A 72,089-nucleotide genomic window follows, 5' to 3' on the forward strand; every position below is an offset into this window, starting at 1 on the left:
AAGTTTCTTTGACTCTATGCCCAATGGAATTATAAATAAATCCCCTCTTTTATTGCTTGTTCATGGACAATTTTGGAGGTTCTACTTTTATTAATGTAGTTGTTATCCATGAGAATTAGTTAGGTTTTCTTTGGTAGTGTAGTTTATTTTCTATTGAAGTTACCCTATCCAGGTAATTTCTTTTTGGTCTGCCCTGTAGTTGGTCTGCTTCAACTCAAAGATTCTAGTCTCTTGCTTCATTTTTGTAAAATGAGTGTCCCCAACTAGAGCCACTGATATCTCTGAAAATTTATTGCATGAAATTTTTAATTTTCAAGCTCAAAACATTGATTTTCAAGTTTTACTTGTATCCTCTGTGAACGATCCAAGGTCTAGAGATTAGGGTTTATCAAAACTTCTTACTTTTTGTGAAGAAAACCCTAGAAATGATATATTTTGTTGTTACTTTTTTCCACTTAAAGTTGTGGGTACCCTTTCCATGAGCGGGGCCATCTTATTCCCTAAAAAAAGTGATGATCAACAGGTTTGTGAAATAATAATTTCCCGAAGTCATGCGTATAACATTCTTATTACTGGTCTCCTTTTAAAATATTTAAGCCCACGCTTGTATTTTCCTAAGTCCGAAGAACCCTAAGTACTCTGACCATTTGTTAAAAATAGGATGGATCCAATTCCTAGTGCTTTCCTGTGATCAAATATGCAAAGATTTTAATGACCGCGACATCACGAGATTGTGTCGTGTGTTATTGGCGGAAATCAGCAAGCTTAGTAGTGTAACTATTTGAAAAGCATTGTGATACCACTTTGCAGGTGGTAAAGGTCAATCTACTAATAGCCCCTTCAATTTGCACATGCTCAGAATGAATGGAGATGTTTTATCCTGAGGTAAAAAGTAATCGACTTTTAAGTCCTGAAAGACTTAATGAGCAGTATGCAAAGCGATAAAGATTGAACAAATCAGATTCCCCTCATATTTCCACGATGGAAGTTGCAGGGAGATTATAGACTTATGGAGAGGTTGTTGACTTAGTTTGGTCAATGGATGATATGACACTTTTCAGTAAAGATTTTTTGGGTCCACGGATACAGATGGAAAGTCAAAGTGCTAAGTCAACAAGAAATGACCATTCAATTTGCCAAGTTGGATGAGATCTGTGACTGAGTTTCAAATGAGAAGTTTGGAGGGATTTTGGAGGCACCAGTTGTAGCTTGTAGGAAAAGGTTGAATGAATGGGATTTAGACTTGTCAATTCAGGATTGATCAGATAGTCAAAGATGATATCTTGGAGATGTGAAAGGATTTGGATAATCTTCTAGTTCAAGTGTGATGGATCATGAGTTCTTTGATGAATTCAGATATTTGTCTATTGGCAGAGATCCTAAAGTCATCAAGCTTCATTACGTCAACATACTGGTTCATACTTCATCATATTGACATACTATGCTTAAAGCTATCCCAGTTAGGCTTTTCATCAGCCTTCCAATAGAAGGTATTACCACCAATCTTATCCATAGGATATTCAATCATGTTGAAGTCCCCACCAAAGATCCATGGCACATTAGGGAGGGAGGCCAGGAACTGCCAAAATCTGGCCCTCTCCCTATGATCATTGGGGGCATACAGAGAACAAACCCCGAATATGGAGCTATTATGTTTAATGATAACCCAAGCAGCTCTATTGCAAGGGGAGGCACCTTTTAAAGTTATGAAGGGCTCCCAGTTGGGGTGAATGAGGAGAGTTGCTCCTCCTCAACCTTTGGGGTGGTTAGTGTAAATTTTAATCAAGTCCTTCCAAATAAAATCTAAATTGATCTCAAGAGTAATAGAAGTAGCCTTGAGCTCTTGAGGCATGAGGAAATCTATGGAGTTGACAGGGTTGAGAGATCTTCTAATGATGTGCTTTCTGTTTGGTGCTTCCAGACCATGGATATTCCAGGAGACACACTTCATGGTAAATTAGGTGAGTCAGAGTTCTGTGCTCCAGATGAGCCAAGAGTCTGACAGTGAGGGTCATGCTTCCCTAGTTTCTTCTTAGAGGTGGGGGGGTCTTATTTTTAGAGCCAGTAGGTCTACCTTTCAGTTTAGGAGGGGGAAGGGGGATGTCATTTTCATCATCAAAAAGATTCTCCATCAATGAGAAGTTATTGTGGAGATTCATATTATTAGGGATCGATTGCTAGTCAAGCGGGGAGGATGGCACTTGTGAGGAATAGTCTTGATCATTAGGATTCGCAGGGATGACATTAATAACAAACTCGTCACCAATTTCCTTCAACTGTGATTCAATCGTAGGGATGTTCACACCAGTACTGACACCACCATTAGTGGGAGGTTCTGCCAGAACGTCATTAACGACCTCTAGAAGGCCATGCATTAATGTCGGCCTGGCAAGGCCTGAACCAAGGATGGTATCCCTACTGGAGCGAACACCATCCTCGATGGCTTGAACAATACTTTTAACCGTAGAGCTAGAATGGGTCTTTCCAGCAGAGCCTCTGGTCATCATAGTAAGCTCAGGGATATCCTGTTTCTTAGCTGGAGTCTTTGATTTCCCGACGGATGGGCATTTATCAGATATGGGGGTGTTTTTTCTCCGACGTTTTTTTGATTTTCCAGCAACCAACTGAAAGTCATCTCCTAGGGACCTAGTGACAAAATGAAGGGAAGACTAGTCAGCAAAGTGAGCGAGGTTAGGAATATCTGAGACAGGTTCATTAGGAACAAGGGGAGAGACTTCGTTGACGACGGGAGAAGGATTAGGTTTAGGGTGGGGTTTTGATTTGAGAACAATCGGGCAATTTTTATGTAGGTGCCCTTCTCTTTTGCAGAGGAAGCAAGCATTCAATCCACCTAGGATCTCAATAGGGCACGAAAAAATTTCATCCTGTATAACAAAGTTGAGGTTGCTAGGAATATCAATTCTAGGATTCAAGGAAATCAGAACCCTAGCATCCATATTAGCAACCAGTCTGGATGAATTGTCCATTCTAACAATTTTGCCAATCGAATCCACAATTCAAGGGATAAATTTCCACAGAAAAGGAAGAACATTCTTAATCAGAATCCACCTAGGGCTTGAGAAAGCCAAAATTTCTTCTGAGATAGCCTCTGGGGTCAAACCAAGGGCACGAAAGGATGTTTTTCCAACAGCCCAATATTGTTTCTTCAATACTTCACTCTACATTGAGTGGTTATCAAAGAATATAACAAAAAGACCCTTCTGGATCTGATGACAGAAGGAGATATGAAACCCTAATTTAATATTCCAGAAGTTATGAAACCAATCATCCAGAAATTTCTTGGGTGGAACCTTATCTATCTCAATAGCAGCAAAGAAGATAGCACAATCCTTAAGCCTATTCTTTTCAGAAATGATATCATTTAGGAGACATTCATTAGGAGAAAGGAAAGAAGAGTCAGGGTCATCATGAGGGGTCTTACCCAAACCAGATCCTTCACCGTGATCTCCAACTGCCATGAAGACCGCCTGGTTGGGCAATGCTTGAGCAAGATTTGCCATGACATCCTTGTAACTAGTCGACGACCCAGCGGCAGGGAGTTGTCCATGGTTGCAGGCGCTAGGGTTAGGGGAGATAGAGAGGGCATCAGGAGAAAGTGATGATGGTGCAATGAGTGCACCATCCGAGCCGGACTCCATAAGGAGAGTCGATGCAGAGAAGGAGTAAATGCAAACACGGGGGAAATAAACCCTAAAAGAAAAGACAGATAAAGCAGAAAGCACGCGAAAAAAAAGAATGACAGGTGGAGAGTAGAGATAGAGAAATCAAACCGTGTGGAGGAGGGAAACCTCCTCCACAGTCACCAGGTATTTAGCCGGGTTAGTACCACCGTCGCCACTTAAAGGTTTTTCGCACCATCGCCCATTTTTGAATTTTTTCAAAATAATATGTTTTTGTACAATTAAATTTTAATGTTAATAATTTAAAATGTATTATGAAAATAATTTTTAATATTAAAAAAAAGGGAAATGGTTTTGATCACATTAGTAATATTCTTTATATTTGTCAATGTATCAAAATTCGAATACTTTGACAATGAGAAAGACTAGTAATTATACTATAATTTCTTTTATTGATAGTGAAATTTATGTTACTTATTTCAACATGACAAGTTATAATCATTCACTATCTATAATTGATTGACAAGAACTAGTCATTGAATCAAACTTATTACCATTGATAATGAGATCTATGTTATTTATCACAAGCATGACAAGTTCTATCATCTTTCATCTTATATTGAGGACTATTATAACCATCATAATATCTTGTTTTTATTATGAGGTGACAAGTCAAGTTAATTATTCCTTTAGTGAAATCCATTTTTATAAAATTGCATTATTGATTTCTAAATTATTAATTTTTTTAAAAAAGACTAATACTAAATATAATTTTTTTAGCTAGAAGTTAATAAGAAATCTAAATCAAAACATTGATAAGATGTTTTCCATAATATGCTTCATCTTTATTGAAAATGATGAAGAAACAGAGATATTGCTGTATGGGAAAAATTCACTTGATAAACTATTATGTACATCATAGAAGAAATGGTCAATGAAAGCATGAAAATTAAGACATTCTCACTAATGTCTGAAAAATCTTTTGGATAATTCAAAAAAGATATTTTAATAAATAATACATTTGAAAAAAATAGAATGCAAATTGAAAAACAAAATTGTATTGATGAAACATGAATAATACATTATAAACATATTATTGTTATAATACTACATAAATTATAATACTGCATCAATATGACTAATTGAGTGGCTTCTCATATATTCAAACACAACTACAAATAGACTCATATCCTTTTACAACTCTAGAAAGTTGGCCATGGAAAACAGTGTAGAACAAATTCATCATCATATATTATACAAAAATATCATAACAAATGGTCGACAAAAAGACAACATATGTAAAATAGTATTTTCAAGACTTCCCTCAAAAATTATATAGAATTTAGATTGCATATGGTGGACAAAAAGGAAACATAAAATAGTATTTACTAGACTACCTAAAAAGCATGTATAAATTATAGAGGGATTAGTGGCCAAGTTGGAGGAGTAAACGATAATCCATTTAAATCCAAAGAAAATTTCCTTCAATCTTTTTCTTAAATATTGTTGCAGATATGATGTGCATACAAAGGATTTAAGACATGGTAGGTCATATGGTAGGTAGTCGGGATCATCTCTAAAAAGAATTACATAGACAATCAATATAAGCTATCATACCATGCAAATATTAGATGAATGTATGTGACTCTCTAAATGCCTAAGAATAAATTTAAATGCTATCAAGTGATAGAGTCATATGGAACACATAAGCATGAGTGGCTCTTGGGCTACAAAGTTTAAGAAAAGTGAAGCAAATCATTGAATATAGAGGGCTCGCTATGTGAATGCTGCTCCACGCTGGATAGAAAACAACATATTATAATCAAGGTGATGAAAGATATTTTATTATTGCGATCTACCTTTCAATGTCTCAAGAGTGATGTTACAAAGAATCTAACTCTTGATTGAACATTTTCTCCTACTCACAACTTGCATAATCAATTCAACACTATTAATATGCTCTTCCAATTTTTGCACAAAATTTACAATCAATTTGTGTATGTAAAGGTCAAGATCTTGTTGTCAATGGAGACAAACATAAAAATGAATCACTCTAATATAGAATTTTGCGATTTCCTATGTATTAGGGCATATAGGGCTATGAAGCACACTGTTTCCACAAATGAGAAAATAATTGAGTGAGATGTGACCAAAAATAAAACACTGGCAACTATATTTATTGAATTATGTAGTAACACCTTATTGACATTGACTTTGGTTTCTTTCAATATAGAAAAGGCTTTACAAGATGCTAAATAGACCATAATCTACCTAGATATGGTTAAACACTCACAAACATAATTATAATACCCGACTGAAATGTGCTCACAACCAAACACAAAACCTACAAGTAGGTTGAAATGGGACAAATTTTAATACTACATCAATATGACTAATTGAGTGGCTTCTCATATATTCAAACACAACTACAAATAGACTCATATCCTTTTAGAACTCTAGAAAGTTGGCCATGGAAGACAGTGTAGAACAAAGTCATCATCATATATTATACAAAAATATCATAACAAATGGTCGACAAAAAGATAGCATATGTAAAATAGTATTTTCAAGACTTCCCTCAAAAATTATATAGAATTTAGATTGCATATGGTGGAAAAAAAGGAAACATAAAATAGTATTTACTAGACTACCTACAAGGAATGTAGAAATTATAGAGAGATTAGTGGTCAAGTTGGAGGAGTAAACGATAATCCATTTAAATCCAAAGAAAATTTCCTTAGATCTTTTTCTTAAATATTGTTGCAGATATGATGTGCATACAAAGGATTTAAGACATGGTAGGTCATATGGTAGGTAGTCGAGATCATCTCTAAAAAAAATTACATAGACAATCAATATAAGCTATCACACCATGCAAATATTAGATGAATGTATGTGACTCTCTAAATGCCTAAGAATAAATTTAAATGCTATCAAGTGATGGATTCATATGGAACACATAAGCATGAGTGGCTCTTGGGCTACAAAGTTTAAGAAAAGTGAAGCAAATCGTTGAATATAGAGGGCTTGCTATGTGAATGTTGCTCCACACTGGATAGAAAACAACATATTATAATCAAGGTGATGAAAGATATTTTCTTATTGCGTTCTACCTTTCAATGTCTCAAGAGTGATGTTACAAAGAATCTAACTCTTGATTGAACATTTTCTCCTACTCACAACTTGCATAATCAATTCAACACTATTAATATGCTCTTCCAATTTTTGCACAAAATTTACAATCAATTTGTGTATGTAAAGGTCAAGATCTTGTTGTCAATGGAGACCCACATAAACATGAATCAATCTAATATGGAATTTTGTGATTTCCTATGTATGAGGACATATAGGGCTATGAATCACATTGCTTCCACAAATGAGAAAACAATTGAGTGGGATGTGACCAAAATTAAAACACTAGCAACTATATTTATTGAATTATCTAGTAACACCTTATTGACATTGATTAGATGAATGTATGTGACTCTCTAAATGCCTAAGAATAAATTTAAATGCTATCAAGTGATGGAGTCATATGGATCACGTAAGCATGAGTGGCTCTTGGGCTACAAAGTTTAAGAAAAGTGAAGCAAATCGTTGAATATAGAGGGCTTGCTATGTGAATGTTGCTCCACACTGGATAGAAAACAACATATTATAATCAAGGTGATGAAAGATATTTTCTTATTGCGTTCTACCTTTCAATGTCTCAAGAGTGATGTTACCAAGAATCTAACTCTTGATTGAACATTTTCTCCTACTCACAACTTGCATAATCAATTCAACACTATTAATATGCTCTTCCAATTTTTGCACAAAATTTACAATCAATTTGTGTATGTAAAGGTCAAGATCTTGTTGTCAATGCAGACCCACATAAACATGAATCAATCTAATATGGAATTTTGCGATTTCCTATGTATGAGGACATATAGGGCTATGAAGAACACTGCTTCCACAAATGAGAAAACAATTGAGTGGGATGTGACCAAAATTAAAACACTAGCAACTATATTTATTGAATTATGTAGTAACACCTTACTGACATTGACTTTGGTTTCTTTCAATATTGAAAAGGCTTTACAAGATGCCAAATAGACCATAATCTACCTAGATATGTTTAAACACTCACAAACATAATTATAATACCTAACTAAAATGTGCTCACAACCAAACACAAAACCTACAAGTAGGTTAAAATGGGAAAAATTTTCCACCAAATATGGATTTTTAATTCAACTGAAGAAATTGGCAAGGGGAAGATTTGTGCTATATATATTTTTTTATTCTATATCAATTATAATTTTGTAAAAATAAATGTCTCTTGAACATATAATTTTGTATATGGACAAAAAGTGGAATAAAAAAACATACGATTTTTCACCAAACAAAGGATAGTTTTTTTTGTAACCTGTAACTTTCTTGACTCATTCGTGATAACTATTTTACTTTATGACACTCATTTCTAGAGGTTTGTGAAAAATATCCTAGATACAAGAAGAAATATGCAAGCAATTCTCTAATATGAGATTGGGATTTACTAAGAATTAGAATGCACAAAAACTTTATATAACTGAAAGGAAAATAGTAAAAATAGCAATATCTATCATATACAATAAGATTTTTAATAATTTACACAGAGAAACTTGCATATATTAGAAAGGTAGATGAGATAGACAAGATGGATAAAACAATTTACTAATTGTACAAACATTAGACACTTGTGAGGATACTTGGCATATGTCAACAAGTGGCTAATGTACATGAAATAATTGTCTCAATATGTTTTACACATCACACTTGATAAATGAAATAATAATAAATTTCCTAAGTAAAAACTTAATTAATTTTAATTGGACTATATGTAAGTATGCCAATAGCTAACATGTTTCATAAAGTCATTATTTACACAAATCAGGAAAACTTGTAAAATACATCTTCCTTGAAATCCCTAAACAAAAATCACACATTTATTATCATTGTGAACATAATTAATTTATTTAGGCCACCTCTAACCTACCCTCAATATTTTTTCGCTGGTTAAAAATTCAAAACTCAAACTCCTATGCAAAATTTATTCTAAAGTACCCATGGTCGATTCTGCTGGATCTTTCCCCTTGGTCCCTAGGATGGGATCTAATACTCCTTTAGTGGATGTTGTTGTTGTTATTGTCCCTTCTGCTGATGTTTCAAATGGTGTTCCTTCTTCGACTCCTTCAGAGCCATCTGGTGGCCCTGATATATTACTTGTTGGATCTATCCCTACATCTAGGTGTGTTGGGATTCTGGATGGTATGTTTGTTGGAGCTACCCCTATACCTATTTCTTCTTATGATGCATCTTCTAGAGCTATCCCATTGTCTATTTCTTCTTCCAAGGATGTGTCCGGCCCTAGCTCTACTAGTCCTGCTAGATCTTCGATGTTTGATGGCCTCTCCTTGGGCACTAGTTTTCCTACTTTGGATTTGTTGGATTGGTAAGTTAAGGCTGCTAAGGTTGACAAAGGATGGATTCTGGTTAAAATAAAATATTCTAAAAGCTCTTTTCTTTCTTTTGACATGACCCTTAGATCCCAAAAGAGGGAATCCAAAGGGAAACCCTAATGATGGTTGTTTGCTCCAGGTTGGGGGTGCCTATTGTTAAAACCCCTTAGGGCAGTCAAACTTTATTTTGCTGTTTCTTTTTTATTGCTCGATGTATCTCCTTTTGGATCTCATACTGCCTATAGATTTTCCATGCATATGTTTTTATTTGTAAGGAAACTTTTCATTTTGGAGGGGTTAGTCTATTTCAATTCCCTTTCTTGGCTTTGTTCCCACTCATCTTAGATCAACTTCGTTTAGTGGTTATTCTTGAATATCTTTAGCTATGGGGCTGTTTTTTTGTTGTGGTTTGTTTTGGCTTAATGTATTGTCAAGTCCAAATCGATCTCCTTTTGTAAGGGGTTTTGGGTCCCTTCAAAACCTATTTTTCCTTTAATCAAAAACAACTATTCTAAACAATGTAAACCACTATGCTATGTTTTATCTTTGAATTGTCTTTTTTTATTCTTATTTTTATTTTTATTTTTCTAACTATTTGTCACAAAAAGGTCATCAAGACAAGTTTATATCATGTCAATTTCTCATCTTGAAAACATTTAATTTGTTACGGTAAAAAAAATAGAACTTTTACATTTCCCCCATTTGTAAATGACAAGGAAAAGATTTATGGTTTTGATTCTACTATCTTTACACAATAAACTTCTTCAAACACATAAGATCTAATTGTAGGGGTAAAATTGAAGGGTACATTACAAAGAGGTAAAGTCTCTTTTATTACATAATAAAATTTTCAACCTAAATATCATAACATATCTCTCAAATTATCATTTTGAAAACAACCCATGTTATCAATATTAGATGCATTGAAATGGAAAATAACTTACAAATGCTTGCTCTCCGCCCTATGATAATGACATCATGAGTCTTGTGGCCACTACCCATACCCATTAACAAGGAAATTCATGGATTCTTCTCATATACTGAAACATAACAAAAGATAACACAATATCAAAAATTTTACATGACCACTACAAGAATTCATACCATCCTAAATATTCCACTCACTCAACATCCCATATTAAATTTTGTTCCCATCAAGTTAGAGATTAACCATACAAAACTATTTCTATCTCAATTTTGTAAAACTTAAATAGAAAGGGTAAGAGTAGGGAAGACTTATGTCTCCAAGCCTACACATTAGTGGCCTCCATCTCTTATGCCAAGAACCCTCTGAAATCTCTCCCCTGTTCTTAAATTCCTTCAAGAGTTCTCAAAAATGGATAAATGTGTAATAATTCATCCTTTATTTTTGCAACAAGATCTAAAAATATTTAAACCGAATACTTGGATAGGAAAGGTGTCACTTGCCACACTCCCCTCCACTTCTTTGTAAGGGCCTTTTTTCTCAGTTAAGAGGGGACACACACTATGACACCCCATTCCCCAACTCTTCCCTCATAAATGAGGTATGCGGGTGGAATTGGTACCCTCAACTCATCTATCCTCTAAAATCATCGCTTACCTTAATGAGCATTTTTGGAGAGTGAAATCAAATCCTAGGGCCTTTATTGCATGCCCAATGGACCACCACCCCAAGGGTATAGACCCTAGGGGTTTGTTTTTGTAATTGAAAGATATAGATTGACTAAAAAACTCACATAAAGACACACAATGATAAACCTCAAAAACCAATATTTTCAAAATAATTAAATCTTATTTTATTCTAAATAAAAAATTGCTAAACTGAAAACTTAGTCCTGATTGCATTCCAAAACATACTGAACACATTCACAAACATAGTTAAACAATAATAAATCAAACTATTTGCTATCACATTTTAATAATGTTTACTAGGTAATTACAAGCATATTGATATAAAATCATCTCATTTATAATTTCCCAATCTACCTAACCATCTATTGATGAAAAGAATGTAGCAATTTAGGATTATTATAGCTATATGTGAAGTGGGGTGTTAAAATTTCTATCTTCAAAGCAAATTGTAATTTAGAGATGGTAGTAATCTTGTCAATTAAGGAAACTAAGGAAAGGTCCATTGACATTCAAAAATATACTTCTAAATTTTAACTCAAATATTATTCTCATATATATGCACAATGTCCTAAAGAAGTGATATATTTTATTTTTGGGTTTCTTAGAATCTTTGCAAACCACATGATTATACCCTAAGAATCCATGAATAATGAACATAAACTCCAAATATTAATTCTTGGAATAGGTGGTCCATGATTGATAATGAATAATTATCAACTTGTAATTTTATATTCATATTTTTCAAATGCATTCACATCCTCATATCCATATTTATATCCTAGTGGAACAAGAGTAGATACAAAAAATGGAATGCATAATTTAATTATTGATGCCATATTCTCTTCAAATTTTTTGTTTTTCTCTCTATCAAATGGTCTTTCCATAAGCTAGAAAATAGTATGTTGAATGAAGTTTTTCTTATATTCATTTAATTAGACATATGAACATGCAAAGGATTTCTTAGACAACATTAATATTGCAACCATTATTGTTTTCTGTATTGGCTCTAACTTTTTCTCCATGTATAACATTTAAAAGTTGCCTTAATACCTAGATTTAACCTATATAATTTTTTTTTTATAAAATCAGTATTCTTCCTCTTGAAATTGACGAATTTAAAATATCCATTGCATATATATCTATGCTAAATGACGCATAACTTAATATCAGCTTTAAAGCAAGTGCGTAATGCAGAATTCCAAACATATACTTCAATAAAAAACCAAATTAACTACAAATTTTATAAACAAAATCATAAAATTTTATATTTGAAATTCTTCGATAAAAATAAAACTGCAAATTGTATTATCTTCGATAAATAGATGAGATGATATTCCATCTAATAAATCTATTAATAAACCTTCTACTAGCATTAACTAATAAAAATAAAAAGGATTTAAACAGTAGAAGAAGCTAGCCATTATTAGAGGTTCTGGATGTAACGAATTCCTCGTTCTGAGAATCTGGAGTTGCATTTATCGGACGGACTAAGCGAGTTCTACAGGTGGGACAAGTATTACGCCTTTTCAGCCATGGAAGAAGGCAGCGAGCATGGAATATGTGGGATTCATGACAAGGCATCTGTCGAGCATCATCCCCCACTTGAAAAGGCTCGGTGCAAATCGAACACTCGGATTCTGCGTTGACATGATCGGCTGCAATTATTATTTGAGCAAGGATACAGAAGGATAGTATAGTTTGTGCCCTCATAAGATCGTCGCGAGTTTGTGAGCTGTCCGGAACGTTTTCAAGCTCTGTTAGTGCCCTCGATATAAAGTCGATAGAGTCCCTTAGTCGCTGGTTAGCAGTGATACCTACTTGTGTGTTGTTGGTACTCATATTTATTACTAAGAGAATCACTTGCTTGTGACTAAGGCTTCCACTCGACTCAGATGTTACTTAAATGCTGTTATTGTACTTTTGTTTCCAATTTTCTCCTGCATTTATACAGATATATTCCCATCAAAGAAAGCGCTGCCAGCCGACCAAGAAATTAAAACCCTTACATTTTAAGTTATGCTCTCTTTCAATATATATATATTTTTTAAAATTCATTAACCTAATTTGCCAATTTTACTATCTTTTGTTTTGAATTAATTTGTTACCGTTATATATATATGGTTTGTCCTAGATTAGATAATTAGGAGGTTAAAATATATGAATAATGGTGGAAGATCAAAACATATTTTTCTTATTGTATGTGTTAGGAACTGCATATATGACAATAATTACATATTTGAAATTCAATTTACTTGTTGTATATATCAAGAATAACACGCGTAGGCTAAAAATTATAGAAATATTCTTTATGATTAAAAACAGCTATTAAGATTGTTTTCAAGAAGCTCAATCAATAACCATAAGATTACTTGTCTAGTAGCTAAATACATACATATATTATAAGTGTGTGAATATATTAGAATAGATATTTGAAAGAGGCCTATCTTAAAGATGTTAAGAAATATTAATCTTTAACGTAGATGCACATAGAATATCTAATTAGTTGTTATGTATATAAGTCTTTTTTAAATAAAAAGTATAAAAATTACAAATAATACATTTCACCATAAAAAAGAGAAAAGAATATCAACTTTTTTTAATTTTTTTTTAAAGGGCAAAGCGTTAAGACATAAACTATATTACTTAGTAGAAATAAAAAATACTAGCTGAAAATACTACAAAAGAAAGAGCTAGATGAACCACATGAAACTAACTCATAGAGCATTGCTCAATCTGTGGAACTATTAGCAGACCAAGAATGTTCTAATTTAATACCATGTAGAAGCTACATATTCAACAATATATAACTATTCTAAAAACTACATGTAGAGACAGGGCTTATGCCAGGAACTATTTATAGAAAAATCCTTGAGCTAAGCAATAAGCAACAAAAGAAGTAGGTGCATTCGAAGATCTGAAATAAAATAGGACACATTAAGTTTCTAGTAAATTCTCCCCTGTTTCCTCATGCCCTGCATTGTACCTCATGCCCTACACTGTACTCTTGAGGTGCATTATCTCCAAAATTGAAGCCCACAACCCTTTCCATGGCAAGACCCTTCTCAACCTTTTGGTGGTGAGTTTGATGGAGCACCAAATGCTGAATAGAGTAGAATAGATCTAAAACTTGACTTGCATATACAGGAGAAATCAGCTCTTAGAATAGCCCTAGCTCATTCACGAGAATCTTACAATTATTTGACTCAAGCCCTATGCCATAATCTCCTTGTAGATATATCTTCTATTCATTTGCATATAATTTCAATTTGAATTCTATTTTTCCTTTTTCTAAATTAGAAGGTGTCGGAGGGTTCCATGGTACAACAACACATTAATCTAAAGTGAACACATGCAAGCTTGTAATGTAGAAAAATTCTTCTAAATCATCCCTCAATCAATTTAGTAAAATAAATATTTTCTCTAATCTACTCCATAGCATCTATGTATGTACTGAACAAAGGAAGTAGGGCAACAAGTTTGTAAGGAATGGTCAACCTTTCTTTCCTTCTGTTTTATTTGTTTCCTTTTCAAAACAACCAGTAAGAAAAATAATGGTAAATTCATACAATAATTATTCCTACAAAAAGGCCCTATCTCATACACATGAGGCATCCAAATAGACATAGCATTACGCCAGTCCTAGGTAGGTCGAGATCAATTTGCAATCATTTGACTAGGCAAGGAAGTTTTCTTAGAGTCACTTGTACATTGATAGGGATCCCATTGTTTAGCATTTTAAATGAATGGCATGAGAGAGTAGTATTCTTCCCTCAAGAAATTTTCATTTTAACAAATCAAATCATTTATAAATTTCCTACAATTTATTTTACTAAACTTGTCTTATACAAATTCAGAGAGTGATATATAGATGATTGCTTGCTTGCAATTTAGTTTTATGGTAAGAATCTTTTGTCTTTTGCGAACCATAAAAAAAATCATTGCTCCATATGCTCATTTTGAGTCCTTTTAAATTCCTACCACTAACCCAACCCTTGCATGGTTTCATCTTTTGTGAAATAATAGGAATTGTGATATACAACTATTTCTGTGAAGAATTTTATTTTAGAATTTTTTCTCATAAGAAACATGTGCAATATTGTTCTCATTAGCTCTATCATGACACTAGTGTTAACAATGATTGCTATTGTGAGGAAAAATTCTTAGAATGCATCAGCTCTATTCTCGCCCCAACTAGTGATTGTAATTAAACCCTAATTATGTTGCTGACCTTTTTTTTTCTCAATGTTAGATTAACAAAACACATATAGTTTAATATTGTTTAATTAAGGGTCAATTCAACATTCTTTTATAGGATTGAAGCCTTTGTAGATAATAGCATTTGGATTTATCATGAATCCTTTAGGAAAAATTATACCTTTTGAGTTATCTTCTATATTTTTTTTTTTATAATCATTTGGATGGGAGAGAGAATGAATGAATGAATAAAATATAGTGAATATCCTCTAAATTGCATGGGCTAGGGATTTCCCTACTCATTAATTCTCCTCTTTTTTTTTTTTGTTAAGGGGTCTACTTCGGGGGTCTATTCGTGGATCATTACTACAGTAAGGGGGCATTTAATTTAAGGCATTTTTTATGTAGGGTTTTTTGTGCAATCTCTTTTTGGAATCTCATAAGATTATAATTTTTTTGTAGGGTTCATGAATTCATCTTCAACGAGTTTGGTTCTTGTTGGCTCGTTTGTGGGGGTCTTTACTTTGTTGTGTGATATTTTGCTAATTTGTGTTTCTGATTATAATGGAGGGGAAATGAGCTTCTTCAAGTTTGGTGGTTTTAGGTTCTTTGGGGTAGGGAGTTTCCTCTCGTGGTATGTATGCAAGAACAACACAGTCTTTATAAGTAGGTGGTACACCACAAGTCAATATAATTAATAGATGTTCGGAGAGGGGCCTCAATCATGAAGTTTTTTGTATCCAACAATTCGTGGAAATGTAGGATGTTTCTTACCTAAGAAACCATGCTCTAATTTATAAATTCAAATGTATCCAATTTTCTATGATAATATTGGAATCTTGGATTCCTCATACTTGGCATAATAAATGTGATATTGAGATAATATTAGTTATAAATAATAGCATCCTACAAAAAAAATCCAAAACAAATATTAAAAAAATCATTATGAAGAAATCACTTAAAAAATCAAATACAAAAGAAACCCCTAAACATTTCAAAATAATCAAAACTCTAAAATATAATCATTTTCATTTCACCAATGAACTTATCCTTTGCTATAGGTAGACATTTGAGTAGACATGGATATAAAACCTGTAAACCACTATGCTTATCAAATCACACAGCAACAGACAACCTATCAATCCAATCAACAATTAATCAATCAACATTTTAGTCCTTTATCAACTATCATGTGTCTTATATAGGGTGTGGTATATACTCGAAAGAACACAATGTTTGTCTTAAACGGGGTACTTCATTCCTAAAACTAGACATGATGACCATCCTATTAGACAAACTATTAAATTTGACAACAAGATAAGAATGGTTGTTGACTCACTTGGTCTAGTGAGTCTTTATTTTTTTCATTTATCTATCTTTGATCATGTTCTTATGCTACTCAAGGATGTCCTCATTATGTTCGAAAATATAGCGAACACATTCATAAGAATATTTTTTAATTAAGGAAAAAATAGGTTTTTTGAAGACCCAAAACCCCTAACAAAAAGTTTTGAAGGGACTCAAAGCTCTCAAATTTTACCAAGATTTGGAACCCACAATATCACGTTGCCAAGAAGAATAATCATAAAACAACTAGAAGCCCAACCTTAGCTATACAGAGAAAGACAATGCCTATCACATGCACAAGGGTTTTAATAAGGCTCTCTTAACCTTCAACATATACGGTGGGTGATTCTAAGTACCCATAACCTTTGAAACACCAAATTATTACAGATAATCATGCATTCACAATCTGGACGCATAGGGTTTTGAAAGGCTCCCCTAACCTTCAACCTGAGTTTCAAAATGGCACCCAAAACCAATAAAGAAGGGCTTTCCTAGGCTCCCTTAACTTCTAACATAGATCTCAGGCTACCAAAAGAAAAACCCATCCTTAACCAGAAACAACAACTGGCAAGACTAGGCCCTTCAAAAGTGTTAGCATCGATCCCGCCTGTGGGTTTTAAAGTCTCCCACAACTTGAAACAGACACCAAAAGGATAAGCATATAGAAAAAGCCTAAAAAAGGGGGATTTTGAAAGGCATCCCTAACCTTTGAGATCGATTTTATAATGGCTCCCATAACCACTCCACCTCTATAGGACAGGAAACCACCTCAATAGGAGCTAAGGAGATGAAGACCATCAGCAGAAAGAGCCAAGATTCAAACCACAAAATAAGATCTAGCAACAAAATAGGATTTTAATAAGGCTCCCAGAAACTTAAGCAGAAAAAGAGGCTTAAACCAAACAGACACCGTGCAGATGAGTTCCACTAGTATCTCCACCTCTATAGGAGAAAAGGAGAAGAAACCTAGTAGCAAGGAGAGAGAAAGAAAAACACACCCAACCTCGAACAACAGGGCATCCAAAACCCCCAGTGGCAGCCATACCACAAAGCTCATCCCATAACTCTTCCCTTCTATGGAAGAATGGTCCACCTAAATAGGACAAACTGAGAGAAATAGTAAGATGGCAGCCTGAAAGTCACAAGAAAACCTCTTGAAAAGAATAGGCAAAGAAAATCACACACTGTCATCGAGAAGAGATCCAACAAGGCTACATCAGAAAGGCAAGAGGACATCCCTCATAAAGGCTCCCTACAGTAGTAGAACCCTCCCAAAGGCAAAAAGATGAACCAAGGGGAGAGGAGAAACTAGAAACCGAAAGAAGATCCGGACACCAGAAGCTCCACCTGGGTCCCAAACAACTTTTCCACAACCAGCAAAGCAACAAGAAACCAGGCCAAGAGGGAGGACACACCGGGAAGGACTTGCCACCACTAGGCATAAAGAATGAACTCTTGGCCTCATGAGAGGCAGGGGCGAGCAGACCTCGCCGAGCACAACAAACATCATTCCATCTTCATCATCTTCTACCATCTTCTACCTCATACTCCTCCTCACGTGCAGAAACCCAAACGCATCCATGAAAGACTCTCCCACCATGGCCACACCAAAGAATAAGAAAAGAAGTCTTCAAAATAAACTCCAAATAGTAATTCTTGGAATAGATTGTCCCGAATTGGTAATGAATAATTATGAACATGTAATTTTATATTTATATTTTTCAAATGCATGGACATCTTCATATCCATATTTATATTCATGTGGAACAAGAATAGATTTTTAAAAAATACATAATTTAATTACTGGTACCATATTTTCTTATCTTCAAAATGTATTTTTTTTTCTCTATCTAATGGTCTCTCCATTAAGATAGAAGAAAATGGTATGTTTAATGAATTTTTTCCTATATTCCCTTAAATTTAACATATGACCATGCAAAGCGTTTCTTAGGCAGCATTAATATTGCAGCCATTATTGTTATTTGTGTTGGCTCTAACTTTTTATCCATATATAACATTTACAAATTGTCTTAATACCTAGATTTAACTTATATAATTTTTTTTATAAAACTAATATTATTCCTTTTGAAATTGACAAATTTGAAATATCCATCCCATATATATATATATATGCTAAATGAGGCATAACTTAATATCAGCTTTAAACCTAAGTGTCTAGTGCCCAGTTTCAAACATATCCTTCAATAAAAAATAAAAAATTAACTATAAATTTATTAACAAAATCTAACTATTCCTCAAAATAGAAACATGGACCGCTCTCCCTAGAAATATACAACCAATTCAATAGACTACTGGAGCAAAGGAGCAACACCAACTCTCAATCCAGATAAAAGCATAAGGCTCTAAAATCCACCGGATCGATGCAACTCAATGCATCTAATTCTCATTAGGAGGGGTGGATACCCCTAACTTGTCTCTCAAGTAGACAAATGTATCTACAGGCAAAGGCTCAGTGAAAATATCAACAATTTGTTCCTTTGTAGATACATATTCTAGCTTTACCTTCCCTTCACTAACTTTCTCTATCAAGTAATTATATTTAATTGATATAGGTTTAGTTTTTGAATGTTGCACCAAATTCTTTGACTTTTTTATAACAGTTGAATTATCATAGTATATAAAAGCAGGCTCATTATGAATAAATGTGATATCTTTCAATATTTTATTCACCCAAATTATCTGAGCGCAATTACTAGCAGCAATCATGTACTCACCTTTAGTAGTAGATAGAGATACTGAATCATATTTCTTACTTTCCCAAGACACCAACTTCTTACTAAAGAAGAATGCTCCATCGATAGTACTCTTCTCATAATCTACATCACCAACCCAATCTGCATCAGTGTAAGCACATAATATGAAATCATCATTCTTTGGACACCATAAACCATAATCCATAGTTCCCTTTAGATATCTGAATATGCTCTTAACAACAGTGCCATGACTCTCCTTCAGATCAGCTTGATATCTAGGAGCCATAGACACAACTTCCATAATGTCAAGCCTAGTTTGCATAAGATATAGTAGTCCACCAACCATAGACATGTATTAGCTCTAATTATCTTTCAAGGATTCATCATTTTTAGATAGTTTACAACTAGTCACCATAGGAGTTCCAACCAGTTTGGAATCATCTAGTCCAAACTTCTTTAACAAGATACCTTTTTTGGTCTATGCAATCTACAAACCTAAGAAAAATTTCATCTCACCAATCACAAGAATCTCAAATTGTTTCTACATATCGCCAAAAAACTTCATACTCATATTATCATCAGCACCAAAGATAATGTCATCAACAAAGACCTCAACAATCAGAATAATATCATTTTTAATTTTAAAGTACAGATTAGTGTCAACAACACCTTTAGTAAATCCCAAATTCAAAATAATATTTGTCTAATCTAGCATACCAAGCTCTAGGAGCTTGTTTCAATCCATAAAGTGTTTTCTTCAAGTTGCATACCATGTCTCCATCATTCGATAGTGAACATGCATCAGGTTGCTCAATGCAAACTTCTTCCTCTAGATCACCATTCAAAAATGTAAATTTGACATCCATCTGATATAAATTGAAATCTTTATAAATAGCATAAGCAAGTAGCAGTCTAACAGCTTCAGTTTTGGCAACTAGAGCAAAAGTTTCTTCATAATCAATCCATTCTTGTTGTGATAACTATTTTCTTTAGTCCTTTTTCTATACCTTCATCATTTTTTCTTATTGTCATAGAAGGATTGATATATGTTTGTCATTCCTCATGTTTCTTCAAAATAGTTATATCTTCTAGTCCACCACCTTCAAACATAAGAAGATCCCATGTTTGCATTTGTTGAAGTAGAATCCTCCTCACCAACCAAAATATCCCTAGTTTTCTTGATAATTCTCTTTATTTCCTCTTTGTCTTTTCTCGACAGATAACATAGTAGTGCTCTAAAAAATGGAGAAATGGGTAACAAGCTATCCTTCATTTTTGCAACAAGGTATAAGAAGTTTCAACTTGAATCCTTCAATGGAAAAGGTGTCACTTGTCTTATTCCCCTCAATTCCTTCATCAGTGTCTTTTATTCAATTAAGATGAGACATACACAAGGACAACCCATTCCCTAACTCTTCCACCATAAATGAGGTATAGTTGTCGACTCGGTACCCTCAACTCATCTATCCTCTAAATGCTTCAATCGTCTTCCAGAGGATTTTTGGAGATTGAAATCAAGGTAGGGTGTTTATGGCATGTCCAATAGGAACCCACATCAAGGGTATAGACCTTAGAGGTCTACTTTTGTAATTTAAACATGGAAATTGACACAAAAAAACACATTACAAATCTACAATGATAAACCTAATAAGCACACGTATATCAAATTATAAAACCTTAATTGAGCCAAAGATTAGTCCCTAATATGTGGTTATGATATTTGTGGCCACTGAGTGGGTTCCTATGATTACAGATTGTCTAGACTTATTTCTCAAACATACTTTACTAATAGGACCCATAATGATATATTATTTGCTATCAATTTTTCATCAAGTTTACTAGGTAATACCAAGCATATTTTCATAAAATTAAGTAATTTCCAATCTCCCAATATATGTAACCGTCTACTTAAAAAATGTATGTAACAATGTAGTGTTGAATTAGCTATACGTGAGGTAGGGTGTTACAATTTCTATCCTTGGAGTATGTTGAATTTAAGATAAGATGGTAATCTGAGTTGTCCAACAAACTAAGAAAATGTCCATTAACATTTAAAAATATGCATCTAAAATTTTAAGCTCAAATATTATTCTCCTATATATATACAAGCTCTCAAAGAAGTCATATATTTTATTTTTGTGTTTCTTATAATTCTTGCCACCACAATATTACACCCTAAGAACCCATTAGTCATGAACATAAACTCAAATGTAGTAACTCTTGGAGTAGATGGTTAATTATCCATTATAAATTTAAGATTCATTTTTTTTTCAAATGCATTCACATCTTCGTAATTTTAAAATACCCATTACTAAATCTCCTACTAGCATCAACTAATAAAAATTAAAAAGATTTAAACCGCAGAAGAAGCTAGCCATTAATAGAGGTTGTGGATGTGATAAATTCCTCGTTCTCAGAATCTGGACTTCCATTTATCGGACGGAGCAAGCGAGTTCTACAGATGGGACAAGTATTACGCCTTTCCAGCCATTGAACAAGGCAGCGAGCATGGAATATGTGGGATTCATGACAAGGCATCTGTCGAGCATCATCCCCGACTTGGAAAGGCTCGGTGCAAATCGAACACTCTGATTCTGCGTTAACATGACGAGCTGCAATTATTATTTGAGTTAGCTTCTCCACATCCTCTCTATCAGATGGCAACTCAACTTGCGATAACTCAACATCCTCTGTATCAGATTGGATAAGGAGGGATAATGAAGTTTGTGCCCTAAAAATAGTGTCGCGAAATAGTGAGTTGTCTGCAATGTTCTCAAGGTCTGTTTGTGGCCTCAATATAAGGTCTATAGCCTCCATTACTTGCTGGCGAAGAGCCGCGTTATCTACTTGTGTGTTGTTGGTACTCATATTTAATTACTAAGAAAATGACTTGCTTGTGACTAAGGATTCTACTCGAGTCAGATGTGACTGAAAAGCTGTTATTGCACTTATGTTTTCAATTTTGTCCTGCATTTATACAAATATATTGCCATCAAAGAAATAGCTGCCAGCCGACCAAGAAATTAAAACGCTTACATTTGTGAGAGAATGGATGTCGACGTTACACAAAAGAAACTTTATTTAAGTTATGCTATGTTATATATATATATTTATATATATTGTAGATTGGGCAACTGAAATGTTAAAATATGTAAACAATGGTAAAAGATCAAAACTTATATACCAAGAAAAATAAGTATATCCTAGAGATTTTAAACATGTTTTTTAAGATTGTTGTCGAAGGGTCCAATCAATAACTAAAAGTATTAGTTGTACATAAAATATCTAGTTAGTTCAATAGTATGTAACTCTTCTCCAAATAAAAGCTTTAGAAATAAAAAAGTATAAAACTTACAAATAGTTCATTTAAGGAAAAAATAAAAAATAGAAAGGATATTAGCAAATAGTTGCTTATGAGATATTTTTATACAAGTGAAAATTATTTGGATAATTTAAGTTATCATTGTATATATAGTGTAGTGAAAACAAATAATTCCTTTTAGCTTATTTAGTAAATAAAAAAAACATAAAATTGTTAGAATCACTTTAAGAATTTTGTTATTTTAAAGTAAAATAATATTTTCAATTAAGAGTTATTTTATTTGATTCTTAAACAAATAACATTTTAGTTTTATTTAAGAAAAAATCTCCCGGGTAAATACTGCTATAGAAGACAACTCTCTTGTACTAGTTTGAAAATATAGACAAGAGAGATCGGCTTATGGATATCTCATCTACATCCAATATATTTTCCTTCAACCAACTTGGTTGGATTTGCCCGATTTCAATAGGAGAATAAGCCCCCATATTGACTACTATATCTTATTAAAGTACTATTCTATCAGATGACTACTTAGGAGTTGAGTGAGTTGAGATTGGAGTTGTAGGATTTGTTGGCTAAGGCATTCATTCACCCCAGTGTCTATAAGCAAGGTGTGCCTATGTTGTTGTGAAGAAGAAAGGTGGACCTCTTAGGTTGTGTATTGACTATAGATAGCTTAATAAGGTGACAGTGAAGAACTGATATCCTTTGCCATGGATTTATGATTTGTTTTGTAATGCCTACCAAAATACCCTAGAGAAATAATCTAAAATCTACTAACAAATGGAATTAATTTTTTTTTTAAAACATCCATTACTTCTATGTTACCACTAACATGTATTAATGCAACATTAACTATTTTACAAGATCATATTAAACCGACATGAACATAACCATAGATCCATTTTATGCAAGTGGAATAAATCATATAATTGTTGTTATATCACTAACCAATATTATGCAATATATCCATTCCCTAATGTATCTCAACGTCACTCCTTGACATAATTCTATCATTCAACTGATAATTTACTTTCCATGCATTTAGGACAAATATTAACACTATGCATAACACTTTCATATTATATCAACTTAGGTTCATTTTGATACACTAATCAAATGTTCCTATTTTTCATATTTTCATTTATTATAATGCATCATAGATTTATCAAACCATTTCATCTAGATAACTCCTATTTACTCAAATAAGATCTTTAACCATAGTTAGTATCCTTTCCATCATTCATTCCATAAGATTGCACATCACAATTCCATTTCATGAATTCAAATGCAACACAAATACATTTATGCTAGCTCTTTTCTTTTCACATAGAACTCATAAACTTGTATTAAATAAGGATTATCTGATACATCAAATAGTGTTCATCGAATACTTCTCCTAACCACTATATCCTATCCTATTACAATATCATCTACAAATACATGAAGATACATATAACAAAGATACATAATCTCCTTTACATATACAAATCATCACGATACAATATTTCCTTATTCCAAGTACATCGAAATCGAGTCCAAGAGAATATCCACATAATGAAGAATCCAAGAATCCATATCCACACACTCACGAATCACATGAAAAGTGTCCCAATGGAAGAAGGCACTCAACCACCCAACCATGTGGAACCAATACGAACCACCCCCCATGCTAGGAGATGACATGGGGTACTAACTCACTCTCTGGACCTAGGTTGACACCTAACAACCAATGGACTCATCATGACAATGAAAATAATGAATCACATCACAACACAAAGCTAAAATAAATCCAATCATAAACATAAGATCTCTAGAGGGTTCACAACAAATCAACGCTTAAGAAGTTAGGACTTACATGTAGGGAAGATTGTCATCACATGTTATCAGATGATATCCTAGAAATCAGTTTCGGCATCCATGATGCACATGCACAACCATCTCAACCTTTGAGGAAATCAAGGGAGTTCAGTCTATCTGGTTACCAGATCTACCACCTCACTCTGGCTACACTATAAATCGAGCCATGAGATGGAGAAACACATACATAATTCTTATCTTATTAAGATGGGGTACTACTACCCAACCCACCTATGATTAATTTATTATATTATCACTTGATCATTACAAATAACCTCCAATGATATATCTAGACGGTCTAGACCGTAACTCCACAACACAAGGAATCCTAGCAATCCATTCCTCATGTCCTCGACAAACTCATGGAAGCTCAATCTCCCTAACCATGCTCCTAGGCCTTAGGGTGAAACGTACATCCAAAGAACATAATAAAATATCATAACAAACTAAGTACAATCCAACCATAATAGAGAACATTTGGCCATTCACATGGACGAGAGCCTTCATGAAATCAACACACAAGGAGAAAACAATCATGAATGCAATCCAAAAGTGAAACCAAATCCATATCAAATACTCTACATTGAGGCATAACACATTCCAATGGAGTCATACAATCAATCTCTCAACAGAGAAGAATTCTCACTCTCGCCAGAGCAACACATCACATATGAAACACTTCAATTGTAAGGAATGGATCCTCTTATCGGAGGACAAGGAAAATCATGAATGATCTAAATGCATCAAAGACAACTCTAAAAATTGTCATCACAATTTGCACATGCCTCTGGAGAAATCACAAACCCAAAAACATATCAAATAGTGCTCAAAAGCATCTTTTTAGGACCTCCAGAGTAGGTCAACACTCTTGGTTTGTAGGTTAGTGCCCGTGGTATGTAGGGTAGCATTTCTGGTATGTACCATAGTATTAATAGACCATTCCATAAAAATTTGGGACCATATGGTTGTGTTTTGGGTGCATTTGGTAGAGATTTGGGTGTTTTACTCAATTTCTCACTTTCAGGACTTCAGCTCTCTTGGAAAATTCCCCAGTACCCTTGGTATGGTGGTGCTCCTTGTAGTTCCTATAACATTCAAGGGAAGAATGCAAGAAAACAAAAAAAACTGACTTACGAATTAAGGGTACTTCCTTAGATCAGCAAAGCGGTCAAAAATAACACCAACACTCAACTCAAAGGGACTGATAGGTCCAAAAATTAAAGTGTGTAGTCTCATACACAAGTACTTGACTCACTGAGAGAAAACTACTTAGGCAACCCTTCTGCCACAATACTTAGATTGAGACTAAGAAGACATAGAATCAAGGGGAGATAAAATACTCCGACAACACTCTCAAGAGATAATTCATAGAATCCATAGGGCTTAATGCAACCTCTACATTCTTCCAAAAGGGGTTTAAAATCCAAAGGCACAATCTTAAATAGTTGTAGAGAGCTCCCATCAACCATAGGGAGATATAGGTCTCCAAATCTGACTCTAAACAAGGAAGATACAAAGAATACAACACAAGGAGATGAATAACTCCTAAAGACAAAACAATAACCTCACAAAACATTGGGAATTGAAATTATAAACATTCGTAGAGAATACAAAGAAAAAATTTCTAGTAAACATTTCAAAACTTGAAATTAATAATCTGTAAATTCCACTTTCCCAAATTCCTTTTCAAATCAATCAATTCCTCAACTCCCAAAACCAATTTTCCCAAAAAAACATTTAAGTAAAATCCAACAAGCAATTGCATAGTGATGGAGATTACACTACATTTCTAGAAATCAAAATTCAAAGGTAGGATAAACCAACCTGTAACTGCAATCCAATTAAGGCTGAAAAACTGAAGAAGAGCAATCCACAACAAATCCAAACCTTCAATCCAATCCTCAATCCAAATCGAAATCAAAACCAATTTCTAGAAATCAGTTAGTTGATTAACCTGACAACATTTGAAGAATGCAATTTAAATAAGAATTAAACTCAAAGTATAGTGCAAAACCAACCAATCAGAAAATTCCAAAGAAAAATATATTTTACCTATATGGTATAGTTTTGAGAAATACATATTTTCCAAATTTTTTACCTACCAATTTAAAATCAACCAATCACATGCATAGGTAGGTAAACTATATAATATATTTGATTACCAATAAATAATAATCCATTATCCAATAAAAAACAAATAAATGAATTAAATGAATAAAGCCATATAAATAGGATTCCACAATAAAACATAAAATCAAATCATTAATAACCAATAAATAAATTAATAAAATCAATAAATCAAAACTTGATTAAAAAATTATCAATTAAATAAAATAAAGAAACAATAAATAACTAAATTAATGATTCAACAATAAATCAATATAAATTTATAATAAATGAAATAACAAATAAATTGTTAAAGAAATTCTAAATAAACCATTAAAAATATATCAAAATAAATGAATAATAAATTAATTAAATTAATCTCAATTGATTAAATATAATTCTCATTATAAATAATCATCCATTAATAAAATAATCAAATACATATTCAATAATCATATTATAGGATAAATTAATCCAAACCTTAAATAATAACATTATTCTATAATTTAAATTAAATAGAAAACATACATTCGCATACTCAAGCAATTCAATGAAAGGAAAAGATTGACACAAGACTCTACCACTAACTTGCCTTGTAGCACAAACTAAAAAAGTGAACAACTAAGCCTAGAGTGAGTGAAATAAACCCATGCCATCTCCAATAACTTGCCATTGGGATAGGAAACGCTCAGATCTATGAAGCTAGGTGGAGTCTCTGTCTAGTACCTGCAATCTTGCAATCACAATATGATACATATACAACATATATCCATCATAATAAACAGGCAAGTGAAAATTGAATTGCAACACCTTATAATGTTCGTAATGAGTGCTAAGGTATCACCCCTTTCATGAAGATGAACACACATCAATCACATCAATACATCGAATGAAACCATAATTACCAAATAGGGGTTAGAACCGTCATAACATCATAACTCATGTAATCCACATAGAAAACTCAAATGCATATAATCCATCAAATAATCTAGAATGTATCGCCCATCAAATGAATCATCAAATAGCATATGTCCATATAAACCATCTAATAATATTAGTATCATAGAAATAGCATCATAACTATTCATCAAGACATCCACCATAAGCATCAAAAACATAAATAGAATCATAAGTATCGATCACAATACCACCAAGAAGTCTAACTAGGTCTATTAGGACACCAAAAGAAGAGATGAATCTAGGAGGGGTACTACATGTTTGATTAGATTAAGGATGCAAAGATCTTCTATAAGGTAGATCTTAAGTCCAGGCATCACCAGCTAAGGAATCATGAAGTAGATATTCATCATACAACATTTTGCACTAGATATGGACACTATGAATTCATAGTGGTACCTTTTGGTCTCATTAATGCTCCATCACTTTTTATGAGCTTGATGAATGGAGTTTTTAGGATGTATCTAGATAGGTTTGTTCTTGTATTCTTGGATGATATATTGTTTTTTCCCGAGATCAATAAAGGAGAATGAGGAGCACATGAGGCAGATTTTGTAGTACCTATGGGATAATTAGTTGTACGCCAATATGGTGAAATGAAAGTTCTTCTAGATAGAGGTTAGATATCTAGGTCATGTCATACCAGGAGAGGGTATTGTAGTAGATCGCTCTAAGATTGAGGCTATAGTGGATTAGCCAACATCCACTAATGTGGATGAGGTTCATAGCTTCATGGGACTTGCAAGTTATTATCGTAGTTTTGTTAAAGATTTCTCAAGGATTCCTCATCCTATCAGTTCTCTTTAGAGGAAAGGAAATAAGTTTGTTTGGTCAAATTAGTGTGAGATGGATTTTCAGATCCTCAAGGAGCATCTAACAAGTGCACCTATTCTAGCAGTGTCAAATCCTTTGTTTAATTTTGTGGTGTGCACATATGCATCCTTGGAGAGTCTTGGAAAAGTTCTTATGTAGGATGGAAAAGTGATAGCATACAAGTCGCGTAAGCTCAAATATCATGAGTTAAATTACCCTACTCATGATTTAGAGATAGCATTTGTGGTTCATACTTTGGTTCATTGGAGGAGTTTCCTTTGGGCATCGGTCTGAGGTACACATTGATCACCGTAGTTTGCAATACATTTTCACACAACCAAACTTGAAATCTAGGCAGCAGTGTTGGATGGAGTTCTTGTGTGAGGACAATGTGTAGTGTGCCTCCTAGTTTCATCTTTTTATTTATGTAGTAGTAGACATGCTTAGACTCTATGATGATATTTTTATCGATGTTTATGATTCCGTTTATATTTTAGACACTCATTGATGATGCTAGAATTGTTACATGGACATATGATATATGATGACTTATATGGATGATGATATCTATTCTTGATTATTATGATGATGAATTCATATTTGGTGATCTTTATATGAACTTGTTATGTAGATGGATTAAATTATTCATGGGTATTTGGTGATATTGTGGTAATGCTAACCCTATTTTATTATCATTATGGCATGATCTTTGTGACTCTCTTCGTGATAGAGATGATGTCATAAAACTCATTACGAGTATTATATGATGTTGTGACTCTCTATCACTTGCTTGTTTATTTATTATATATTATTGGGTATGTCATATTATGGTTATCAGTGGTTGCATGTACCAGACATCGACTCCACTTGGTTTCAAAGGTTTGAACATGTCTTAATCGCAATGGCAAGTTGTTAGAGATGGCATGAGTTCCCTCTATACACTCTAAGGTTAAGTTGTCATCTTTGTCAGCCAATTATCTTGGCACGAGTTGTCATGCTAGCATGTTGAGTTGTGGTCATTTTGTGGTATTGTGAGTATTTGATTATTTATTTAATTAATGTTTGATTAATATAGTTTATTAAAGGTTAATTTAATTTATCATATAGTTTGTTTAATTAAATATTATTAGGTGATTTATTATTATTATTTGATTAATGTCTTGAGGATTTAATAGTTTATATTTATTTATTTATTTTCTATTTGGTTTAATTGATTTATTATTTAATTAATTAATTGTTATTTATTTATTATTTAATATCTATGGCTTTCTTCAAAATATTGCGGCTTCGACCTATTACCTACGAAAAAAATAAAAAAATATCTATGACTTTAATTTAATCATGTTTTAATATTTATTTTAAGACTTTATATTTTATTGGAGGCTTTTATTGATTTAATTGCCCTTAGTTATTTTATTGGGCACATATATTATTTATGCATTTGATTTTAATATTATTAATGTAATTATAACTCTTGTGTCATGGGAAAATAAATATATAATATTTCTTACCTACCTTTCGCAGTTATTGGCATAAAAACCTTGGGTAAATAAAATATAATATTAATACAGATTAGCTAGATTATATAGTATTTTGGATTAGTTCTATTGGCTGGATTTTGGCTATGGTTTAGAATGAATTTTATTTAATCGATCACATGTGCATTTTGTCGAGTTGGCAATTCTTGAGTTTCTTTTGCAAAATTTTCATTCTTGGCTAGAGATTTGCATTTGTTTTTTCTTAGGCTTGGTTGGATTTGCGGATCACACTTAATCAGATTCATTTGTCATTCTTCATTTTTTTGGGTTGGAGAGTTTCTTCTCCCTATACTTCATTTCCCATAAAGATTGTTTGCATAGTGTATTTATGAAAAGATTGCTTACGGAAATTTAGGGGAAACTATAGAAAATAGAAAAATTATTGTTTATAATATGTTAATATCATATGGTTTGGGGAAAAATATTCATTCATATTTCTATTTGGTTTCTTATTTTGTTGTGTGCAACATTATGCCTTCTTTGTGAATGTTGTAAGGAATGGTTTGGCTACAACTTCATGTGAATGCATGTTGGCCTGGATTGCTTGTTGGAGTTGTATGTTGTCTATACGTTTGATTATTTGAGGTCTTCATAAGTGTTATTTCAAGATTTTTTAATGTGCATTTTCCAAGAGTCCTTTCTTGGAAGTAATGATTTATTTCATTATAGACCTTATTTAATTTGATTGATTGACACTTGTATTTCTATTGTTCTAAGAGATTCTAATTATTGCATTTTTGGTCTTATCTAAAGTCCCAGTAAAATATTTTACCTTAATGAATTTTCTAGTCTCCACCTTGAGAAAATGCGCTAAAAGTAATATGCGTTAATCTAAATTTCATATGTACTATACAATTTATAGTATGTGCTAAATTGTTATTTATATGTGTCTTTTCATCTGCCATATGCATTATTTCATTGAGTATATGCACTATACTAGGATGTATATGTACTAATTTGTTTATCATATGTGCTTTTATGTCTTTCAAATGCGCTATTCTAGTTATTAGATGCGCGATTCTATTTAGTTCCAATGTTTTTTGATGAATTTATTTATCTGGGTTGATTTTCCCAGTTCTGTAATTTGTACGAAAGGCTTATTTTGATGTTTCTAATATTCGTAGCATGGTATATGTTTAGATTTGATTATTTTTATGTATTTATACTCTGGGCCTTGTCATAGAGGTTGTTTGTGCTACTCCAGCAAGTTGGCATGCCTTGTTGTTGAGGTTATGTTCACGCTTTGCTCCAGTAACTTGATGAGCCTCACTATCGTGGAATTTATTGTTATATATGGTTGACCCTGACGGTTTTATGCTCTATACTGGTTACTTGGAATTTGGTTGAACTTGAGGCTTTTGGTTTTACATGGCATTGTTGGAACTTTGGTAATTGCATGGCATTGCTTACTGATATGCTAAGTGGATTCTTATTTGGTATTGTATTTTAACCTCCTTGTGATTTATTGTTTTCCCTTAAGGCCTTCAAACATGATTAGGGGAGTGGGATTTCATGTGATGATCGGGGTCATGAGAGATATGCTACTAGGACGTTCCTAGTAAGGATGCTTAGAATCTAGACCACGAGGGCACATTGAAAGTTTCCTTTGTTTTAAATAACTGATAATATCAATAATTAATTATATGGGTTGGGTAATTAGGATTCACCTAATCAAGATAATAATGGTTGTGAGCCCCAAGACTTAGTCCTATGGAGGATGTTTTAGGATAAGCTTGGAAATGCCATTGTGATGGCAAGTCAATCTCCCTTGTTCTCTCATAGGTTGATATTGTTCCACATGCCTATCAGGATGATAGGCCCTTCTTTGTGAGGATAGCATGCAGAGACATGTCTATCAAGGTGAGGTTTTCCCTTCTATATGAAGATAGCATGTGATGACACTCCACTCCTACGTGTGTCCTTGGTCCTTGATCTGTATGCCATGATTGTTGGTATGCATCTGGGAGTTTCTATATTTATGATTACTCATCTTTTGTGTTGGCTTATGCTTTTGAGTTGCTTCTTGCAGTGGTGTTGGAATTGTCGAGTCTCTTTGGTGGTTAGGTGCTAGCCTAGGTTTAGAGTGTGTGTGGGACATTGTGTCATCTCCTAGCATGGGGATGATTGCTTTGGTTCCACATGGTTAGGTGGTTTGATGCCTTCTATCATTAAGATTTTCTCTCTTGGATGCTTCATGCGTGGAGATGGATTGTTGTTTATTTAGCTTATGGATGGATGTATTGGATCAATTGACATATATATTTATGGCATCATGAGATTACTATATTTGTATTTTGTACTTGAGTGTTATTCTTATGATGTAATTGGATAATGTATATATAATGATTGATTAAGTTGTAGAACATGGTTTATGACTCTTGTAAGAGAACATATGATGTATCATGTTGTATATTGAGATTGATTCATTTATGGAAAAGATAACAATGGATTCATTATTGTGCATTAGCTTGATGTCTATGTTGTAATATTAATTAGAATGGGATATTCATGTGAATAGGTCATATAGGAATGGATTAATGTTCTTGAATTATTAGTGTAAAAATATGATTAGGAACATTGGATTTGGTGTTCTTAAAATTAACTTAATGGGATAGATTAGAAATGATATTGCATATGTTGTATGGAAAGAATGAATGATAGCAGAATTAGTATGCATTAGATTAGTAGTGATCGTGATGTTATTGCTTATGTTGGTAGTGTACGTAATGATGTTGAGATACCCTAGGGAAGATAGTTAGAAATATTACATCATGTGTATTTTCACTTGTGTTATTAGTTCATATGATTATTTTTTATGTTTTAAATGTGCATATGGATAATGTGTATATCATGTATATGAATATTTAATGCACAAGAGTAAAATATTGTATGTGTTGAATTGGATGATGTATTAAAAAAAAATTATCTGTATTTGTTGCTAGTTAGCTTTATTTCCCTAGGGTATTTTGGTGGGCATTACACAAGGACTAGGTTGGAGGAGTAAATGAAAATTTGTATAATTCAAAGAAATCCCACTTATTAAGACTTGGCTGCTCTGCTTCCGATAGTAGTGGAAGCGGACTTACTAGCTACCCTGACCGTGATGGGGTGGGCAGCCCGACCCTTGGCAATTCTAAGTCAATACCTATTGTAAATATTGTTGTAGATATGATATGCATATGAAGGATTTAACACATGATAGGTTAGCGTGTTGGTAGTTGCAATTATTTCAAAAACCTTCCCATTGAACTTAACTACCAATTCCAATTTTCTTCATGACTTTTTTAACTAATGCTTTGCGATCTAAAATATTATAGATCTTGATATCTAGCCTAGGAAATCCCATGATGTTATTGGGATGCTCTAACCATGAGATATAATACCAAATGAGGGATTGAAGGTTGATGAGGAAATATAGAAAACAAACATAAGATTTATAAACATCTAATTATAATATTATACCAATATGACTAATTGAGTTACTTCTCATATATTCAAACTCTGCTAATCCAGACTAATATACTTTTACAACTCTACAAAGTAAGACTTCCAAGACAATATAAAACAAAAACATCAACAAACATTATATAAAAAAATCATAACAAATGGTGGACAACAAGATAACATAAAATGGTATTTTCAACACGGGCGACAAAAGTTATAGAGAGAACAATTACCAAGTTAGAGGAGTGAATGGTAATCCATTCAAATCAATCTTTTATTGTTTAAAAGTTGATTCTAGCCCTCAAGTTGATAAAATTTAATATTTTTTCTATTCAAATAGATAATAATATTGTCTAAGTTATTAATTTATCAAATCATTAACAACACTATTATTAATGAAACCTAATTTTGTAATTCACCGTATTATACTGGTCTCAAAATTAAATATTGTATGCTTAGACAAGAATAAGATTTCTTCCACATGAATAAGAAGATAACAAATAAAAACAAATATTGATGACTAATAAAAACAACAAAATATACAACTATTGCAACAACAAAAACTTATCTCAACTGCAACAAGACCAATCATTCTTTTTTAAAATAATATTGAGGATATTGAACAAGACCTAAAGTTGCAAATAATAAAAGTAACACACAACTCCAAAACAAAGTACAGATAATTTATTAAATTTAAGATTGGAAAAATTACTTGAATGTTTGTACTACTTTAGCTACTAGAATATTTAAATATCATGATATTAAGAATAACGGGATTTAAGATATTGTGAAAATTAAATCTATTTTATTTTATTTCTACCAAGCCTCTTTGTGTCATGCATGTGGTATGACTAGAATTACTTATTTTTTGCTACTTGATGGATGGTGATCCTACACATACATGGTGATATAATTCTACCAAAAACAAGTCTATATGTTATTTAATGAAATAATATCTTATTTAATCTTTATTTTTATTTTTATTTATTATTCTTAGCCACCAGTCACTGCCACTGGCATTTCCTTCAAACCTTTACCTTTGTTAGTTCACTTATAAAATTTAACTATTACCTTTATTTAATTACTCTCTAGCTATAATAAATAAAATTTGTTGAGGTTGTGAATGTGGTGAAGGATAAGGTGAAATGAACCTACATATGACTCTGGACAGTTCATATATATAAATATCTATACATTATTTTGTATGTATTTGTGTATGCATACATATAACTAAAATCAGATAATGGATTAATGCATAGCTGGTGATTGTAGAGAATAGAATTAAGGATGATAAATTTTTTATTTATACGAACATGATTATAATATAATAATTATATAGTCATGTGTAAAATAAAATATTGATAAATTTATTCAAGAATATATTTAGATCCCATAGATAGATTACAACATACAGGTAGCCAAAGGAGATCTAGTATACTAATATAAAACTAATGCTATAAATTCATAGTGTGGGTTAGGTTAAAGGGCTAATGAATTATACTTTACAGTTTGAATTTATCTTGTCTCATTAATTCTATTTGACTATTGGTAGATACAAAGTTTATTACAACAATATTGTGATACTGTGATATTGGGAACTTCTCGACAGGAAATTGTCAAAAAACATTCTGAGAGGGCAACTAGAATTCTATTAGGAAGCCAATGTTTCGAGCTCATGGTAAACCTCACACTAGACATGGGCCAATGAAGGATTCTTTGAACAAATCTCCTGCAGTTTTTTCAGAGAGTATGAGTGGAATCCTCTTAGGAAGTTAGGGTTTCAATCTCATGGGAAACCTCAACTTTCTCATGAGCAATTGCAAGATTTTCTGAACAAATCCCCTATAAATTTTCCACATGATATTCCTTGTTTCATTCTTTCCATCATTTCAAGACCTAATAATATTCCTATCTAGAGGTTCCTTTAATCTAAATTTGGCCCATTATGGTTTTTGTTAGGATTGTCTCTCACCTTTTTCGTAAAAGGTCCACTTGTCAAAGAAAAGGAGATATAAGGGTCGTAAGAGGAATCACAAAATTATAGCAGGGAAGACAAAGTTAATGAAAAGAGATCCTCAAAGTCCTATTGATGTTGAGTTCCCTTCACCTTATTCAAATATGGATAAAAAGGATACCAAGGAAGTCATTCAAATCTCTTTTCCAGATGCTATGTTGGAATCTCAAGTTGTCGAACTACAAGGATGGGTACTGATTGGTAAGTTCTGGAATTCCTCTCTGGATATTGGTAAATTGTCTGACTAGCAATTGATGTGTGGAAGGGAGTTTTACCAATCTTTTTCATTGATGGGGTTGATGGATTCTTTATTGTAATTTTTAATTCTAAGATTAATAGAGATGTAGTGCATAAATCTAAAGCATGTTTTTTTAGGGTTATGGGCTATATACACTCCATTGGTTCCCTAATTTTGATCCTCATGCCACTTCAATTAAGTTGGCCCCATTTTGTATCTATCTTCCATCCCCACCTCTTTATATTAGGCATCTTGGGATTGTGAAAAATTCGGTAAACCAAATCGGTATTTTTTTGAAACATGATCTAAAACCTATGAATTTTCAAAGTTAACTATTCAAGTTTGTATTCTTCTACATTTGTTGGTTGCCTTCCCTAATGTTGTGCATATTCAATTTAAATTTGTGCAATGAATTTAGACTATTCTTGTTGACAAGCCTTAGAGGGTCAATGAAAAACTAACAAATTGGGCCATTTCACTTTGGATTATCTTTCTCAAGGTTCTAATGATATTAGGGTTTGTGAAGATCTGGGGTCTTATCCCCTTCAATGTGCAACAGTCAATAGGATGAATCATCTCCAATATCAGCAAAACCATAGGATTTTCTCAGATAAGCATCCTCTATGATTTATTTTGTTGGAGTCTATGGATGGATCTCTTTTAGAACAATTTCGGGTTAATATTTTGTCTTCTTCTAATAAGGTGGTTGATATTAATATTCTTTCTTATGAGACTAGTGCCATATGGATCCAAGAGAGAAGAAAAATTAGATTGTGTCCCCTATTTCTCTCAATCCTTAATCCCTCAAAATAAGCTTTTCCTTATTATATGTCTAGCCTTTCTTGTATTATGGCTAGTTTCTCCAAGGGTCTTGTTCACCCTTCCAAATATCATAGTCCTTTAATCAAGCATAATGACTCGTCCAATCAGCTCTCTTTCAAGTTGGCCTCATCTTCTCTAATTCCTTTAGTTTCCATCAACTCAAAGGATTTCGTGAAAGATTTTTTACAAGAGTGTAAGGATTGTTTTCTTTCTAGTGAACATGATATGTTGATTGAGGAGTTATTCATGAAAGTCTACAATTGGGAGTTTGATGTGATTGCACAACAAGTTGGTGAGGAAGATGAAGTTGTTGAGGCAAAATAGGACAAAGAGTGTCCTCTTTATTTATATTCTTGGTTCCATGATAACATTAAACATGATAGTCAACAAAGCCCTATTTCTTAGCCTACTCTCCCAATTGAGGGGGAAGTTCTATTAGAAGCTTTACTTGGAGAAATACAAGAAACTAAATATGTTCAAACTTATATATTTCAAACTCCTAGTGTGATTAAAATCAAAACCCCTATTAAGAAAAGATTTGTCTGGAAAGGGAATTGCCTGAGAAATAAGAAGACAAGGGAAGAAATTAAGGCGGTAATAAAAAAAACTCTTGATGATAAGTATAGACCATGGAGAACATGTTGTTCTCTATTGTAGGTATGAATATTGTCACTTGGAACATTAGGGGACTTAATTCCCCTAACAAGAGATGCCTCATTAAATCCCATTTTGATGGGTGTGGGGTGGATTTAATTTTGTTGTAGGAGTCTAAATTTTTAGAGCCAGAGGATGCTCCACTTTTTGTCAAATGATAAAGTTAGAAGGTTGTTGCCTCTCCTTCGATTGGGGCTTCCATAAGTTTTAAACTAAGGCAATTTTATTCAAGTAGTTAATCTGCCCAATCTAAAGTTTCATTTGATTAATGTGTATGGGTCAAACTCCATTGTGGCAAAAAAGCCCTTTGGAACTCCCTGTTTGTAGTCCTCACTTTATATCCTACTTAGCCTTATATTTTAGGTACATATTTTAATGTTGTACTATCCCCTTAAGATATGGTTAGGGGAATCATTCGTTCCCTTTATGCTATACTGGATGTTAGAGACTTTATGGTTATTAATGGGCTCAAGGATTGGGTTCCATTGAGTGGTCAGGTGGCATGGACTAATAGGAGGAAACATTTTATGCATATTGCAATGAGATTGGATAGGTTTTTTACATAAATCCTAATGGAGTCATTGAGTTTAGTTCTAGATCTACTCATATTTTGTCTCTTTTGAGTTCAGATCACTTTCCTCTATAGCTAAACATTTCCTTTGTTGCCTCTATTCATTGGTTGAAGTCTTCATTTAATTTTGAAACCATATGGTTTAGAGATCCAAAGTTTCTTCCATTACTCAAGATGTGGTGGTAGTCCTCTCCTCATGTTAAGGGCTCAAGGATGTTTCATCTTTCTAGAAAGCTTCAATTTGTTAAGGGTGTCATTAAAGAGTGGAATAATATGGTATTCAAGAATATTTCTTCTTCAAAGGTAGAACTTGAAGTTTCTCTTAAAAGAATTAATGAGGAGATAATTTAGAATGGTATTTCTCTTGACACTTATTCTCAATAAATGGTTTTGTAAGATCAATTTGAAGAGGTTCTTTTGAGGGAGGATATTTATTGGAGGTAAAAGTGTTGAGAGATTTGGCTTAAAGAGGTTGACTGGAACACAAAATATTTTCATGCTTCAGCCAAGGTTAGATCAGCTTCAAAAGCTATTTATCAAATTAAATCCTCATCAAGTCAATTGTTATGTAATCTTAAAAAAGTGCAGTATGAGGTTGTACTTTTTTTAACCAATATTTCTTAAGGATCCTCATATTCTATTCCTCCTAATCTTATTCCATTGTTGAATCATATTCCAAGGATTGTTTCATTACAATAAAATGTAGATTTTCTTTCTCCTTTTTTTCAAGTGGAAATTAGGTTGGTTGTTTTTTCTATGCCTCTAGATAAGGCCATTTAGAATAAACGAATGTACCCTCAAACAATTCAATACAACCTTTATTTCTCTTATTCCTAGGTCTACAAGCCCTTCCACTTTCAGAGTTTTTAGACCTATTTCAATATGTAATGTGGTTTGTCATTTCTTTGAGACTTTCCAAGATTAATCCTATGATTATTTCCTTGGAGATAGGGGGCTTTGTTCCTGGTAAGGAGAATATGGATGGTGCACTAGTTTCTTATGAGGTGTTACATTTGATTAATAAACTTTCTCAACATGCTATGCTCATTAAGTTGGATATGGTGAAGACATATGATAGGGTTTCTTGGGTATTTCTAGATTAGGTACTTCTAAAGCTTGGCTTTTTTAGAAAATGGTGCAAGTGGATTATCTATTCTCTTTTAGGGTCTAAGTATTTTGTTCTTGTTAATGGTAGTCCTTGTGGTTTTTTCTCTACCACACAAGGTGTTAGACAAGGTGATCCCTTGTCCCCTTATTTATTTATTATTGTGGCAGAGGCTCTTAGTAGATCCATTTTAGCAAGTCATTCTTTGCAACTATGGAAAGGGGTTATGTTGCCCTCAACTTTGATATGTGTGAATCATACTATATTTGTTGATGTAATTGTTTTATTTGGTGAGGCCTCCATGATGGAAGTGAGAATTATCAAGGATGTCATTGACCAATATTGTGCAGTTTCTGGTCAAAAGGTGAATGCATTTAAATCAAAGGTTTTTTCCATTAATTGCTCAACGTCCCTTCCACTTAGATTATCTAATATTTTGGGTTACAAGTTGGCTTCCATCCCATGTAAGTACCTTGGAATTCCTCTGTTATATGGTATAAATAAAAATATTTTGTAATAAGGAATCTCTTTCTCTATTGAGAATAGTATTATGGCTTGGAATAATTCTTAGCTTTCATTAGTAGGTAGAATTTTGCTGATAAAGTGAATGTTGTTTTCAACTCCAACCTACATTATATTGGTGCTCGCCTTTTGCAAGACACTTTTATCAAATAGGGAGTCTAAACTCAAAATGCTTTATTTGGAATGGTAATAAGGATACCAAAGAAAAGATTCATTTTTTGACCTGGGATAATGTCTGTAGTGAGAAGTCTTCAAGGGGTGCAGGTATCCAAAAAATTCATATTCATAATTTGGCTTTGGGGGCCAAACTTGTTTATAAAGTCTATTCTAATCCAAACTCAAAATGGGAAAATATTGTAAGAAGTAAATATCTAGATTCAGATAAACCTAAAAGGATCTTCACTACTTTGGATCTACCATATGGATCACAAATGGGGAATTTCATGGTTAAATGCTGGAAAGTAGCACTTGCTCAACTAACATGGGTCATCCATAATGGTAATAAGGCTTACTTTTGGGAAGAACGTTGGAATGAATTTCCTCTTTTGGAGAGAATGCAAGGCTTGCATGATCTAAAAGTTTCTTTACAATCTCAGTGGCAGGTTAGGGTTTCTGATTATTTCAATGTCTCCAACAATAACGGGGTTTGTTAAGTCTCCTCGAAGAATTTCTCAAATATAGATGCTCCTTCAGATAAAAAGGACTGTCTTCAATATAAACTAAACAAAAGAATGGTTCATTTTTATCTAAGTTCAGATAGATTTATTTTGAGTCCATCTCCAACAAATGAGTTTTTAATTAAAATGGGAAATAAAATATTGAATGCTTAGGATAAGTATTAGAGGAAGAGAGCCTTTCAATTTTGTTGGTCCGATGTTGTTTTACCAAAGGCGAGCACTTTTCTCTAGTTATCCTTCACCAGTAAAATCCTCACTAGTGATCATTTAAATCGATTGGAGATTTGCCCATATTTTAATTGTGTGATATGTGGGAAGCTACCTAAAACTAAGGACCATCTTTTAATTAATTATGATTTTGCCTCACCGTTTTGGCCTTGGCTATGTAATAAATTGGATTGGAGTGCTCCTCTTCCTTTTTCTCTTCACTATCTATTTGAATCCTAGCCACTATTATTTAAGGATTCCCTTTTTGCTTTATTATGGGAAATAGCTTCTGTTATTCTAGTATGGAACATCTGGTGGATGAGAAACAGGGTGATTTTGAGAAATAAAAAACTGGATGATTTCTTTACATCTTGGGATGATAATATTCTCAAGAAATGGCTAGGAATATCTCTCCTATTCAAAGGAAGTCTCCTTCATAATAAACTTTCAAAAATTAGTAAAAAATATGTTAAATTGAAACTTCTAAATATTGGCCTTGTTAAATTTATCTTTGACAAGGTAGCTAAGGGTAATCCTAAAGTGTTAGGGATTGGCTAGATATTGAGAGATTCTAATGGTGATCCTTTATGGGCTTGTGCAAATCAAATTCTTGATGGTAGCAATAATCTAGTCGAAGCTTCAACATCAGTGATTGGATTAAGAAATGTGGTCTCTTTTGGTTTCAAAAATCTGATCACGGAAGGGGATTCCCTTTATATTATATCAGTTCTTAACAAGGGTGTGGGTATCAACTGGAAGACCATTATGTTCATCAGGAAGAAAAAATTGCTTCTTCAGTCATTGGATAATTTTAACATACAACACTATTTCAAAGATGCCAACATGTTGGCTAGCACATTGTCAAACAGAGGTTGCTTATTGCATGGAGGGGGCGTTGTGATTAATAAGTCTAATTTTATGGTAGACAATGAGCTAGTGAATATGATGGTATGACAAAATAATAAGTATCCAGTCAACTACTGATAGGCGGGTGGGGTGAATCAGTTGATAGAAAAACTGATATAAACTTTACCAATCTCAAAAATCTATCTCTCAAAGTAAACTTAGAACTAACAATATAATACCTTTGTCAAGATAAAAACTCATGGGATAAATTGGTTGACTGTTACAACAAATTAATAGTAAACAACTTTGTCATTTCTCAATTCTTCTAGTTATCATGACTTATTGAAAAAGTTAAGTACTTAAGTAAATCAACCTTGAAAACATAACCACAAAAACATTCATCACTTGACACAAATATTTTTGATGTGGAAACCAAAATAGGTAAAAACTGTGGTGAGATGAGACACAAGATAACTATCTAAACTCTTTTGAAGTTTTCCCTGTTAGGAGCCTAGCTTGTTAAAGATTTACAAAAAGTCCTATTAAGAACTGATCCTGTTAGGAATCACCCGGTTAAGGGATTGACTAAAAATGCCTTGTTAGAAGCAATTCCCTATAAGGAGTAACAATAGGAGTTTATTGATCTGCTTGAATGGCACTACACTAGCTTGATCAGATCCATTTCATCCTCCTATCTGCCTTTACTCAAACTATAGATACATCATCCAGTTCGGCAACCACACACTAGACTAATCTGTGCCCACTCTTTGCAAAATCATTAAACTAAACAACTTCATCGACCTTATAAACAAATCAATCAGGGTGATAACACAACAAAATCCTAATTCGCATAGAGATTATAAACCAATCGGTTCAAGTATGACCATTGGATTACATAGCAATCTCTATACATCAATGAAGAAAACCTTGATTGCTCCTTGATCACCACTTCATCGAACAAAGTAACTCATCACGCGCTTTGCATTAGATGAAATACATTTGCTCATTCCCTAGAAAAAATCCATTACAACAAAACACCAAAATCTCTTGGAATTATCTTCAAACAATAATCATACGTGTTATAATAATTACCTCTCATCATCAGATCATAAACCAATATAACCAATTCATTAGACTTAATCGGTTATGGTTTATCAAAAACAACAGGTAGGGTTTATCGGTTACATCAATAGATAAGGTTTACACCAGTTATTGGTTCACTCAACAAATTATTCCTACTGGTTATAGTAACAATATTACAATAATATAAATAATATCATTACCAGTTAATCGACATCAATGACAACATAACATATCATTAGTGCAATCTTCATGCAAATGCCAATAGAATATCCTCTGAAATGATTTCTAATTCTCTTTGCAAGTGTCCTTGGCTTTGCTAGCTATGCTATCATCTTTTGAAACTCATGCCATATCTCTTTCTTATATTTCAAATATTACTTTTCATGTTGTTTCGTAAGGTTCGTCCGACATTTTGAGGTTTATTATCTCTCAAAATATATACCATATCTCTTGCTGGTTGCCAAGTGTGTTGCTTGTGTTCTTGATTGCCAACTCCCATGTTCTTTGATTGTATGACTTCATTATTGGGTGTCATGGATGTGAGTTCGTGGCTCCTTTGGATTTTTGGCAATAATTCAAATAAATTCATATTTATTGAGGCTTGTGTGATGGGGTCTTTATTTGCATGCAATTTCTTTCATTTTTCCTACACCAGTTTTTTTTGGCTTTGTGTGCAAGCTTCATGAAATTTCTAGATTGTATGAAATACAATATTTTTCCTAATGAAATAGGTGTTATAATCCTAAAAATTGACCTTCTTCCCCTAGTATTATTTATTAATGAAACTGATATCAAATGTATTATCTTTCCCATTTAATTATTCTACAAGAGTGTTAGACTATCAATAATTTTTTAACAATTATAGATATGAGAAATGCCACCTCTTATTGTTGCCATAGTATATTTTAGAGATTAGAAATTTTGCCCGATGTTGGAGAATTTGAAATGCAGGTCCAATGGCTCTTCTGCCCGAGTGGAAAAGATCACCCTATTGCCCCTCCTTTGAACCGTGATGGGTATGCTTTTGCTCCCACTATTATGGATGGATTTGTCATGGGGGGTGCAGGGAAGGATTGTCTAGATTGCTCAACATTTGGGGTCTCTACGGTATCTTGTATAGGTATGGGACCTTCTCATGCTGAGACTAAGCATTTTCCTATTTGTAAGTCTATTGCTATTAATCTGGAAGAAGAGACGGTTAAAGAGATTGATCAGGTTGCCTATGATCTTTCTTCTACTATGGTTATATGTCGGTTTAGGGGTTTTTGGCCTAGTCTCTCAAGACTCCATGAATTGATCTCGAAGAATGGGAACCCATTATGTCAAATTTGGTTCAGATTTTCCCTTTGGCCAAAGGTTTTTTATTGCCAAGTTTGATAAAGTGCTAAATAGAAAGATAATTTTTTGTGACCATTTTTTTACTTAGGAGAATAATTTCCCTTTGATGATTAAACCCTAGCATGAGGATTTTAATCCCTTATATGAATCCTTCTATAAAATGTTGATTTGGCTTAGACTCTTGAACCTCCCACTTTATCTTTGGGTGGACCAGCTCCTTGAGGAAGTGGGTGAGGCATTGGGAGATTTTCTTATGGTGGGTGTGGAGTCCTCTGATATCCTCCATTCCACCTATGCTTGTATTTTGGTAGATATTGATTCTTCTAAGGGGTTTCCAGCAAAGATCAAATTCTTGACCCCCAAGGATTTCTGGATTCAACCTTTGGAATATGAAGGGATTCCCTTCAGATGTAGAAGATGCTTCAAGACTAGGCATGTCGCGGCTAAATGTAATTTAGAGAAAGTTAAAGTGAAGAATCTTTCTTCATGGTGCAAAGGTTCCTCTTCTCAACATTATATGGTTTCCAAGAGCTCTTCTCAGACGGTTGGGTAGGATCTTCTCATCAATGGCTCTAAAGTACCCATGGTTGATTCTGCTGGGTCTTTCCCCTTGGTCCCTAAGATGGGATCTGATACTCCTTCAGTGGATGTTGTTGTTGTTGTTGTCCCTTTTGCTGATGTTTCAAATGGTGTTCCTTCTTTGACTCCTTAAGAGCCATCTGGTGGCTCTGATATATTACTTGTTGGATCTATCCTTGCATCTGGGTGTGTTGGGATTTTGGATGGTAGGTTTGTTGGAGCTACCCCTATACCTATTTCTTCTTATGATGCATCTGCTAGAGCTATCCCATTTTCTATTTCTTCTTCTAGGGATGTGCCTGGCCTTGGCTCTACTAGTCCTACTGGCTCTTTGATGTTTGTTGGCCTCTCCTCGGGCACTAGTTTTCATGCTTTGGATTCGCTGGATTAGCAAGCTAAGGCTGCTAAGGTTGACGAAGGATGGATTTTGGTTAAAAGAAAACATTCTAAAAGGTCTTTTCTTTCTTTTAACATGACCCTTAGATCCCAAGAGAAGGGATCCAAAGGGAAATACTAATGATGGTTGTTCTCTCTAGGTTGGGGGTGCCTATTGTTAAAACCCCTTAGGGAAGTTGGAACTTTATTTTGCCGTTTCTTTGTTACTGCATGATGTATCTCCTTTTGCATCTCATACTACCTACAAATTTTCTATGCATAGGTTTTTATTTGTAAGGCAACTTTTCATTATGGAGGGGTCAGTCTATTTTGATTCCCTTTCTTGGCTTTGTTCCCTCTCATCTTAGTTGAGCTTCGTTTAGTGGTTATTTATGAATATCTTTAGCTATAGGGTTATTTTGTTGTTGTTTTCTATTTTGGCTTAATGTCTTGTTGAGTCCAAACTAATCTCCTTTTGTAAGGGGTCTTGGGTCCCTTTAAAACCTATTTTTGCTTTAATAAAAAATAACTATTCTAAACAATGTAAACCACTATGCTATGTTTTATCTTTGAATTGTCTTTTTTTATTCTTATTTTTATTTTTGTTTTTCTAACTATTTATCACATAGAGGTCACCATGACAAGTTTATATCATGTCAATTTCTCACCTTGAAAACATTTAATTTGTTATGGTAAGAAAAATAGAACTTTTACATTTCCCCATTTGTAAATGACAAGGCAAAGATTTCTAGTGTTTATTCTACTATCTTTACACAAGAAACTTCTTCAAACACATAAAATCTAATTGTAGGGGGGAAATTGAAGGGTACATTCCAAAGAGGTAAACTCTCTTTTATTACATAATAAAATTTTCAATTTAAACATCATAACATATCTCTAAAATAATCATTTTGAAAACAACCCATGTTATCAATATTAGATGTATTGCAATGGAAAATATCTTACAAATACTTGTTCTCTGCCCTATGATAATGACATCCTAAGTCTTGTGGCGTCTAGCCATACCCATCAACAAGAAAAGTATTAAATGGACCCATGTCAAATTCAAGGATTCTTCTCATATACTGAAACATAACCAAAGATAACACAATATCCAAAATTTTAGATGACCACTACAAGAATTCATACCATCCTAAATATTCCACTCACTCAACATCCCATATTAGATTTTGTCCCCATCAAATTAGAGATTAACCATACAAAACTATTTCTATCTCAATTTTGTAAAACTTAAATAGAAAGGGTAAGAGTAGGGAAGACTAATGTCTCCAAGCCACGCATTAGTGGCCTCCATCTCTTATACCACGAACCCTCTGCAATCTCTCCCCCATTCTTAAATTCCTACAAGAGTTCTCCAAAATGGATAAATGTGTAACAAATCATCCTTTTTTTTTGCAACAAGATCTCAAAAGATTTAAATTGAATACTTGGATAGGAAAGGTGTCACTTGCCACACTCCCCTCCACTCCTTTGTAAGGGGATTTTTTCTCAATTAAGAAGGGACACACACTATGACACCCCATTCCCCAAGTCTTCCCTCATAAATTAGGTATGGGGGTGGAATTGGTACCCTCAACTCATCTATGCTCTAAATTCATCACTTATCTTAATGAGCATTTTTGGAGAGTGAAATCAAATCCTAGGGCCTTTATTGCATGCCCAATGGACCACCACCTCAAGGGTATAGACCCTAGGGGTTTGTTTCTGTAATTGAAGGATAAAGATTGACTAAAAAACTTACATAAAGAGACACAAAGATAAACCTCAAAAACCAATATTTAAAAAATAATTAAACCTTATTTTATTCTAAATAAAAAATTGCTAAACTGAAAACTTATCATAAAGGAAATGGGTTAGGAATAGTTGTTTAATCCTTCTCCCATAGTCCTGATTCCATTCCAAAACATAGTGAACACATTCACAAGCATAGTTAAACAATAATAAATCAAACTATTTGCTATCACATTTTAATTATGTTTACTAGGTAATTCCAAGCATATTGCCTTAAAATCATCTCATTTATAATTTCCCAATCTATCTAACCATCTATTGATGAAAAGAATGTAGCAATTTAGGATTATATTAGGAATATGTGAAGCGGGGTGTTACAATTTCTATCTTCAAAGCAAATTGTAATTTAGAGATGATAGTAATCTTGTCAATTAAGAAAACTAAGGAAAGGTCCATTGACCTTAAAAAATATACTTCTAAATTTTAACTCAAATATTATTATTATATATATGGACAACCTCCTAAAGAAGTAATATATTTTATTTTTGGGTTTCTTAGAATCTTTGCCAACCACATGATTATACCATAAGAATCCATGAATAATGAACATAAACTCCAAATAGTAATTCTTGGAATAGGTGGTCCATAACTGATAATGTAATGATCAACTTGTAATTTTATATTCATATTTTTCAAATGCATTCACATCCTCATATCCATATTTATATCCTAGTGGAACAAGAGTAGATAAAAATAGGAATGCATAATTTAATTATTGATGCCATATTCTCTTCAAATTATTATTTTTTTCTCTTTATCAAATGGTCTTTCCATCAGCTAGAAAATAGTATGTTGAATGAAGTTTTCCCTATATTCCTTTAATTCGACATATGAACATAAAAAGGATTTCTTAGACAACATTAATATTGCAACCATTATTGTTTTCTGTATTGGCTCTAACTTTTTCTCGATGTATAACATTTAAAAGTTACCTTATTACTTAGATTTAACCTACATAACTTTTTTTATAAAATCAGTATTCTTCATCTTGAAATTGATGAATTTAAAATATCCATTGCATATATATCTATGCTAAATGATGCATAACTTAATATCAGCTTTAAACCAAGTGCGTGCGTAATGTAGAAGTCCAAACATATACTTCAATAAAAAATCAAATTAACTACAAATTTTATAAAGAAAATCATAAAATTTTATATTTGAAAATCTTCGATACAAATAAAACTACACATTGTATTATCTTGGATAAATAGATGAGATGATATTCCATCTAACAAATCCATTAATAAACCTCCTACTAGCATTAACTAATAAAAATAAAAAGGATTTAAACAGTAGAAGAAGCTAGCCATTATTCCTCGCTCTGGGAATCTGGAGTTGCATTTATCGGATGGACTAAGCGAGTTCTACAGATGGGACAAGTATTACGCCTTTCCAGCCATGGAAGAAGGCAGCGAGCATGACAAGGCATCTGTCGAGCATCATCCCCCACTTGAAAAGGCTGGGTGCAAATCGAACACTCGGATTCTGCGTTAACATTGCGTATATGAGAATAATTACATATTTGAAGTTAGATTTACTTCTTGTATATATCAAGAATAACATGTATAGCCTAAAAATTATAGAAATATTCTTTACGATTAAAAACATTTCTTAAGATTGTTTTCAAGAAGCTCAATCAATAAACAAAAAATTACTTGTCTAGTAGTTAAATACATATATAATAAGTGTGTGAATATATTAGAATAGATATTTGAAATAGGCCTATCTTAAAGATGTTAAGAAATATTAATCTTTAACGTAGTTGCACATAGAATATCTAGTTAGTTGTTATGCATATAAATCCTTTTTATAAAAAGTATAAAAATTACAAATAATACATTTCACCAAATACTTATCTTAATGAGGACTTTTGGAGAGTGAAATCAAATACTAAAGCCTTTATTGCATGCCCAATGGGCCCCCACCTCAAGGGTATGCACCCTAGTAGTCTATTTTTGTAATTTAAAGATAAAATTGACTCAAAAAATCACATTAAAGATTCATAATGACAAACCTCATAAAAAAAGTATATGAAATAATAAAACCTTATTTTCTTCTAAGTAAAAATATAGTTAAATTAAAAACTTTTCAAAAAGGAAATGGATTAGGACTAATTGTTTATCCTTTCTCGCATAGTCCTCATTATGTTCGAACACATAGCGAACACATTCACAAGAATATTTTTTTAATTAAGGAAAAAATAGGTTTTTCAGAGAACCGAAATCCCTAACAACAAGTTTTGAAGGGACTCGAACCTCTAAGATTTTACCAGGATTCAGAACCCACAATATCACGTTGCCAAGAAGAATAATCATAAAAAGGACAGAAGCCCAATCTCAGCTATACAGAGCAAGACAATGCCTATCAAATGCGGAAGGGTTTTAATAAGGCTCTCTTAACCTTCAACATATACCATGGGTGATTTTAATCACCCATAACCTTCGAAACACTAGATTGTTACAGATAATCATGCATTCACAATCTAGATGCATATGTTTTTGAAAGGCTCCCCTAACCTTCAACCTGGGTTTCAAAACAACACCCAAAACCAACAAAGAAGGGATTTCCTAGGCTCCCTTAACTTCTAACATAGATCTCAGGCTACCAAAAGAAAAATCTAACATTAACCAAAAATAAGAACTGGCCAGATTAGGCCCTTGAAAACTGTTAGCATCTAGCCTCTCTGTGCGTTTTGCAAGGCTCCCACAACCTGAAACAGGCACCAAAAGGATAAGAATAGAGAAAAAGCCAGAAAAGGGGTATTTTGAAGGACATCCCTAACCTTCAAGATCAATTTTATAATGACTCGCATAACCAACAAAAAGTAGCTCGCTACCAAGCAACATCTGATCAAAATCCATCTTTCAGCACAACACCTCTCTAGCTCTATAGGACAAGGAACCACCTCAATAGGAGTTAAGAAGACAGAGACCATCAACGAAAAGAGCCAAGCTTCAAACCAAAAAATAGGGTCTAGCAACCAAAAAATTGACTCTAAATGCTTTGCTGGATAGATGGGTTTTAATAAGGCTCCTAGAACCTTAAGTAGAGAAAGAGGCTTAAACCAAACAGACTCCATGCAGATGAGTTCCATTAGTATCTCCACCTTTATAGGAGAAAAGGAGAAGAAACCTAGTAGCAAGGAGAAAGAAACAAAAGTACACCCAACCTCGAACAACAAGGCATCCAAAACCCCCAGCAGGAGCCATCCCACAAAGCTCATCCCATAACTCTTCCCTTCTATGGAAAAATGGTCCACCTCAATAGGACAAACTGGGAGTAATAGTAAGATGGCAGCCTTAAAGTCACTAGAAAACCTCTTGAAAATAATAGGCAAAGAAACTCACACATTGTCATCAAGAGGAGATCCAACAAGGCTACATCAGAAAGGCAAGAAAATCTCCCACATAAAGGCCCCCTATAGTAGAAGAACCCTCCCAAGGGAAAAAGATGACCCAAGGGGAGAGGAGAAACTAGAAACTGAAAGAAGATCCACACACTAGAAGCTCCACTCGGGTCCCAAACAACTTTTACACAACCAGTGAAGCAACAAGCAACCAGGCCAAGACGAAGAACACACCAGGAAGGAGTTGCCACCACTAGGCATAAAGAATGAACCCTCAACCTCACGAGAGGTAGGGGCAACTAGACCTCGCCTAGCACAACAAACATCATTCCATCTTTATCATCTTCATCATCTTCTACCTCATACTCCTCCTCACCTGCAGAAACTCAAATGCCTCCACGAAAGCCTCTCCTGCCATGGCTAGGGCAAAGAATAAGAAAAGAGGAGAAAACAGGCACAGAAAAAGCTCTAAAGAGTAAAGCCTCCAACAAAGGAAGAGAGGAGAACTCCAACCCTCGAGTAGGATAAAACCTCAACACATTATAAGAGGACACCAGAAATGCAACCAGAGCATACCCAAGAAGCTTCAGATCCTCACACCAGCTGATTTTGCAATATAAGGCCCAAAGAGGATCCTACCACACAACCAAATCCCTCTCAATTAGTGGAGGACAAAACCCAAGAATAGAGGCAAAGGGTGTTGAAGCCACCCCCACTAACAACTCCCATTGCAAGAAATTTTTTTTCATTGTGCGAGACATAGGAGCCAAGTCCAACACAACCTCCATTGTAATCTCTCCATCTCCATTGTCTAGGTCATCCATTTCTTCTGATCCCTTCTCCTTACCTGAAACCCTCCCTACACATCGCTTCCCAGTCCCTGCGCTTCGCTTCCCGCTCACCATCATTTCAAACTTACCTATTCACAAGCATAGTTAGACAACAATAATAAATCAAATTATTTGCTATCATTTTTTCATCAGGTTTACTAGGGAATTCCAAGCATATTATCATAAAATCATCTCATTTATAATTTCTCAATCTATCTAACCATCTATGGATGAAAAGAATGTAGCAGTTTAGGATTGTATTAGCTATGTGTGAAGTGGGGTGTTAAAAGTTCTATCCTTGAAGCAAATTGTAATTAAGAGATCACAGTAATCTCGTCAATTAAACTAATTAAGGAGATGTCCATTAACATTCAAAAATATACCTCTCAATTTAAACTCAAATATTATTTTCATATATATGCACAAGCTCCTGAACAACTAATATATTTTGTTTTTTGTTTTTTTTTAGAATCTTTGCCAACAACATTATTATACCCTAAAAATCCACTAGTCTTCAAAATAAACTCCAAACAGCAATTCTTGGAATAGGTTGTCCCAAATTGGTAATGAATAATTATGAACATGTAATTTTATATTTATATTTTTCAAATGCATGGACATCTTCATATCCGTATTTATATCCACCTGGAACAAGAATAGATTTTAAAAAAATACATAATTTAATTACTGGTACCATATTTTCTTATCTTTAAATTGTATTTTTTTTCTCTCTATCTAATGGTCTTTCCATTAAGATAGAAGAAAATGGTATGTTTAATGAAGTTTTTCCTATATTCCCTTAATTCAACATATGACCAGGCAAAGCGTTTCTTAGGCAGCATTAATATTGCAACCATAATTGTTTTCTGTGTTGGCTTTGACTTTTTATCCATGTATAACATTTACAAATTGTCTTAATACCTAGATTTAACTTATATAATTTTCTTTTATAAAACCAATATTATTCCTTTTGAAATTGACAAATTTGAAATTTCCATCCCATATATATATATATACTAAATGAAGCATAACTCAATATCAACTTTATATATATATGCTAAATGAAGCATAACCTAATATCAGCGTTAAACCTAAGTGTCTAGTGCAGAGTTTCAAACATATCCTTCAATAAAAAATAAAAAATTAACTATAAATTTATTAACAAAATCTAACTATTCCTCTACAACCAGATGTGCCAAATAATAGATGTGCCAAATAATAGATGAGATGATATTCCAACTTAAAAATCCATTAGTAGACCTCTTACTGGCATTAACTAATAATTTAAATAAAAAGATTTAAACAGTAGAAGAAGCTAGCCATTATTAGAGGTTGTGGATGTAACGTCCTCGCTCTGAGAATCTTGAGTTCCATTTATCGGATTGACTAAGCGAGTTCTACAGAGGGGACAAGTATTACGCCTTTCCAGCCATTGAAAAATGCAGCGAGTATGGAATATGTAGGATTCATGACAAGGCATCTGTCTAGCGTCTTCATCCAGTTGAAAAGGTTCGGTGCAAATCGAACACTCAGATTCAGATTCTGCGTTAACATGATCGGTTGCAATTATTATTTGAGTTAGCCTCTCCTCATCCTCTCTATCAGCTGCCAACTCAAAATCCTCTCTATCAGATTGGATACTCAAGGATAATAAATTGTGTGCCCTCAGAATACTGTCGCAAACTAGTGAGCTGCCTGGAATGTTTTCAATGTATGGAATGTTTTCAATCTCTGTTAGTGCCCTCGATAAAAGGTCTATAGCTTCCCTTAGTAGCCGGCGACGAGTCGTATCATCTACTTGTGTGTTGTTGGTACTCATATTTTATTACTGAGAGAAAGACTTTCTTGTGACTAAGGCTTCCAGTCGACTCAGATGTTACTTAAATTCTGTTATTGTACTTATGTTTCCAATTTTCCTCTGGATTTATACAAATTTTCCATTAAAGAAAGCGCTGTCAGCCGACCAAGAAATTAAGATGCTTACATTTGTGAGAATGGATGATGACTTTTCAGAAACCAGACTTTATTAGTTCCTGCCAAGGAACTATTGCGGAGGGGCAGTGTTTAATTTGTGATAAAAACATTTTCTCTTTACCAATCAGAAACTAGCTTTTGCCCTTTAAAATTATGAACTCTAGAGGTGCTCAGAAGTTAACTATGCATAAATTTGTTGGCTTATTATTGGCCTTGCAGGGGGCAGTAGAAACTTGTAGTCTCCCTATGCGAGAGAACGCGTGAATTTCAATGTCTGGGATTAATGCCGTCTGCAACATTGCAGAGCTTGGTATTCGTAAATTAATTTATAATGTTCTTAAATTTACTCAGCGGCATCGTCTGGGTCATTGAGTACAGTAGAAGAAGCGGGGAAAATGTCTGGCCGAGGGCATCGCAGGCCTCCTTCTACATTCATCATGCCCAGGTATAGCTTTTTAACTAGAACCAAAATCCAATATACCTATTAGTTTTTAATGTTTTCACTCAAGTAAACCCTAGCGGTCTTACCCGACCTCTAAGCGGCCATCCAATAGATCGAGGCATTTGATTTCTATTTTCTTAATTAAGGGCGATCTAAGCTGTGAAAGTCACCTGGTTTTCTCTTTCTTTTCCTAAATATAAGCCATCAAATTTCTGGTATTGCTTCTTGTTTTTTTCCAAGTAAAAGCAATCTAAGCCTTCAAAGTCACCCCGGTGTTCTAATTTACATTCAATTTGACGTAGCGTGGGTCCCCTATATTCAGATGCGAATGAATCCATGAGCTCGGATCTTAGTCTCAATTTTTCCATGAACTCAGGGCAAATCCAAGTCCAGGTCCAGTAGGATCAATAGAGCAAGAACACTGCTACCAGTAAAGTGAGAACATCAGTGACTGGAAAGACAAAGATCCTTTATGCTGATTTCTCTTTCTACACCATCAAAACCACCTGGTGTTTGCATATTTTAGTTGAATTCAATTAATTATGTCGTTCCATATCTGCCGAGGCCTGTTGAACAATTGGTTCTCTTGATTTTTTGTGGAATGCAGATTTATTTACTCGTCATTTTATCAACTGCTCTGTCGTTTAAAAATTAAAAAAATACTCGCCTGACTCAGGAATACTAGCAAGTCAAATAGGTTTGGCACGAACTTGTGGGTCAAACTTGCCACTGAGTATTTTAAAGAGTACTAGCCTGAAATGCAAGTCCAAATGCAAAACATGGTCAACAACAATATATTACAGTCCACCCCAAAAAAAAAATCAAAAACTTATCAGTCGTAGTTGACAGGTATTTAACATTTTTCCAGTTTTTTTAAGCATTCAATCTAAATTTCTAGTACTCATCTTATTTCTGATTTTGAGTTAGTTTGTAGCAGCTGCTAGGATTTTTTTCTGATTTTTTATGTTTTGCCAGGGTTTCATTCCATTTTTTAAAAATTGAAAATGGCATGCACAGGTAGGAGAGGTTGTAGCAATCCTATAGACCCTACTTGGGAAAATATCAGAGTAGTTAACAAGCCAATAATGGTAATTTGTAACTATTGTGAGTTGCATGTGAGAGGAGGCATATAAAATTTCAAATATCACCTTGCACAGAGCAGTTTCTGAGATGTTGTGGTATGTAATGTAGAGTCTCCAGAGCTTGCGTAAGAGGTTAAAGATCTCCTTGAATTTATACCAATAAGAATTAGAGGGTAATTTTCCTTCTATAGGGAAATAACATAGCTTTTGCACCATCTAAGTGTATAGCTAGTTATTTTGAGTTCTAAAATATATATCTCTTGCTAAACAAAGAATCCATACTTACCAAAAAAAGCCTCCAGTGGTCCAAGTCAGAGGTTGAATGCTCTTTAATCAAAATGAGCATTGTAAGACTGCACATCAAATGTTGCTTTAACATTAAAAATGGAGAAAGTCTATACTTTTGATGGATTATTTGAAAACATTTAGGAAAACTTTTACAACCTTTTATAAAGAACCTTTGAAAGCATGGCTACAATTGGTACTATATTTATCTGTATATATGAAGTAAAAACTACAAACAGAAGTGAACCATTTTAGAGTTAGGTATTTGTCCCATTTTCTTATCATTTACTACAAGGATAACTCAGTCATAATACGCAGCACAAATGTATACCATGTGCTTGTCATCATATGCTCATTTCAAATGTTGAACGTTCAATTCCCTTAATGTATCCAAGAAATGTTGTTTTAAGTATGTGGACAGTGAATAAAGTATAGTATTGATTCTCGCTGCAATTTCTACTTTGAGCTAAATGAAAATCTACCCTTAGCCACAAAACTTTTATAATTGGCATGCTTTCTCTTATGATTTGTTTTTTCTTGTAAACCAGGTGAAACTGATTTTGTTGGCCATTGGAACTCAACTCAATAAAGTAACCTTTTATAGATTCAGTATTTTCTTACCAACCTCGTGAAACTGACTGCTCTTTAACATTGGGACTTCATAAGTTGTTATTTTACAGAATCTTACATCCTATTGTAAATTCAATTCTGGGGTGAAAGCCAACGCACTATTACTGAACTTGAAAAATTTCAATAGAAATGAAGAATGTTAGCAAGGTGGACCTAAGATTTAATCTAGTTGCCAAGCTACTTTGTTTTGTTAAATGTTTGAATTTTGCCAAGACTTTTAATTCCCTTCAATTCGTTTATTCCCTAGCTTTTTATAATGTCTAAAGACAGTATAATTCTAATGTTGCGAACTTCTTTTTTTCTATTTTCATAGTTTTATTTAGGCTTCTATTTCCAAAATATACGTCCTTAATTTTCATATTTATTATTTGAATATATTCAACTATTAGCACTGATGCACTTGCTGCAAGTTGCTACCCCGGTTTAATACATATATATAGAAGAATGAATGCAAGATGCTTTCTTAGTTTCCTTCTTTGTTAGCTGATGTTGAGCTGATTGATGATCAGGAGGACCAATGTGTTAGATGATTAATTTTTCAAAGTGCCCACGAAAGATGAGCTTGGTGTATAACCAATTTGTATACTGCAACTGTACATCTGTTTGGAAATGAGCTGCTCTTATGCTTGTTGCAGTGTTCCTCAGTGTTGGCCTTGGCGTGGATACTGACGTTATATGTGAAAATGCTCATCTTGTAAGCAAAACCTCCATAGACCATGCTGCTACATATAAACATTATGGATTATATGGCATGCATTTAGATAACTATCAAGTCTTTTCTATAATGTTTATTACATGATTAAAAGCTATACCTATTTAAGGAAATTTATACATCCCTAGTAATCATTTCTGTACCATATATTAAGCTTCTAAGATTTTTGACAATTTTGAGAGATGGCCTCTGCTGTCTGGTGATGATGCAGAAGCATACTTAATGGATTTTATGTTAGTTGAAGACTAAATTATATTCGTGCTTATTTTCTAATATTATTTTGTTTGAGTTATAATTGCGTAGCTGTTTACTTTTATCTATACTCGACCAGGACCATATTCGATTTTTTCAGCAATTCTTGATCACCAGGGTGTATTAATTCACCAAGGAAATTGCCTGATGCTTATATGAACTTGTTTTGATATAATGGCTTCATTTAAGTTTCCTCACTTGCAGAGCCCATTAATTAATACTTTCTAGTTAATATATCAGAACAATCAGATTAGCCTGACTTGCATGAAGCTTTTATTTGGGAACGTATCTGGAGCAATGGCTATCTCCTCCCTTTGAGAATTTGAGAAACCACCTTATCAAGTTCTTAACCAAGGACATGCATCAGGAGTTGGAATTGATTGTGATTTTTCAAGAAACTCTTCAAGTAAAGTCAACTTGAAAGGCCACACAAGTTATTTCTTAAAACTAGTCATGCTCTTTATGGCTCTGCAAAACGGGTTTAGCATATAAATGTTTTAGTATAGTTTCTGCCCACTTTGTCTTTTTTTCTAAAGGATTTGGTTACAAAATTTGGTTGCCATATAATACAGGAGTCTGTAATTCCATTGTAAGTGTAATTCTCTTTGCCTGAGAATTGTATGCATATATGTCAATAAATTGTAATCGAACTGTGTTGTCCTTCGGAAATGGATAAGCATACATGTCAATAAATTGTAAGAAAGCTGCTTTGTTTTAGGAGTTATTAATTGTTGGGATGATATCTTTAGAGGACTAACAAGTTGGAATGCGATCATCGACGGGTTGAACAACGGGATTGACCCAACCTAACCATTCCTAGTGCAACTCTCCTTTCTTTCCTTTGCATTTAAGGGATCACATTTCCCTGTAACAAAGAAATAAATCATGTTAGAGAAATCTGATTTTTCTGAATGCACTTGTGAAACTAAAACCTAAATTTCCACCGCGTTTTATAGGATTAATTTTTCTGTCAAAAAAGTGCTCAAGTAGTTGATTGAAAACTTCTATGATAAATCAACATCATGTGTATGATAACATCATGTGTATGATAATTTCTTGAAAAACCCAAATATTAAACTTAAATTAATGTTTCGAGGGATAATTCATATTTGGATCAATCATCTAATTTATTTAGGTCTAGAATTTTGATTTTTTAATAATCTATCATTAAGAGATTTCATATTTGGATGAATCATCTAGTTTAATGGGTTTTTAATAATCTATTAAGATAAAATAAATTCCTTATTTGGATCAATCATCTCACTAGATAGGCATTTAGGTCAGGTGTTTGCAGGAGCATTATTATTGCAGGCGAATGGCTAGGCCCATTTGCAGGCAGCATTAGCCTTGGTTGTGAGAAGACTACAAGGTGCAAGCATAGTTCTTAAGCACTTTCAAGTAGTTGGTTCTTTATCTTGGCTTGACCTTTGAACAGAGGCTACAACATGCCTCTAAAGCCATATAAATCTGTTTGAAACCACATTTTTGAAATATTTCCAAGAAAAATTATTTAACCTTTTTTAACCTTTTACAAACTGCTCCCTCAATTAGTGTTTGGTCACATGTTGGATGAGCTAGCCCTTAAGTGCTATATTTTTTTAGCCTTTACTTGGATAGAATTTGTTGCTTTTCTCTTTTTTTTTTTCAATTCCTAGCTTTTGCCAAGTTTTTCCTAAGTTGAATATTTTTAATTTGTTGAGTCCAAGTCAAGTCCAACTTGTGAACTATTGTTTAGCATATGGAATATTCATCTTAGCTTACAGATCAACTTATAACATAGGAGGAATGCAAATAAGATCAGATGTGGGGAGAGCTAATTTATTCAAATGTAATAAAGTGATAGTCAATTTACCTTCTGAGTTATAGATAGTGATATATGCATAAACTAATCTAAAATTCCATGCTTTTGTTTAAGCTAAAACATTTCAGCACTGAATGGTAATAAAAGCTTTCGTCCTTAACTTTTGTATATCTCTTCGTTTAGAGGCTCTTTTGTGCATACTCAGCATGAGACTATTGAGGAATGCAATTAAGATCATATGTGGGGAGAGCTAATTTATTCAAATGTAATAAAGTGATAGTCAATTTACCTTCTGAGTTATAGATACTGATATATGCATGAAGTAATCTAAAATTCCATGCTTTTGTTTAAGCTAAAAAATTTCAGCACTGAATGGTAATAAAAGATTTCATCCTTAACTTTTGTATATCTCTTCTTTTAGAGGTTCTTTTGTGCATACTCAGCATGAGACTAATTATGAGGTCAGTTTTTAGATTTTGGTGTTGGCAGGCTGTGTTCATGAAGTGTAGGTGACAACAACTGGAATCATAATCATGTTGTATCTTGCACAATAGTATGTATTAGAAAATTAATTTATCATATTTTAGATGAACATGATTTAAATTAAAAATCTCATTTTTTCTGATCTATATTTTTCTTGGATTTTAGGCTCTTATCATATCAGATCATTTTGTTTTTAATTTGTCATGAATTCAGGGCACTTGGCTATTTCTAGGTGTATGAGACTAATTTGAATCCTTGTGAAAAGGTTTTTGCTACATCATATACTTCATATTGCAACTTCAATGGAGTTCACTTTCTCCATCTGTTTTTGCTTGTAGATATCCACATTTTGCATTGGATGGTTTCTTAAAAAAGAAATAACTAAATGCAGAAACATAATGAAGATTTAGGAATGGTTATATTCCTCTGTTATTTTTACAATTTAGGCTTGAGGTAGCCAACCAATTGAGAAAACGAATAAGAAGCACCTACTATCAACATCTTCAGTCAATTCACATTAGCAGAGATGTATAAAGTGTATTCAATCTATTTTTGCCATGATACAATGCATTACTACAATGTTACAAGTCTGTCATCAATAAAACAAAACAAACACAAAAAGTTCTTGCACTTTTGGTAGGAACTTCACTGCTCTCCAACAACACTTGTTTAAGTTATGTTCTCTTTCAGTATATATATTTGTTAAAAGCTCATTAACCTGATTTGGAAAGTTTATCTTTTTCATTTTGAATTAATTTGTTAATGTTTTATTAAGCAAAAATGTTTTAAATGGTAAGAGATGTTTATTGTAGAATAGACAATTAAGATGTTAGAATATATAAATAATGGTCAAAGATAAAAACACATTTTTAGTTCTTGTCAGAATAGAATATATATTTTTTTTCAATAAAAGTGGATTATTCCACTAAATGTTTTTATTAATATTTTTTATTTTTTACACAGGATTCAAAGAGCATACCAGAGGAAAGAACCCTAGGAAGAAAACCTCTGGTCACAGGTCATAAAATAAACCTATAGTATCTGACAGATTAGTTTATGCACCCCGCCCAAAACCACATACAAAATGTGGTCACAACACATATAATATCAGTTTTGCATAGAGCCCATATGACAATTTACCAAAAAAACCCATCGGATAATTTTCAAATGTAGACTCCACAGCTGCTACCAATGGAAGAAGACAAAATTTTCCAAAGCCCTGTGCCAAATCCCATGAGCCAAAAACCTTCCTGCCAAAACAGAAAGTATCAAAAAACCTTTGGAAAAACACTATTGTATCAAATAACATGAGCTTGAGCTCTCCTTTAGACAACGAACATGAATACTTGAAATGAAAGGGGAAAGTGGGAATAATTATCATCATAAAATTTTACATCAATAGTACTCAAGAAAATCATATAACTATTGCTGCAAACCTTCCCATACCCTAGAAGGAATTTCCTCAAAACCCACCTCTCGCTGATTAGCATTGCTATCAATGGCTAAATTTGCTAAATAATCCACAATCTTATTAACTTCTCTGTAACAATGGGATACTAAGAAAGATTCAAACAATTCTAATTTTTGTAAAATGGGATCAAGTATATACTGTAAATTCCAACAATTCAATTTCTTTTTCATAACACATTGAATAATCACCATAGAATCTCCTTCAATTATTAAGTCCTTAATTCCTAAAGAGATTGCCATATCCAATCCAAAAGACAAAGCATGAAATTTTGCATAATTGTTAGTTTTAAAACCAATAGCATGACACTTAACTTGAATAAAATTTGCATTGTGATCATAAATTACCATGCCTACCCCAACCGGCCTAGGGTTACCATGAGAGGCCCCATCAAAATTCAGTTTAAAGTGCTCCTGTAGAGGAGGTTTACATCTAGAAAAGCATCTCTTACCTATTGCATCATTCTTTTTTAAAATTGAGCCATGAGAGGGTAAAACTGACAGCAACTTCCAAACTCTAGTAACTCTACTATCCCAATGCGTAAAAGAAGTATGATTTTCCAAATTCTTATAAATAAATGACAAAGCAACCTCAGAGATTGAAGACTCAATTTTTAATAGAACCTCAGACACAGGAGACCTTGTTTTTTTAAATATCATGTTGTTTCTCTCTAGCTAAACATTCCAAATCATAATAGATGGAGATATGATCCAAAGGCATGGATAAAAAGATGAGGCAAACATAAAGGGCCAAGATCTGAAATGGGAAATGTGATCCTTACCAATAACAAAGGATATATTTAACTTCTCAAACAACCACTGCCAACATTCATAAGCATAATCACAATGTAGGAACATGTGTGAAGAAGATTCTAAATTTTTGTTACAAAGGACACAAGGGAAAACAATAGTAATACCAAGCCTGTCTAGTCTCATACCTGTAAGGACTCTGTCCTTAACTACCAACCAAGAAAAGGCTCTAGCTTTAGGAAGACAAGCCAAATGCCGAAACAACTTATAAGACCAAGATGATAAATCTTTAGTAACCATAAGAGAGTTGTAACCATCTTTAACAGTGTACTTACCAAAAATATTCTTTGTCCAAATAAGTTCATCCTCAGAATCAGAAAGAAATACAATTCTATCCCCCAAAATCTTCTCAAAATCTAATTTCATGCTTTGATCAACATCTAAGAAATCAATTGACTTCCATCTAGCTAGCTTAAGGGGTCCACTAGTCACAATTTCAAAATAATCTACTACAAAAACACCCCAAAGGGAGGAAAGAACAGTGATCAGAGGAGACCAATTCCTAATATTCACCAAAGGTGTGTGTCCATTCCATACTTCATCCCAAAATTTGACCTTTCTACCATTATGAACAATCCATGAGAGATGAGGCAAAATAACTGATCTACATTTACAAAGGAAATTTCAAATAGCAGAACCCGAAGGCAAATTTGAGACTTTAAAAATGTACTCTCTTATTCCATTATTTAAATATTTGGCAAACATAATTTGTGCCCATAAGGAGCTAGGCTTGTCAAATAATTTCCAAACCAACTTACCACCTAAGGCTAAATTTTGATTTTCTAGACTCCAAATTCTTGTCCCCCCAAGTTCCTTAGGCAAACATACCTTATCCCATGCAACTAAAGGGAGTTTCTTCTTGCCACCTTTATTATTGTTCCAAAGAAAATCTCTAACAGTATCCTGTAAACTAACAATATCTGCTTTTGGAGACTTCAAAACAGACATGAGATATATGAGAACAACATTCAAAACACACTTGATGAGAACAATTTTACCCGCCAAAGTTAACCATCTATGATTCCATGAGAGAATTCTTTTAGAAATGACTGAAATAATCTTATCCCAAAAACCAATCTTATCCTGTTTAACAAAGAAAGGAATCCCAAGGTAAGTACATGGAATATTTCTAGTCTCAAATCCCCAAAAGGATTTCCAGTATCAAAACAATGCATAATTTTGTATTATTCCTTTAATCACTTTTGCCTCTACTAATGAAGCATGTCCAAATAACAGAGTATCATCTGCAAAGAGATGATGAGAAATACTTTGGGGAATATTTTGAATCCTTATACCTTTCCAAAGCCCGCCCACTTTAGCAACCCTAATAGCCCAACTAAAGGTTTCAGCTAGGAGAATAAACAAAAAAGGAGAAAGGGGATGTCCCTGTCTCAAACCCCTAGAGGAAGTGAAAAAACCACAAGGACAACCATTAATTAAAAATGAGAATCTTGCAGAAGAAATACATGCATGAATCCATTTGACCCAGGCCTTGGAAAAACTTAACTTCGCAAGAACAACACATAAAGCCCCCCACTCTACTCTATCATAAGCCTTCATCATGTCTAGTTTAAGTATCATGGTCAGGGTTCTTTGGGTGGAAATAGAATGCAACACCTTAGGTGCTACAATTACACCCTTTGTCATCTCCCTTCTAGGAACAAAACCACCTTGCTCCAATGAAATGATCCTAGGTATAATTTTTGCCAACCTAAAGGAAATTGCCTTCGTAAATATCTTATACAAAGTGTTACATAAAGCAATGGGGCGGAAGTCAGCAAAAGTCTTAGTATCCTCCTTTTTAAGAATAATTGCAATCATTGTAGTATTAAGTTCTTTTAAAATAGACCTATTTCTCCTAGCTTCCTCGAGAGCCAATAAAACATCATTTCCCACAAAATCCCAACATTTTTGAAAAAATAAAGGAGTAAAACCATCTGGTCCCGGAGCTTTATCTAGATTCATGGAAAAGACAACACTCTTAGCTTCTTCTAAGGAAAAGGGAGACATCAACATCTTATTGTCTTCCAAAGATACTAAAGGAGGAATATTAGATATAATATCATTGCTGAAATTTCCATTTTTTGAAGATAATAATGACTTAAAAAACCTAACTACCTCTGAAGCATTGTCCTCTGGCTCTGTCAATGAATTCCCATTCTGACACTGAATACAAGATATTCTATTCTTACATCTTGTAATCTTAGTTGAAGAATGAAAAAATTTTGTGTTCCTATCACCATCCGAAAGCCATAACTCTCTAGATTTTTGTATCCAATAGATTTCCTCTCTAGCTAACACCTCCTCAAGCTGTAATTTTAGTGACTTCAATTCATCAAAAACTTGTGGCACCATACCATGTTGAAGCACATGAGTATTAAGACACTCAATCATATCTTGAATCCTTTGTTTCTCCTGAAAAATATTCTTAAAATGCGAGATATTCCATTCCCTAATATTGAATTTCAAATAACTTAACTTCTTAGCAATCTAAAACATATGGGACCCAGAACAAAAAGGAGCAGAAATCCACCATTTCATAAGTAGAGGCAAAAAGGAAGAATCCCTAAACCACATGGGCTCAAATTTAAATGGAGACTTAAAAGAAGTCTTATCCTCAATAACTGAAAGGAAAATTGGAAAATGATCAGAACCCGAGACCAGTAGAATAGAGGAAAAGAATTAAAAATCTAAATCAATCCAATTCTCAGATAACAAAAACCGATCTAATCTCTCAACAATCTAAGAAAAATCCCTTCTCATGTTTGTCCATTTGAAAAATCCATTATGAGACTTACAATCAAAAAGGCTCATATCAGAAATGAAATCCCCAAAGTCATCCATAATCCTTTTATTAGGGAAAACACCTCCTCTTTTCTCATCTAAATCAATGATAGCATTAAAATCACCCCCGAAGATAATAAAGGAACCATATTTTAAGGGAGAAGAAATCCTCTTTAATTGACCCTGTAAATTACTCATCCCTTGAATACTTGACGGAGCATAAATGTTAAAAAGCCAGAATTTAACCTTCGAAATCTTGCTTATAACTAAAGCCAACATCCAATTTGTAGCAGATGCCACTAACTGTACCTTAGTATTATAATTATTCCAAAGCAGTGCCAAACCTCCTAAAGCACCACAAGCTAGAGAAGAAAGAAAATTCCACCTTCTCCAAGATGAAAAAACCAAATTAGTAGACTCCTTCGACAACTTTGTTTCTTGCAACATAAAAATATCACACTTAATTAAGTCCATCTGGGACTTAATAAAGCGTCTCTTGTTAGGGGCATTTAAGGCCCTAACATTCCAAGAAATAATTCTCATTGTCCTCGAGGGGAGGCCAAAGCTCCCCTCTTCCCATTAATTGGAGAATTTTTTTCTTTCCCCAAAGCAACCTTGCAAATTATGTATCACAGCCCCTGATCTTGTCACAAGAGGACTAGTCATAAATCTTTTACTCCTCTTTCGTTTTACACTTATTGGAGTTAGGGATGTTTTCTTAGGCCTACCAAGAGAGACCGAGTGCCTCCCTTGCCCACCAACAGGAGAAAGGGACAAAGTCTTTTGAATTCCAGCATCAATTTCCATTTGAGTCTTAAGATTATTCGGAGGCCTACCTCTCCTAGGAGAAACCACCGATGGTGAAAAAACCAGAGTTGTTTGGATAATTGGTAAAGTCTTCCATGACTTTGGAGAAGCCAGGATAAATGGATAGAATATTATTGCATCCATTTATTTTTATTTTCTAATTAGTTTAACCAATCATAACAAAGAATTAAATTTTTTGGATAAAAATCTTATAGTTTATTTTTAATTTTTATTTAAAATGATCTAAAAATATCATTTTCCTTTTTTCCTATTGACTATGATAAATAAAAAAAATCAATCTTTTAAAAAAAGTTATAAATTTTTACATTAACATCATTACTAACATTACTTACTGGTAAAAGCATTTATGTCACTTGATATTATATTCATTAATACTCGGTTGTTGTACAAATTCAAGTCCTAGGCAGAGTATCATATTGAATTTAAAAGGGATGAAACCACTCACAAATCTTTCCCATGGGGTTTCTTGTCTTAAACCTCCTTTTTATACATTATTTTTTCAGCTTTTTTTACCGAACAAAAAATATTTTAATGTTTACTTTTAATACTCCTTTTCTTGTCTTTATCTACTCTAACTTAATTTTAATAGAAAAAGTCCTTGTTTATTTGTTAAGAAGTGAAACAAATTCAGTTTGTGAAATTAAAACTGTGGTTACTGTTTTAAATGCAGGTTATAGATTAGTTTGCACATGACAAACCAATATTATTTACAAGATGAAGACATGCTTAATTATGTATTATGTATTATGTTATAGATTAGTTTGATAGGAAGGATTGTTTCTTGATTATGTATATGTTAGTTACATATATTTCAGTTTTTGATATGTATGAAAAAATAAGATAAATACAATATTCTAAATTTTTAAATTTTTTCAAAATAATATGTTTTTGTACAATTAAATTTTAATGTTAATAATTTAAAATGTATTATGAAAATAATTTTTAATATTAAAAAAAATGGAAATGGTTTTGATCACATTAGTAATATTCTTTACATTTGTCAACATCAAAATTCAAATACTTTGATAATGAGAAAGACTAGTGATTATACTATACTTGCTTTTATTGATAGTGAAATTTATGTTACTTATTTCAGCATGACAAGTTATAATCATTCACTATCTATAATTGATTGGCAAGAACTAGTCATTGAATCACACTTATTACCATTGATAATGAGATCTATGTTATTTATCACAAGCATGACAAGTTCTATCATCTTTCATCTTACATTGAGCACTATTATAACCATCATAATATCTTGTTTTTATTATGAGGTGACAAGTCAAGTTAATTATTCCTTTGGTGAAATCCACTTTTATAAAATTGCATTATTGATTTCTAAATTATTAATTCTTTTAAAAAAGACTAATACTAAATATAATTTTTTTAGCTAGAAGTTAATAAGAAATCTAAATCAAAACATTGATGAGATGCTTTCCATAATATGCTTCATCTTTATTGAAAATGATGAAGAAAGAGAGATATTTTTGTCAAGGAAAAATTCACTTGATAAACTATTATGTACATCATAGAAGAAATGCTCAATGAAAGCATGAAAATTAAGACATTCTCACTAATGTCTCAAAAATCTTTTGGATAATTCAGAAAAGATATTTTAATAAATATTACATTTGAAAAAAATAGATTGCAAATTGAAAAACAAAATTATATTAATGAAACATGAATAATACATTATAAGAAATAGGTGCATTCGAATATTTGAAATAAAATAGGACACATTAAGTTTTCAATAAATTCTCCCCTGTTTCCTCATGCCCTACATTGTACTCTTGAGGTGCATTATCTCCAAAATTGAAGCCCACAACCCTTTCCATGGCAACTCCCTTCTCAACCTTTTGGTGGTGAGTTTGATGGAGCACCAAATGCTGAATAGAGCAGAATAGATCTAAAAATTGACTTGCATATATAGGAGAAATCAGCTCTTATAATAGCCCTAGCTCATTCTCGAGAATCTTACAGTTATTTGACTCAAGCCCTATACCATAATCTCCTTGTAGCTATATATTCTATTCATTTGCATATAATGTTAATTTGAATTCTATTTTTCCTATTTCTAAATTAGAAGGTGTCGGAGGGTTCCTTGGTGCAACAACACATGAATCTAAAGTGAACACATGCAAGCTTGTAATGTAGAAAAATTCTTCCAAATCATCCCTCAATCAATTTAGTAAAATAAATATTTTCTCTAGTCTACTCCATAGCATCTATGGATGTACTGAACAAAGGAAGTAGGGCAACAAGTTTGTAAGGAATGGTCAACCTTTCTTTCCTTCTATTTTATTTGTTTCCTTTTCAAAACAACTAGTAAGAAAAATAATGGTAAACTCATACAATAATTATGCCTACAAAAAGGCCCTATCTCACACACATGAGGCATCCAAATAGACATATCATTACACCAGTCCTAGGTAGGTCAAGATCAATTTGCAATCATTTGACAAGGCAAGGAAGTCTTCTTAGAGTCACTTTTGCATTGATAGGGATCCCATTGTTTAGCATTTTAAATGAATGGCATGAGAGATTAGTATTCTTCCCTCAAGAAATTTTATTTTTAACAAATCAAATCATTTATAAATTTCCTACATTTTTTTTTACTAAACTTGTCTTATGCAAATTTAGAGAGTGATATATAGATGATTGCTTGCTTGCAATTTAGTTTTATGGTAAGTATATTTTGTCTTTTGCGAACCATAAAAAAAATCATTACTCCATATACTCATTTTGAGTCCTTTTAAATTCCTACCACTAACTGAACCCTTGCATGGTTTTTATTTTAGAATTTTTTCTAATCAGAAACATGTGCAATATTGTTTTCATTAGCTCTATCATGACACTAGTGTTAACAATGATTCCTATTGTGAGGAAAAATTCTTAGAATGCATCAGCTCTATTCTCGCCCCAACTAGTGATTGTAATTAAACCCTAATTATGTTGCTGACCTTTTTTTTTTCTCAATGTTAGATTAACAAAACACATCTAGTTTAATATTGTTTAATTAAGGGTCGATTCAATGAGTTTGGTTCTTGTTGGCTCGTTTGTGGGGGTCTTTACTTTGTTGTGTGATATTTTGCTAATTTGTGTTTCTAATTATAATGGAGGGGAAATGAGCTTCTTCAAGTTTGGTGATCTTAGGTTCTTTGGGGTAGGGATTTTCCTCTCATGGTATGTATGCAAGAACAACATAGTCTTTATAAGTAGGTGGTACACCACAAGTCAATATAATTAATAGATGTTTGAAGAGGGGCCACAATCATGAAGTTTTTCGCATCCAAAAATTCTTGGAAATGTAGGATGTTTCTTACCTAAGAAACCATGCTCTAATTTATAAATTCAGATGTATCCAATTTTCTATGATAATATTGGAATCTTGGATTCCTCAGACTTGGCATAATAAATGTGATATTGAGATAATATTAGTTATAAATAATAATGTCCTACAAAACAAATCCAAAACAAATATTAAAAAAATCATTATGAAGAAATCACTTAAAAAATCAAATACAAAAGAAACCCCTAAACTTTTCAAAATAATCAAAACTCTAAAATATAATCATTTTCATTTCACCAATAAACTTATCCTTTGCTACAGGCAGACATTTGAGTAGACATGGATATAAAACCTGTAAAACACCATGCTTATCAAATCACACAACAACAGACAACCTATCAATCCAATCAACAATTAATCAATCAACATTTCAGTCCTTTATCAACTATCATGTGTCTTATATAGGGTGTGGTATATACTTGAAACAAGACAATGTTTGTCTTAAACAGGGTACTTCATTCCTAAAACTAGACATGGTGACCATCCTATTAGACGAACTATTAAATTTGACAAGAAGTTAAGAATGGTTGTTGACTCACTTGGTCTAGTGAGTCTTTATTTTTTTCATTTATCTATCTTTGATCATTTTCCTATGCTACTCAAGGATATCCAAAAGTGGTGAGAGTGGCCAGGATGGTTTATGATCTTTTTGTTTTTGTTTTCTTCTTATGGGATGTTGTTATGGCATTCTAGGGCAAGTATGTTTCAAGTGTCTGTAGTGGTACGTTCACTTTGTAACTATCACACATACCTCAACCCTTGTTACACACACCCTGCATTTTAGAATGGATTGGAACATTACTTGTCTATTCTATGTCAGCCTTTCCTACAAAGGGATCACATTATTCATTTGACCTTATATGGCATGATGTGATGTATCCACTTACCATATCAAATAAAGCTATTTAAAAGTAAGGTACGCTTATGAAAGAAGGTTTCATCATTAATAATTGTTACCTAGCCAATCTTTTTGTTTCTTACTAACTTTTTGATCTTTCATCATTTTTTCTCTTTCATCTAACATTCTTCTCTTCTTTCAAGAGATCATTCATCTCTTTTATATATAAAAAATCTCTCGAGGAGGTCTACTCGGGTATGAATTTTTTTCATATCTTCTTTCAAATGACATTCTCAATAACGTTGACTCAAAGAGTGGAAAAATGTAGACACTAAAAATTGGTATCATTTGTATTCTCCATTTTTAACCTAATTGTGCATATAATCTTTATTATTTGCATGATCCTAGTGCTTTGCTTTTTTCATTTTCTATCGAGATCATTTCATTTTCTTCCCATTTTGAGTTTGTGATTTCTTTTTTTCCTTAGCTTTATCCCCTTGTTGATGCTTCATTCCCCTCTCAATCGGGTGATGCCAATTTTTTACCTAAACCACTAGATCTCAATTAGTTTTTTTTGCATCCTTTGTGGTCCTCCTTCTTCCCACTTTCTTATTTTTTTCCCATTGGCTTTATTTTTTCTTTATTATTGTTTTAGAGTTCAATTTTGACCTCTTCTTCCACCCCATGGTGTCACATATATCACGTTTTTGTCTATTGACCCGGTTTGACCTAATTTTCCCATTTTCGCTCAAATATTTCTATTTTATGTTTGAACCTTCCAAATTCATTCCAATTTTTTCCAAATTGTCCTAATGTACTTAAATTGACGAAATTAAGGTCTTCGAACATCTATTTGACTAATTCCCCCTTTTTACATTTAATTAATTGTTTAATTAATTAAGCCCATTTTTACGAATTTTTCATCATTTAACCATCTCCCTTTTAATATTAATTAAATAATTTAATTGTTTAATTAATTTCACTTTCACATTTTAATTAAATAATTTAAATTATTTAATTAAATGTTCAATTTCTATCTCCCATAATTGAATAATTTGTTTAAATTATTTAATTAACTAACTAATATGTCATAGCTAAATAAATATCTTTATTTATTTAATTTATTTGTCCTAATTATCCTCCTATTTTTCAAAATGGCAACAACATCTTAGATATTTATGAGATTTTCCCTAATATTCTCTTTAATTTTGAAAATCCCTCTTTTTGGAAATATGTCATTATATCTTAATTCTAAATTAAAAAATGAGGTATGCATCCTCAAAAATATTTTTTTTTCTCTTTCTCCACTTGTTCTTCTTCTCCTTCATCCTTCCTCTAATGGAAGCTCTTTGTATGCTCAATCAAATTCATTCATCGAATTAAAAATCTTTTTGATCTTGTCAGTCTAGCTAGTGTCCAATTTTCTATAAATTGGGACTTCTCTTTCAATAAATTCAATTAACTTTCATGCATTTTCATTCAATTGAATTAGCAATCTAACTTTCGTGCATCTTAGCCTTCTAGAAATTAACATCATCAATTTGTCAAAATTTCTTTAATCGTAGATTCACACTTTTGAGTTATCCTTGCAATCACCTTCCTTATATTCATACATTCACCTGCCCGATGAGAGTGACATGAATTTAGAGGAGAAAGAAAGAATAGTAAAGTTACATTGAAGGAATGGTGATATCTACATTTTATTTTTATGTTTTACTTCAATTTCTCTATTGGTAGAATTAGGATATATTAGCATTGTTGATTGTAAAGTTTGTGATTTATGTTTAGATTATGTTTTAGTTTGATTTCTCTGATCATCCTGATTTTCCTAATCTACACTAATTATTTCTCACATGCAAGTCATTAAGATCGATTTATATCATGTTAATTTCTCAACTTGAAAATATTTAATTTATTTTTTATTAAGATAAATGGGTATTATAGGAACCCGAAACCCAAATCCACCAAAAAATAAATAGAGTTAAACCAGAGTCTAAACAACTTCTAAACATCAATAGAACCAATGGAAGCACCCCAAAGAGCTTAAAAACAAAAAACACAACGTAAGCAAACAACTCAAGCCAAAAATAACTAACTGAGATCCTTTATGAGCTTGACATTCTTCTAGATCTTCCTATTGTTGATCTCTTGGAGTTCTTCCATGATAAATCTCCAACTCCCTCTTTCTTGTTTTTTGCTCCTGGTCCTGGTAGAGGGCTCTGTAGAGGTCTACACATCCTGGTTCTTCTTGTCCAAGTTGATGTTTGAGGATAGGTTAGATCTGATCAATTAATCTTTCTGGATTGAAATACTCTTGTTCAATCTTTTCAGTCCTTTTGCACTATTATACATTGCCTCCTTACTAATCTCCATCACACCCTTTAGTTAACCCTTTAAATCATAAACATCATTCTCGGGCCTATCAATCCTATCCTCATACTCTCTTTTCATGACCTTGATATATTTCACAGTTTTTTGGGTCAGCTTCAAGAGTTTATCGATTTTATTAGGTGATGGATTATTAGTGAAAGAGTCTATAATGTCTTTGATCCCCTGTTTTAAAAAATTAATTTCACCAAAAACCTAGTGAAAAAATTTCTTTTGGTTGGAAAATGAATTACCTAGGAGCTCATTGGGGTAAAAAATAAGGGGAATATCGAGTTTATGTTTAGACTCCCCTTTCTATTGAGTCTCTTCCCTTTTCCCAATCTTCTACTTTTTAAGATTTTGCGGGACTGAATTTTGGGATTGAGAAACAAGGGTTTTCGACTTTTTTGTTGCCCATCTAGGTGGATTTCTTCTTTTCCTACTACTAGTAGTACTAGGGGTGGGTATCTATGGGGGGGCCTCATCCTGTAAGGGTTTATATTTAGAGTCATCTGATACATAGATGTCATTCTAGTCCATGGCAATCCCACCCTCCTCCTAACAAAAATTTGTATCTGAAACATAATGCACATCCTGCCTAACTAAGGGTTTGGGGTTTCTTAAAACCAAGGATTTAACCTCATGAGGCTTAGCATACTTCATAATTAGGAGAATTAACCATTCATGCAAAACCAAATTTTCCTCATTTTCACAATGCTTATGAATAGAATGCATGGAAATATTTGATTTATTATTGTAAATAAATAGAACTTTTACTTTTTCTCATTTGCAAATGACAAAAGAAATCTTTGTATTTTTTATTCTAATTTCATTACACAATAAATATATTTCAATGCATAAAATCTAACTACAAGGAAAACATTGAATAGTGCATAAGAAAATATTCCAAAGAGATAAGCTTTCTCTTTTATTACATAATAATTTTTCAACCAAAACATCATAAAGTATCTCTCAAATTATCATTTTAAAATAAAAGAAATGTAATTATTATTAGATGTATTGCAATAGAAAATAACTAATAGACACTTTCTCTCCACCCAACCATAATGGCATCATGAATCTTGTGGGATCTAGCAATACCCATCAACATGAAAACTATTACATAGGCCCGTGTCAATATCATGAATTCTTCTCATTAGTACAACATAGGCAAAGATAACACAATATCCAAATTTTTACATGACCACTACAAGAATTAACATGAGCCTACATATTTGAATCAACCAACATCCTATATTATATTTTATTCCCTTTAAATTAGAGATTAACCATGCAAGCTCATCTTTATATCAATTTTGCAAAACAAGGGTGGAATTGGTACCCTGAACTCATCTATCCTGTATATTAATCACTTATCTTAATGAGGACTTTTGGAGAGTGAAATCAAATAGTAGGGCCTTTATTGCATGCCCAATGGGCCCCCACCTCAAGGGTATGCACCCGAGTGGTCTATTTTTGTAATTTAAAGATAAAATTGACTCAAAAACTCACATTAAAGATTGATAATGACAAACTTCATAAAAAAAAAGTATATGAAATAATAAAACCTTACTTTCTTTTAAGTAGAAATATAGTTAAATTAAAAACTTCTCGAAAAGGAAATTGATTAGGAATAATTGTTTATCCTTTCTCTCATAGTCCTCATTATGTTTGAACACATAGCGAACACATTCATAAGAATATTTTTTAATTAAGGAAAAAATAGGTTTTTTGGAGACCCGAAACCCCTAACAAAAAGTTTTGAAGGGACTCAAACCTCTTATATTTTGGAGACCCGAAACCCCTAACAAGATTTGGAACCCATACTATCACATTGCCAAGAAGAATAATCATAAAACAACTAGAAGCCCAACCTTAGCTATACAGAGAAAGACAATGACAATCACATGCACAAGGGCATTAATAA

General features: G+C 33.1%; 3 protein-coding genes across 3 annotated transcripts; all 3 read right to left on the reverse strand.

Moving 5' to 3' along the window:
* Nucleotides 1–12,151: 12,151 nt before the first annotated feature.
* On the reverse strand, nt 12,152–12,577 carry LOC131858122 (E3 ubiquitin-protein ligase RDUF1-like). Its single transcript, XM_059211124.1, has one exon. It carries the CDS (start codon nt 12,575–12,577, stop codon nt 12,152–12,154), a length of 426 nt encoding a protein of 141 aa, XP_059067107.1.
* Nucleotides 12,578–21,363: 8,786 nt separating this feature from the next.
* On the reverse strand, nt 21,364–21,861 carry LOC131028362 (uncharacterized). The gene has a single exon (XM_057958630.2). The coding sequence runs from the start codon at nt 21,859–21,861 to the stop codon at nt 21,364–21,366; it is 498 nt and encodes a 165-aa protein (XP_057814613.2).
* A 29,509-nt stretch (nt 21,862–51,370) lies between these two features.
* Nucleotides 51,371–51,874, reverse strand: LOC131028369 (uncharacterized). The gene has a single exon (XM_057958636.2). It carries the CDS (start codon nt 51,872–51,874, stop codon nt 51,371–51,373), a length of 504 nt encoding a protein of 167 aa, XP_057814619.2.
* Between the last annotated feature and the right edge of the window lie 20,215 nt (nt 51,875–72,089).

The sequence above is a fragment of the Cryptomeria japonica genome, chromosome 1, assembly GCF_030272615.1.
Source record: "Cryptomeria japonica chromosome 1, Sugi_1.0, whole genome shotgun sequence".
NCBI classification, from domain to species: Eukaryota; Viridiplantae; Streptophyta; class Pinopsida; order Cupressales; family Cupressaceae; genus Cryptomeria; species Cryptomeria japonica.

Coding starts and splice junctions, on each gene's coding strand:
- LOC131858122 (XM_059211124.1), bottom strand. CDS start 12,577: ATGAGTACCAACAACACACAAGTAGGTATCACTGCTAACCAGCGACTA.
- LOC131028362 (XM_057958630.2), bottom strand. CDS start 21,861: ATGAGTACCAACAACACACAAGTAGATAACGCGGCTCTTCGCCAGCAA.
- LOC131028369 (XM_057958636.2), bottom strand. CDS start 51,874: ATGAGTACCAACAACACACAAGTAGATGATACGACTCGTCGCCGGCTA.